This window comes from Populus nigra, chromosome 11 (assembly GCF_951802175.1).
Source record: "Populus nigra chromosome 11, ddPopNigr1.1, whole genome shotgun sequence".
Lineage (NCBI taxonomy): Eukaryota > Viridiplantae > Streptophyta > Magnoliopsida > Malpighiales > Salicaceae > Populus > Populus nigra.
Window position 1 is genome coordinate 15,058,529 of NC_084862.1, and position 71,226 is coordinate 15,129,754.

Consider the following 71,226-nt stretch of genomic DNA (forward strand, 5'->3'; position numbering starts at 1 on the left):
TTGCCATGTCCATTTGCAACTAAGAGTTTTAATGATATGCAAGTTGACAGCACGAAAGACATCAATTTTGAATTTTGGGGAGATAATGCGAACCTCATGGCCCGCATCTGATATATAATTATGAGAAGATTAAATAATGTAATTTATGAACTTGTAATAAAGGAATGTTTTGTTTTTCCATGCAATAAGGATAAGAGTTCTGACTCCTTGTTATTAATGCGGTGAATGACATTTTTAAAAAATATTTTTTAAATTAAAAATATATTTAAAACTATTAAATTATTCATAAGTTTTTATAATATAATGTGAATACGTATAAGTTTTTACCTCATCTAGCCGCTTGACTTTTATAATTCAGATGGTTCAAATGATTCACAAAAACACATAGCGTGCCCGTGAATTGAAATTTTAGAAAGAACCTAATGATAGAGAGCTCTATATGTCAAAAATCTTATGGTTTTTGCTTCACGAGAAACTGGAAATAATTAAAAGATGAACTTTCTTCGATTTGAAATTATGGTGGGGTTTGTATTTTTAAAAGTTTTTTTTATAAAAAAATATTGTTAAATTATTTTTACGATTTTAATGTGTTCATGTTAAAAATCTTAGTATTCATGCATATTTAATGCATATATTAAAAATAAAAATAAAAAAAACTACAAGTTTTCAATGTTTGCACCGTGGCATGAGAGGAAATGGATTAATTTTACTTTTTAATCCAAAATTATTTAGCCTTTTCTAATGGTTAAAAAATTATTTATGAAGGCAAGAAGGTTTTGACATGAATTTTTTTTTTTTTGGATTCGAGAAAACCCCACTTCCTGAAAAGCACACTTTATAGGACCAGGTAAGTGAGTAAAACTCTGGTTGTCCTAAGTTCTTACAAGAGATGCGCCCTGATTCAAACTTAAAACCTGCTGTGCAGATCTCAAACTCTTTGCCACCACGCTACGCTTTTTGAGAACTTTGACATGATTTTTACTCATAGTAAAACTATACATAGTTGAAATTAATTGAACCAAACATGCATCTGTCATCAGACCTCACACTTTGGCTTCAAAAATCTTATGCTTGGAGACTGATCATATGAAATCCTTCCGAAAGATTTTCCGTGAATTTTGATTTTATAAATAAAAAGATATGAACAAAAAAAGTATACCAAAAAAAATAGAAGATGAAAATTAAAACACTTATGTCTGAATTTTCAATGATTAAAGGTCACTGTAATTTGGTTATAGCAGACAACTTGTTACATGCTTTTAATTTTTTTCAAAAACATAAAGATGAACAACAAATCTCCCATATAAAAAAGCTTATGGACATGGATGCCTTAGTCCTGTGCGCCAGAACTTTTTATTGGAGGCCCAGGCATGCGAGGCCAACCAGGGCACATTCCTAGGTTTTTTTTTAATTTTATTTTTGAAAAATATATTTTTATTTATTTTTCTTACTTATTTTTTTTTTCATTTTCATCTTTTGATATTTTATTGATTTTTAATAGACAAAATAAAATTTGTTTCATTTTTCTATTTATAAGTTTAAATTTATCTAAATCTCGTCTATATAGACAATATTTAATTAGTTTTTAATTTTATAAATATTTTTTTTATTATATAATTAAATAAAAATAACTGAAATTAGATTACGTGATTGATTAATTTTGATTAGTTAGAAATTAAATATTATAAATTACATAAATAATTCTTGATGTATTAATTAAATATATGTATATATTTTTAAATTTATTATTGAAATTTTTTTAATTAAAAACATGAATAAAATCTCATCATATTAATTTTTTAAAATTATCCAACTACAAGGTGCAGATGAAATACATGGAATACTCAACATTGTTCTAATTAACTTTTAAGGAATTAAGTTATGTATTTTTTACATGATATCAAAATTACAAGACAACCATTCTCGCAGACCCCAACCTTAGAAAGGGGAGTGGGACCCTATAGCCTTGTTGTTGTCTCTAATAATTCTTTATTCTTATGGGAGTTTTGAAACTCGGATTGGTTCAGCGGGTTGGTGTGGGATCTGGCTGATTCGGGCATGAGACCCGTCCAGATCTAAATAAAAACCCATTGGAAAGTTAGTCTGGTGAAACTCGGTCAACCCAGCGAGTCGACCTGAAACTCGTGTGATCTGGGTAAATCTGGCTGAGACCCAACCTTTTTTTTTTTAACACATGGATATCAAACGATGTCGTTTTGACATTTTAAAAGACCAAAACAACGAATGATGTAAAATTGCTAACAGAGAAAAAACCTAATTAAAGAAAAAGCAATTTGAATCGCGAAGAGCAGAGAATTAGAAGATTCTTGATCACTGTTTTAAATCTAGGAGATAAGGTTAGACTCTTGTTTCTCTCGTGGCTCTCCTTCTTTTACTCTCTCTTTTCTTTATTCTTTGTCTTGTTTTGAACTTGCAGTGTCGGAGTCAATTAGAGCCAGAACGAGGTTTTATTTAGTGATTGATTACTTATTCGCAGATTTGAAAGATATACTGCAACTTCAACATTGTATCTCGGCTGTTGTTGGTTTAGGATTGTTTCGATGATTCTTTGGTATTTTGAGTATGCTAATTTTAACAGCACCGGAATGGGGCCATTTCTGCTTTTAATGTTTTCTAGTCTTGTTGCTATCCTGCTTATTATTTTTTATCATGCAAGTTTTTCCATTTCTGTTTCGTGTCGTTTCAACTTTCAGGAACTTAAATAAATTAATTTCATCCTGGTGAAAAGAAGTGCTGTTAAGTTGGATATCTATAGGAAGTTCTCAAATGCATTGGCTGCTGTAGTGTTTGCTTCTGTTGCTTGGATAGCATATGAGGTATCATTTCTGGATTCTTCGTTTTAAGGTGTGCTCCTTGGCATTCAAATATTAATATAACTAGCTGTTAAAAGATTGGTTGAGAGAGGAAGATAAATGATAATGAAAAATACAAACAGTTCTTTAAAGGGTCTGACAGGGGAATTTAGATAATTGGAAGAGGCTCTCTGTTTGCAAAAATACAGGCAGTTCTTTCAAGGGTCTGCACACGGGATTTAGATATCTGGAAGGGGGTCTGAACTTCCATACTGGCATACTATGGGAGGTTTCGTCGAGGGTGAGGATGCAGACCTCTGGTTCAGTAAATGGGAGACAAAAAGAATAAGCTTTGAACTTTATCTGAATTTTGCAAGTTTTTAAATCAATTTGGCTTTTTTCAGTGCTATATCACTGTTATTTTCTTTGAGCAGCAGTGTGCAACTAATAGAGCTGAATTATCTTTTAGGTTTTAGATGTTTTTTTATAGGTGATTAGGTGATTAGGGCTTGTTTGGCAGTGTGGTTGCGGTTGCTTTTCAAATAGCTTTTTGTGCAAAAATGCATGCTAATAATGTTTTTTTATTTTTTAAAAATCATTTTTGACATCAGCACATCAAAATGATTTGAAAACACTAAAAACATATTAATTTGAAGTTAATAAAAAAATAAAAAAATTTCAAATTTTGTCAAAAACGCTTTTAAAACACAGAACAAAACATGCCCTAAATTGATCATGATCAGATCAGATTTTAAAATTATAATTCTGACAGTAATTATTAATGCATGGCAAGAGGTGGAATTGGGTTTCTTTTTTAACCAGCACGGTTTTTTTTTAAATGATGCCAAAATAATATACTTTTAGAAAAATTGTGAAATATCACAATTCACTTGTCACGTTTAAAACGTGATATTTATTGTTGCTATTTAGAATAGTAATTTTAAAAAATAAAAAAGTGAAATGGACGGCACGTTAAAAAAAAGAAAGAGAACATATAAAAAATATTAAAAAAATATTGAAAACATATCAAATTAAATTTTAATTACAATATCACCAATACTATAAAAAAAATCTTAATTGGTTATATCCTAAATTTACTGTATAGAGATCACTAGTTCAAGTTTCACAAACCTCAGGATCACTGGAAGCTTACATAGTCGTTAATTTCAGGGCCTATGAGATCAGTCAAGATATGTTTAAGCTGGTCCGAACACCTACATTAATCTAAAAAAATTCTAAATGAGATGATTATAATAATATCAAAGAAGATCACTAACAAAAACGCAAGTGAGCGACTACTATCTTTTCTAGCAAGTGGGTCATGCTCTTGGGCTTTTTTAAGCTTTGGTAGAGATTTTAAAGCCCGTTTGTTTCAATGTTTTAAAAGTATTTTTGAAAAAAAAATAAAAAATATATTTTCTTTACCTCAAATTAATTTTTTTATGTTATTAGATTATTTTGATATATTAATATTAAAAATAATTATTAAAAAAACTCTAAGACCAATTAGAGAATCTAATGATCAAAATATTAAGTGGGACTTTATCTTTTTGTTACCTGTAAAAAAACAAGAATTCCTTTTTTTTTCATTACTAAAGAGATCCTGACCCAAAAATAAATCATTATGAAGCTGAACATGTGCGACAAAATTTATGTGAGACATATGTCATGTAAATGTAGAAATGTTTTGTTCTATTATTAAAGAATTATTTGCATCGTTAAAAGTGAATATTTTAAGATTGTTAATTTATTTAAATTAGATAAAAAATCAGTCAAGTCTATCTTATAAAATATAATATAATTATTTATATAATTATCTAATTTATTTGAATAAATTATATATAAAGTTTATATAAATTTTATCAAAAGAAAATAAACACAAATTATCCAAAAATAACTGTAAAAAAAGTTCTTTTTGCGAAACACAACTAGTAATCTATTAATAATATAATAGACTAGGAAGCGCGAGGATAATGTTTATTAAATGTTTTTATCTTTATCATATAGATGTGTATATAAGGAATGACACTCTAAAGTTTTAACGAGGCAAAACAACATTGGGCACTTGTAGAGAAGCAAGAGTGTCCAACCAGCTAAAAAGTTACACAAAGCTTCGTATCATATATTCTTGACACATGAGTGGCGTGTAAAGAAAATTCGCAAGAAGAATTATTTGTTGGAGATGCTACAAACTCCTAGAGGGGTTATTGTGTTAACTGTTAGCAATTAGATGTTATTGTTAGAATGACAATAATTTGAAGATCGTCAGGTATTTTGACAAGCTACTATGATAAAAGACAAAATAGAGAAATTGTCTTGACAAATAAAGTAGTGTAGTTATTGTCACACGAGTGCGGAGTTGCAAAAGTTGTCCTCCCGGGTCGAGATCTCTCTGAAGATGGGGGCATGAACAAGGAATTTTTTTTTCTTATCAGTAAAAATGGGATGAAGTCGCCACCTAGTATTGTGATAACCAAAAACCTTAACTAGTCTCAGAATTTAGATAAGAGGACTGATTGTGTATAAAGATAATATAGCATTCCTAGTGCACCTTATCTAAAGTAAGTTGTGTTGTTTATTTTTCTGATATAAATTAAGGTGATGTTATTTTTCTAATCGTTGATTTGTCTAAGGTTTAAGAAAAGTTCTCCTCAATAAAAAATATTTATCTCATTTGGTTAAAACCTAATAATTCTAAAGCCAAAACATAAAATTAAAAGAAATTATCTTTTTATTCAATATCAGGAATACATTTTATGTATAAGTTCATAATCTCGCATATTAAAATAAAAAAAATTGATGTTTTTAAAATATAAACCAAGTTCTCATTACTTTAAATCCAAAAAAATACATGTAAAATAAAAGACTATTTTTTGTGATTTTTTTAATATTATAAAATATGAAAATTTAACTTATTTTTGAGAAACTTGTCCATGTGCAATTAAAAATATAAAAATAATTTTTGTTGTTGTTTTCTTATTTTTATTTTTTTAATAAAACCAAATAAAATGCACAACCTATATCAATTTTTCCTCTAAATGTGCGTGTGTGTCTATATATATATAGACACACACACACACATTTATATATAAGTTTAACCTTTTTTTCTTTAATTTCTTGGAGTGAATATGATCAGGAGAAAAGTGATGCTTGAGTTGAAATTTTCTAGTAGTGTTTTCACTCAAAAATTATTTGTTCTAATCATATTGTATGCCTGATTTTCTTTATCTTATTTTTTATGCTATATAAAAGATTGCTCATTTATTGTGATTTAGAGGTTTTTTAGCAAGTAGAGATAAAATATCAAAATACCAATCATATTATATTTTAAACCAACACAAACCTTAAACCTCAATAACTCTACAAAAGAAAAGAAAACATAATTAGAATCAACCTATTCTAAGCTTTCGTGGAAATTATATTAAGAATAATAGTCAGGATACAAAGCTATAATCTAAGCAGTACTTACTTCTCCTTCCCTATCTTCTTTTTGTGCTAACAAAATTAGATTTGAAATATTTTTAAGTCAATATACAATTTTTGACTATTTTTAAGAAAAAAACACTAGATAATATGTACTAGGAAGGTTAAGTCTACAAACCTAACCTTTTTTTTATTAAGTGAATAATATGTTGTTAGTTTTTTTTAAAAAAAAATATAGCTATTGATGTGTTGCTTGCTTGTGCATATCATATGTCCTCTTTTAGTTGAAATCCTAGCCACTAAAAAATTGGGTCCAAGTTTTTGAACAAAAAGACTTGATTTCCAATTTGTTGACCTTAAAACATCTTAAAAATGTCTACGAACCTCAATAAACTCTTTTTCAATCTTAAAAAACTCTAATCAGTCTAAAATCTAACTGAATTAGAAACCACTATATGAGTCCCAATCTGTTTTTTTACAGTATGTTTAATGAAAAACACCACCTCCACTGAACCACCCTCTCAAAGACTAAGCCATTAAAACCACTATCGATATTTTTAATGGCCTAAATATGACTAACAAACATTCTCTCTCCCTTTCTTTTTGTAGATGATTCTCTCTCATCTCATAACATCCAAAGATTAAAATGTAAAAAAAATTACATAACAAGATTGCATTTGGGAAAATTAGAACTTCAAGGATCAAAGTGTAGTTTTTCACTCCTATGAACACTAAAAGAATAAAAAAGGTTGGTTTTTATCTAGTGTTGACTTAGTTTATACTAGACAAACAAACTATGTAGCTTACCTTACATAAGGTGTGCTAGAAGTGATACGTCTTGCATATACATAGCCAGTCCTCTTATCCAGACTTTAAAACCAATTAGGGTTTTAGTAACTAAAATATTATGTGGTAACTCCATTCTTTTTTACTGATAACAAACAAGAATTTCTTATTTTTTTCATCTATAATTTTAATTTCTAAAAATAATATTAAAGAAGTTTGTTTTCTTAGAGGTTTACAACACTTGTAAATAGATTAAAGAAGTCATATCTCTACTAGAAAACACCAAAGAATCTGAAAGCATAAGTTTGATTAAAACATAATTCAAAATAAAACAATAATTCCAAAAATAACTAAGAAAAATAACAAAACAAACCCAAATAGCAATATTTAGGCCTAATTCGAGAAGATCAATGGTTGAATAAGAAGCAAAGTAGTTTTTTTATAAGAAAAATGCTTGTAAAATCACCTGAAAAAATATAAATCTGATCCAACAACTTAATCTTTTATTATTGTTGTTTTAAGCAGTTAACTTAGTTTGACGTGATTAAATCTCTTTTTAAGTTTAAATTTATCTTACTAGTTCATTAAAACATTGATTGAGTTATCCATATAATCTTTATGAATCAAATCTTTATCTAATTATATTATATTATATTCTTACTTGAATGCCCAGAATATTTTATTTTCTCTAGCCTAGCCCGACTGCATAAACAAATCTCTAATTTCTAGACCTAAAATAGAAAAAGTGTAGGGTGAAATTTTGGATGGATCATTTGTGTGATCCAAATCCATTAAACCTTTCACAATACAATACCAAATGCCCTTCTTGTTATCTATACTTAAATGCCACCTTGTACTTTTGATGGTTTTGTTACACCAAGTGTGACATCACAACTAGAAAATAAAATAAATATAAAAACAGAAAAATAAAAGGGTAGAATGTATTATGTTCTTAGACTATTTATCATAAAATATGGGTCATTTTATTTATTGGGGTTCGATTACATTCAATTATTTTTAGAATAAAATAAGTCAAACCTTCAAGTGAAAGTACAAATACTTTCTTAATATAATCAAAAATAAAATTGAGATTTTTTATTAAATAGGATTAAATATTACATTCTATGCTCATGATTGTACTGGAAATTAATAAATCCCCTATTAACAAAAAGACTGAATTTCACCTTCGATTTGTTTTGAAAAACAAAATCAAAATAGAAAGCCCTTGTAGTTGCATTCATATGTCCATGTTTATGTCTGCAATCAATCAGTTTCAAGACACAAGTTGTAATTAAATTTTGGAGATGCATCATATGTGATGAAAAATATTTTATTAGTATATTATTATATATAAAAAATTAGTTTAAGAAAGACTTCCAGGTCTAAATTTTTAGGGTTTAAATTTTTAGGAATACAGATATGCTCCAATAGACGCCTGTTGGATGTGGCGCTAGCCAGATCTTAGCATGTTAGGCTTAGCACATTGCTAAGCCCCAGACATGTTGGGTAAGATAGTATGGAATGACTATTCTTTCTTGTGCACGTCTAAGAAAATGACCCTTTTTCCTTCAGTCTATCATGAGAGAAGAACTCGGCCTCCAAGGGTTTTAGCTATATTTAACATCTTGGATTCTAATCTTCTACACCTTTTAGGTGTATAAAATTTCTTCAAGAACCCATCATATTTCCATCAAATATTAATATAAATGCAAGATATATTTATCCATTGTTAAATGCTATTAGGATAAAATTACAATATAGACCCTCTTCTTCATAAAAAGACATGACTCATAAGCTATAAATACACCATGAGACCTTCAGAACAGAGATTCATAATTTTTATATATATTTTCAGAGCATTTCTCTCTAGAATATTATTGTATTTTTCTCTCTAAAAAGATATTTATTTAAGCATCAGAAAATCTCAACCTTCACTTAAAAAAAACTTTTTGCAAGTACTAAACATAAGCTATCTTAACCTACCAAATACTAAATATAAGCTAGGGAGAATGGATGAGATTTCTAGGACCAGTTGATTAATCAATTATCCAACCCGTGAGCTAATTTTTAGACTTTTTAGACTACTAGAATATTTTAGGACTTAGTGATTGACATTTTGTTTATACGAAAACCATTTCTCTTAGATTTGTTTTATAAATATGTATTAAGAATTGTATTAAGCCCAAAATGGCTCGAATCCATCAATCAACGAGAGATGCTTGGAATTTTGAGAAATCAACCAATACTCCAAGACCTAATTGAGGTTCAGAGGTGCTTTTGATTTTCTATTTTGGGCTAAATCATTTGGACTAACTGAAAATACATAGCCTAATTTGGTCTACTATAATACTGATGAGTTTGGGCTTTTTTTTTTTTATCCTTGAACGATTATTTATTTATGTTATTTAACGTGTGTTTTTTTTCATCCTCTCATGTTATGTTTACATGGTTTTATATCGCTTGTGATTGATTTCAATTTGTATGTTGTGCTGTATTTTCAATGTCAAAAAATATTTTGGTATTAAATTAATGTCTAATTTTATAAAATTTAATTTACTTTTATTAATTCAAAATATTAAAGCATAGACCAATTTAATACATAAATATAAAAATTACAATTCAGTCTCTAAAGCTTTTACTTTTTTATTTCTAGTACTTGTACTTTTAGAGTTTCATGCTCAATCTTAAACACACTATTGATTTTATATTTCAGTTCTAGAATTTAAAAAGAAAAAAAGAGTCATAGAAAAAAAATGAGAAGCGAGAAGATAGATAAAGTGTTTAATTTAACACATTTTAACAACCAAAAAGGTTGATTATAGTGTTACGGAGGATTCATTTTCCTCTTGAAAATATAATGATAGTAGATTGAGACCCATAAGGTTTTTTTTTTTATAATCATGTTAGAATTTGATTTTCTGAAATGATTATAAGCTTCTTCTTTTTTAGGTTTGGGATAGGTTTTCTGAGATTCCTATAGTATTTTATGGTGTTTTTACTTGAAAATAAATTTAAAATTAAGTTTTATTAGTATGAGAACCTGAAACCTAACTTTTCAATCCCATAAGATGATCAAAAAGCTAACCAGAAGATAATATATTATTTGCCGAGATAAGTAATGTGTCGTTTGATGTATAAAAAAAATTTAAGAGTGGATATGATATCTACCTATTCAAAAAAAATAAGGCACTTGGGTCTAGCTTTAGGCTCATGCATGCCTAGTTATGAATTTTTTTGAGGTTATTCAAAAAAATAACTCTTAATTATTTTTTTTAATTTTTAACAAAAAATCTCTTTAAATAAATTTATTAAAATAACATTTAAACAATTATTGAATTATGCTATTAATTAAAAAAATATTTAGGTTTTTTACAATGATATTATCGATTACTTTACATGAATAATTATGTATTAGCTTGATATACCGAGTTTTTAAAATAATTTACTTATCAATATTGAATAAGAATAAAATATTTATTTTTTAATATTTTTCGTATAAAGTTTTTTCTCATATTTATTGTTCTTATAATTTTTTATACAAGTCCATACTAATTATTGATTCATCATTTTTTAATATTTTAATTGAAACTTGCTTTCACAATCATTTATAGTTAAAAGAAATTCTTGTCATAATAAAAAATAAATGCTTGAATAAAAAAATAGATCTTTTCATTAGAGATATATTTTTTCCCTTTTTAGTTGAGATCATTATAGTTTTTGTCATTTTTTTTCTAGTTGCTGATGTTGTTTATTAAACTAATTATGTTGTTAATAAAAAAATTATTTTTTTATCAAAATAAAAAAAATACACAAATTTAAATAAATAATCTTGATGAAAAATATATATGAATGTTTATTTTTATTATTATATAATTAGATAAAAATAAATTTAAAAATATATTAAACTTAGTTAAGGCCATGACCTCAGTTACAAGTTAGTAATCTAGATAGCCTCATATTAATACAAAATATTTTTATTTCATTGTTTTTCAAAAAAAAAAAAACTATTGTTTTAAATATTTTAAAATTAAATCTGTTTTTAAGTTTTAAATATTTTTAATCAACTTATTGATAGACTCGGTCACTTTATATGTATATATAAAACACCTAGTTGGAGTGTTAACTCAGCACAAAACTTGGGTTAGGTAAGTTTGTTTGGTTAAAATAACATTATTTTTTTAAAGTAATCAAGTTTTGATTAGGTTAATTTAGATTTTTAATTGGTGAAACCAAGCCAACTCCCTTCTATTTTCTATAAAATATGACCCATGATAGTCCTGAATCAACTAAGTCTCAAGTATAGCCAGGCAAGGTTTAATAATAGTGCTATACTGTGAACAAACTCGTCGCAGTTTCTCTACAATTTTAAGTAATTGGCTAATTTTCTTATACATGGGGTATCCAATTGAAAATTTATTTTGTTTGGAGACTTAGTTGAAACTCATGTAATAGTTGGGGGGCAAACATGTTCTCCCCCCTGAAAAAAACTAAGAGATCAACACCTGTAGGCAGCTACCATAGCATCGTTGAACAACAAGATGACTGGCAGGTGGAAAATTATGTTCCCTTTCTCTGACACTTTTCACACTTTCTCACATCTTTCCCTTCTGACAGAACAAAAACAAAGTAACTTGTATATGTATCTGTCTCTGCAGATGCTGGATTGGTCAGCTACAATCATCATCATCTTCAGCAGCAGCAGCAGCAGCATCAGCATCATCATCATCATCAAGAACATTGCTTTACAGAGTTTTAGAGCAAAACCCAGATCGGATTTGTCACTGTTTTGATAGAATTGGCATCCTTTTATCCTTTTTCTTTCACATCTATATATATGTGCGTGCGTGCGTGCGTGCATGTGTATGTGTATGTATCTGTGTAGATGTACTCAAGCAATTTAACAGGGTTTATACTGGCACTGGTTTCCAGTACCTTCATAGGGACCAGTTTTATAATCAAGAAGAAGGGTCTTAGGAAAGCTGGTGTTAGTGGTCCTCGAGCAAGTAAGTCAAGTTCTTGTTTGAAAGGAATTTTGGGGTTTTGTTGAATTTAGTGTTTGTTTAGTTTGTAATGGTGATTGAGGTTGATTTTGTTTGTTTAAGGTGTCGGAGGCTATGGTTATTTGCTGGAGCCACTATGGTGGATAGGCATGATTAGTAGTAAGTTACTTTTGTTAGTGCTGCTTCTGCTGCTGTTTTGGTTATTCAAGTTAAATGTGGTCTTTGTTGAAAAAGAATTGATTTTTAGGCTAATTTGAATTTAAGTGGAAGTGTTTGAGGGATGATTGTTTGTGTGTTCTTAGATTTGATGTGTCTTGATCTGATTGGTGTTTTGTTGGACGAATTGACAGTGATTGTTGGAGAAATTGCCAATTTTGTAGCATACGTTTATGCTCCTGCTGTTCTAGTGACACCACTTGGTGCATTGAGTATCATTGTTAGGTAATGTTTATTTCATCTTCAATTAGTATCTGTAATTGATTAGTCTAATTATGTGTAAACATGGGCAGTGCGGTATTAGCCCATTTCTTGTTGGGGGAAAAGCTGCAAAAAATGGGGGTGTTGGGTTGTCTTCTATGCATAGTCGGTTCTACTGTGATTGTGCTACATGCACCTGAAGAACGGTCCATCAATTCAGTTAAAGAAATCTGGGAATTAGCTATCCAGCCTGGTAGAACTCTGTCCTGCTTAGTTGTGCTCATCTCTTGTTTCTACCTTTCCTCCTAATCAATTTGATGTGCAATCTTTTCTTTTCCAGCATTTCTTTCATATACAGCCGCTGCGGCAGCTATAGCATTGGTGCTGATTTGGTATTTTTCTCCACGCTATGGCCAAACGAACATTTTGGTCTATATAGGAATTTGCTCAGTAATTGGATCATTGACAGTAAGTATCTTAAGCCCTTGCTAGGTGTAAACTAGGATTAAGTGAATTTAAAACCTTTGGTTTATGCATGTGGTCTGGGAACTTTGAAACTTAAACCTCAATGGAACATTTGCATGTGTTCTTATAACAATAATAACTACAGGCTTTCTTGTTTTGCAGGTTATGAGTATAAAAGCCATTGGCATTGCAATAAAATTAACGCTAGAGGGCACAAACCAAGCCAAATACTTCCAAACGTGGATTTTTGCAATGGTTGCAATTACTTGCATCATCACCCAATTAAATTATCTAAACATGGTTAGTATCTTAATATGCAGTTCTGTCACTGTGGTATTATCTGAATGGTTATGCTTTTTTCTCTTTAAGTGCTACAAGCTAGTGAGTTGGTGATGTTTAACCAATTTCCGTGTGACAAGCATGCTTATGCAAATGAGGACCAAATTACTTTACAGCTCTGGAAAGAGTTGCTTTCCTATCTTCTTATTGATGCTCAAATCTATCTATGACTGTCTTGAGACTTGGTTACTATCATCATTGCCTCCAATCCATTAATTGGACCTAGTTGGGTGTGTGCACACGCATTCTTGTCTTGAGGGATCTGATATCATTAAGATTTGAAATGGTTTAGTACCTGCAAGTTTATAGTCTAACCTAGGACCAAGATAACTATAATGGTTAAAGAACCATTAGTATATTATTTTAGGTACGGATCGAAAAGTGTCTTTGACTCGAGGAGGAATAAGATAAAATTCTGTTACAAATTAGGAATGCTTAGCATTTTCTATCTTCTTACAATATTAAAGTTGTACCAAAAAAAATATTTTGGTTTCAAGTTAGGAAAGAAGAGAATTTAGAGAATAAGTTCACTATTTTGGGGCTCCGAAATTGGATGAGTTTTCCTAGCAGAAAATCTGAATTCTTGAGCCATGAAATTATGGACATAAAAGAAGTGTTTATATTTCTTAATTTGCACTCGTGTAGTGCTTTGCATGGAATGAAGTTGTCTGGACCCTTAGCCATGGACAATGGTTTGGAATATGTGAGCGTAACATTTGATTGTAAATTCAAACACTTTTATGTAATAAGTCAACCAATATTAGTGATGCACTCTAACTAACACACTTTTAGGCAGATGCCTCCTTGCCATGAAACTTCAGAAACCTCAATTGAACTCCATCATATATCCCCCATGATACACCTATAAGAATTCAATCTAAACAAATGTGTGGTCTCATTAAGAATATATTGGTGATAGGGTTTAATTGAACAGGAGATGCACATAGTACTCTGAACAGATTTTGGTTGTTTATTATTATTTTGTTAATTGTGTATGATTCTTTTGTTGACTTTTAAGTCTCACATCATAAATGTTCGTGGTTATCTGACAACAAGTGCTGAATACACTTTGAAAATCTGCGACAATGGTTGGTTAAAAGATGATTCTCTTTTCCTCTTCTTCTTGCACATTTGAAAGATTCCTAGTCTCCAAAATTATAGTCAATATGTTGCATTGCCTTAATAGTGCTTCAGGTTCAATATGAGTTCTCATCTAATGATCTGGTGTGGTTGCAGGCCCTGGATACGTTCAACACAGCAATTGTTTCTCCCATCTATTATGCCGGGTTTACGTCTTTTACAATTCTTGCCAGTGCAATAATGTTCAAGGTATCCTTATGCACAAATGCTCATGCAGAGAGAGAGGGGGGAGGGAGACAGAGAGTAATGAGCACTTCTAACTGCTTTTTGTACTTTTTCTGAAGGATTATTCTGGTCAGAGTGCAAGCAGCATTGCTTCGGAGCTTTGTGGGTTTGTTACTGTGTTATCTGGTACCTTTGTATTACATAGCACCAGAGAACCAGATCCACCAATCCTGACAGGTAAATCTCTTGTGCACTTAGGTTGGTGAATCTTGCTAGATATTAAAATTGTGACTTAAATGCATGCTTGCCAGGTATCTCATATTTGCTTAATGTTCGAGCAATGTTGCACCTGCAATTTCATTACTTTCTAATTAAAAAATCATTATTAGTCGAATCAAAATTGTGAAAATATAAAGCATTAACGCTCATTTTATAGAGACAGAAACATACAAGAAATGAGTTGTGTTTTCTAAGAAGTTATCAGGAGCACTATGTGGGGTTTCTCAGTATGATGAATTAGGAAAAGAGCATGATTCAGGTTATAGAAGAAAAGAAGTTGGCTGAGTGAGGGGAGAAAGCAAGTCACTCAATTTGTAAGATGTAAGAGTTTGTAATGGGAACAGGCAAAAATATCTATAGGTTTACGGAAAGGTTTGAATATTTGTTTGAGGTTCTTGAACAATTTTGAAATGATTTCAGAGAAACTCTTTAGATTCCAGCATCTGGCTAGAGATGTTGAAGTCTTCATTGCAGATGAGACCATCAGGTGTTTTTTTTGTTTTTTTGAGAGCACCCCTTTTTATCAACTGTCAGGCTTCGAAAATTATGTATCAATTACAAGATTTGACCGCAAAGATCACTGATTGGAATAAAAAATGTGCAAGTTGAACTACCTTGAAGACAAAATGCCTTCATAAATAAAAACTAAGTTAAATAATTGGTTTTTTGGAATGTAATTTCAAGATAATACGCATGATACTTGTGAAAATGCTATGTGAAGATTGTAGAAAATGAGTGGTAGCTATTAACTATAAAGATGTTATATTCTATAAGCAAACAAAATAATGTTTCCACTCGTACACCAGTACTGATGTGCTCTAGTTTTATTTTGCTGGAACAAATGGTTATGTTGGCTGCAGCCAAATGTGTAATGTAATTTTAATTGTAAAGGATCAGATTCAAGTTCTTTTTATGATGGTAGGTTTTCTTCACCTCCTTGAAATGTCAGTTACTGCATGGATGACTTGTGTTCATGCTAATATGTTAAAAACGAACATTACATGGATTTCAGTTTCTAGGGTGGCAAAAGCCTTAAAGCCCTTCACACAGCCAACCGCGTTTCAAATTGCGGTTGGCTGTGCAAAAAGCATAAAAAAAAATAATGCTTTTTGTGGCTAACCACAGTTTGAAAAGCGTCGCTTAGACAAACACACACTTAATATTATTAAAGAAAAGCAATGCATTTGTCTGATAATTCCAAACATGCAGATCTTTATACACCATTGTCTCCAAAGGTATCATGGTACATCCAAAGCAGTGGAGAACATTGGAAACAGAAGGATGAAGATGGGCCATCTCCCAATTTTATCACAATTCTCCAGCAAGACCATTTCAAGTGAAAGATACTATACTTGAGGTGCTAAAGTTTTCAATTTTTGGTGGCACCTAAGGCCCCATGCAGGACTGCTCGAGAGTCTATTGTTTGTGCAGGGGAACACCATGTGGTAATCTTTTTGTTAGCGAATACTTCTGAGTTTCTAAAACAACAGTCTAGTCTTATGCCATAGCCCTTTGTAGTGGTCTCTCATCTCACCTTTTTTTGATTCTTCACATTTTTGCATTCCCTTTCTCAGCTTGTAGCAATATTTGTTTTCATTCCTCCAACCATGTTCAGTCTCATGTGTGTAGGTTTCAAACTGAGCTAACCCATGTAGTTGGGTCTGGTCTTTGTAATCTAATTGATTTGATTTTATGTGACAAATTTAGTAAATTCGAGTTTTTGGTTGTGCTGAAATTGATTTGTTCCTTGCTTACATGATTAGTGTCATGGCTGCAAGGAGAATGAAATATTTGGAAAAACTCTGCAAGGAAAATGAAACATTTGGAAAAACTCACTTGCATGATGCATGGCCTGTATTGAATTATATAGAATGTATGTTTAACAAGCTAAGAATTACCTCATGATTTGTTATACAAGGGAATAATAACAATTATGCTAGAATCTCGTAATCTATTATGCATGGAAATAATAACGGGAGAGTATCAATTGCGAGGAAGACCAGTTGTGGAGGATCATTTGCACCAGTTGGAGGGATAAAGGATAATTTCTGAACCTTGATTCAAATCGTATCTCAATATTCCCCTTAAAGCTCAGGGCAGGACGGAACCGAAGAAGAGCGTGTCATCATTTGGAACAAATTTGGGAGCACTCAAGGGTTTTGTAAATACATCAGCTATTTGATCATAATCTGAGATGTGTGCCAAAGAAATAACATCGAGGGAGGGCTACTTGTTAACGAACAAAATGGACATCAATCTCTATATATGTTCAGTGCGATGATGAAGGGCCATATTTCTAGCCATGTTGATGGCACTAAGAATGTGGGTGAGGATAAATCATATCGAAGCTATTTGAGTACATGCATAAACCACAAGAGCTTAGCTATGGCAGCCACTAAATCATGATATTCTGCTTCTGTCAGATAGTAAGTCATCACTCATAAATATTAACAAAACTGGTTATGGATCGACGATCATCCCAAGAACCTGCCCATTTAGGATGACAATAACCATGAAGCACGGGGACATTGCATGGATTGACATACAAGAGCGATTTCGGGTCATATATTGAATTAATCCAGCCATGTGCCGATACCGAGATGGATCAAGCAAAAGAGCACCTTCATTGGCTGGCAATGGAGCACCTGTGGCCAATGGTGTTGTAACAGGTTTGGCACCATCCAAACCAATTTCTTAAGGAAGAGAGAGCACATATCTCGTTTGAGTTAGAGTAATAGCTAGTGTAGATTGATCACGACCACCTTGAATTCCAAGAAATAGTGCTATTCTCCACGGTCTTTCATATTGAAGACTAACACCAAATTAGAAATAAATTTGCTGATTTGTGAAGAATTTACTGCTATGATGATGATGCCATCAACGTAAATCAGGAGCATAAGAATGTTATTAGAGCCATGGCAACGATTAAAAGATGGATTTATCAGAAGAACAATGTTGAAAACTAGTCGTTGACTGTAGATGCTAAATTTGGTATATCAAGCCCGAGGGCTCGTTTAAATCCTCGAAAAATTCCAAATCATCTTGGATAGGATCCTATCGATGAGTGAAAGGAAACGTGAGTTCATCACCAATAGCCCTTGTAGTGGGTTGAACAACCAAGGAAGATAAACCTTTTTTAATTTATAATCAAGTTTAGTCTTGCCAAAAGGAGTTAAGCATGGGTAGCATGCATGGCCAAAAACAGAAATAGGGTGACTTGTTTAAATCTAAATTATAATATTGAATTTTATTTCAAATTATTCATTTTAATCTCTTTACAAGGTTATAAGGACTAGATGGAAATTTTATTTCACGTAGTTGCTTTATTTTTTTTTTTAATATTGAATCGTTTAGGTTTGAACCTGGTTTGTTTATTTTTGAATTTAAATTAAAACTCATCTTGAAATAAGATTCAGTCTCGAATTTCTTAGATTAATAACTATGACTAATATTCTTATTCTTGTAAAAAAAACATATTTTAATTGTTCGTGCAAATTAGAACTCTATTAGTATTATGTATTTTTGTGGATTTTGTTTTTAAATTAGCACAATTAATTAAAAATATTGGCAAAATAGCACTGTTGAAAAAATAATTTGTAAAAAAACACAAATTATATATAACACGCTTGAAAAATATGACTTTTATAACTTGTCACTATTTAGAATAATGATATTCAATAAAAAAAACATAAAATAAATTGGAGAGGAAAGAGTAAACAAAGAAAGAAAAAAAATCCCGGAGATACATTGAAACTCTAATTATGACATCATCAGTACCATAAAAAAGATATCGACGAGAGGAATCTAATAACACCAAAAACAATTATCAATAATGATCTGAGTCGGTCACACTTGTCTTCTAAAGATAGAGGGTAACTTATTTATCTTTGGCAGCAATTATGACCCACTCATTTTATCGTTGATGGTAATAGCTTGCGGGCATGGAGCTTCATTTTTCACATACCCAGGAAAGACCATCGCCATGTAGAATAAGGACTTCTTGTGTCTTCCATAACAGGTAGCTGGCTGAGTCTAGTTTAATAGAAATACCAGGCAGCGTAGTTCTGGCTGGGGAAAAATCAAGCTCATTCAAGGTAGAAGAATATATCATTGTTAGAAACTGTGAGCTCATGAAGTTTTTGGAAAAACTTTCTTGCGTGATGCATGGCCTGTATTGAATTATATAGACTGTAAATTTAACATTTACAGCTAAGAATTATCACATAATCTATTATACAAGGAAATAGTATCAACTATGTTAGAATTTCGTAATCTATTATACATGAAAATCTTCACCAGCTGGAGGGATAAGGGATTATGTCAAACTTTGATTCAAATTTTATCTCAATAATGGCCTCTTACTTGTTTTAGAGTCCCCTAGTAAACACTCTCTTTGGTATTTGATGTTTCTTTCTTCTTCTTTTTCAAAGTACAAGAGCATATAGATAAATCTTGATATTTGATTAATGGTTTATATTGAGGAGATTCAAGTAACCTCTACCAAGGGTTTGTTTGCCTTCTGAAATACTTTCATTTTAAAATAAATAAATAAATAAATAAACTTTTGCTGTAAAGGGCCTCTAATTCTTGCTCAAGTTCTCTGATTCAAGTCAACCAACAAGTCCAATCAAGGGTTGGCTCTCCACGACATGAGTCTACAAGAACGGGAGAGAAGCTGGAAATGATAAGATGGGCATGGAATGGGAATAATAATTAGAGACTTCACATGAATCTTTACAACATCATAACACAAGAAAGGTTATTGCTTCTTGATATTCATTGAGAAGTAGTAAATAGGCTAAAATTTTAGTTTTTTTTTCTGAAGTCGTAAAAAACTTAAAACCGAATTTGGGTTGGATTTCAGCTTTTCATGGTTATTATATTGAGTTGATTCATGAGTTTGCTTGCAGACATAGAAGTTAGTAAAAATAGGATGAGAAATAATATACTAAAACATAAATGAAATTGTAATGAGTGTTTATCTACATGTTGTGTGTTTCTATCTTTGATTTTGTTGAATAGTTCTCTGTAGTTCTATGGTGGTTGATGATGGTTTTACGAATGGTTGGGTAGTTGTTGGATATTCTAGGAATTGTTGAATGATTCAAAGATTCGTTAAATGGTTGATGGCGATTATAGGAACTAGTGGGTGGTTGATGGTGATTATAAGAATTATTAAATGGTTGATGGTGGTTATGGGAATTGATGGATGGTTAATGGAAGTTATAGAAATTGTTGAATGGTTGATAATGATGCATGAGATTATCCTGATTTTAATAGTTGTGTATAAAATCTAAAATCGAAAACTTGTTTTTTTCTTAGTAAGTGTTTGAAAATGTGGTTATACTCGTGTTTTTAAAAAATTATAATTTTTTTGCTAAAAATTAATTTTTTTTATGTTTTGGATCGTTTTAATGTGCTGATCTTAAAAATAATTTTTTTAAAAAAAAATATTATTTTGATGCATTTCAGTATAAAAAACACTTTAAAAAGCAACCATACTCTCAAACAGGTTAAAAAATAAAGATATTAGTCCTATTATTACATGTGCAATCTCATGAGAATTGTATTTTTTTAAGAAAATTAGACCAAACCATAGATTGTTGTGTGATGGTCAATAGCAATAAAGATATTGCCAATAAGTTTATGACTTAGGATTTAGGATGTATCTATAATGGATTAGTAATGTTATTTGAAAATATATTAAAATAATATTTTTTATTTTTAAAAATTATTTTTGATATCAATTTAATTTAAAAACATCAAAAAATTATTAATTTAAAATAAAAAATTATAATTATCTTTTTTTTTTAAATACACCGCTCTCCCTCTCTTCCCTAATAGTTGTCAGGTATGAGACAGCCTCTCATTTGTAACAAAAGGAAAGATTTTCAAAAATATTGTCGAACAAATTTGCCTACCAAATGAAAAAACCACTCGGAGATGAATTGGCAGGGAACACTACTAAAATAGAAATCTCAGGTTCAGAGACCTCAGCTTCTATTTGGTTCGGAAAAGTATAAAACAAAAAGAAAAAGAAACCGTTGCAAATCTTTAATATCAGGCATCAATATATTCACAAACAGCATGAAAGACTGAAAGCTCTGCAGAGATTACATAATAGAATAGAAGATTTGTACGCAACCACCCCCCACTGAATTTCTCATAGAAATCCTTACCCCAACGAATACAAACCCTGTTAAGATCTTGTTTACCTGCATAAAATCTCTCTTTCACTCTCCCATTTCAAAATAACAAGTTACATCTCTATTGATACATCATCATCAGGTAAAACCAAAGGCAATAGAGAATACTTGACTCGAAGAGAGATTTTTCCCTTATCTACATTAAGCTTTGCCCCAGACACGGCCCAGTATCCAGGTGTGTCTTGCGGTCCTCTTGTCATCTCTGTTGTGTCAACAAACTTCAAAAGTTTAGGGGTCTGGGCAGCGACTGGGGGACCTCCTGGGTACACGGCTGAGTTTATGTTTACCACTGGTTGTGGAGGAGGTTGTTTCTGAGCACTTGAGAAACGAGTACTGATCAATGTGGACATTATTCCAGACTTCTGGTTCAAGGCAGGGGAACCATCCCATTCAGACCTCCTCAGAGTTGTGGTACCGATAACTCTAGAAAATTGGAGCCGCAAAAATAAAACTTTTTTCAAACCAGACTCTCCAACTTCAAACTGTGCCCCGGTGACAATCGAGAGATCATCTTCCGACTCAACAGGGGCTGTGCAGATATGGGAGAAGCTCTTCCATTTCACTTTCTCATAATATCTGCGGTCAGAGGAGAAATCTGAAATGTTGCCACCTCGTTCATCTGCAAGCTGGAAGGTCTTCGGCAGTGAAGATAGGTGCTGCAAGTGAATCGCTAAGCAGTTGCTTCTTTTACCTTCTAAGTACAGTCTAAGGCCAGTAACCAGCTTCTTCCCCACATCAACCTGCCATGTATTGTGTTAAAAAAATAAATACAACAGCAAGGTGCTGAGCATCATCCACTTTCCCTTATTATAGATATTTACTGCTCTCAGACTAAGTCAATCACAATGTAATGGTTACTAATGACAACATTGGATAGCTACTTTTACTTTGTAAACTGTGTCTTTTCCACTCTTGATCTTCAAGGTAAGACTGTGAGACAAGATTTATGATCGCTTTGAGATGTAATTACCTTCCAAGTGGTACTATGATCTCATATATGATGAATGACAATAGAATGGGCTTTGGTTTCTTCAATGAAGAGAATGAAAAACTTGAAAGCAAAATGCAAGGCCCTAACAAAAGAAAGGAAACAACAATCCCACAAAGCAAAACATGATGATGGTAAGAGCATTACTGGTGTTGTGTTAACATAAAGCTTAGGACCCATGAGGCTGAACTGCAAAGATGCGTTACTTTGTTGCTTCCTGTCAGGACCAAGGGCAAGCTCACCAAATACTGGTGCCCATTGCCTTGGAAGCTGAAACTCCAAAAACTGGTGTAATTCATCAAGTGGTGGTTTATCTGCACTCAGAAACAGGTCAAACCAAACAATAGGTAAGATTTAATAGCCAAAAAAATTCAGTGAGCGTGAAAATCCAACAAAAGATTTTTAATTTGGCTATCATTTTACAATATACAGCCAAATGCATGCCATCTAACCCATCCTTATTTGTTGATAATTTAAATAAACAGTAGTTTCCTTTCAGCTTTGAAATGTGTTTCCTTTCATAGGAACACAATGAATGTGCACTATCAGATTCTCATCTTCACAAATTGCACTACATCAACATGCAAAGTCGAGAAGAAATTCCATGCTTACAACGGATATAGAGATTGATGGCATGGGTCAAAAATCCACTCCCATTGATTCCACTCAATAATGATGTGATTGGCACAAATGACATTGAGATAACATCAGGTTCGGTCTGAACAGTCTGACACCACTCCTTGTGTGGTAGGTTTTTATTTCCACCTTTGCGCTTGCTAATGAATTTAATGTGCTGCAAATTAAACACAAATTTGACAAAATCTAACATAAGGAATTCAGGTCATATGGAAGAAAAACGAGAGTCAACTAAACTAAAATAACAACCACTGCACAATCTGTAGGGATTAAAATCAAATTTCAGTATGCCAGTTGCGCATTGTTAGGAAACTAGGAATTTATTCACATTTTAAACAAGGGTACCTCTGTCTGGGAATAAGAACTAGATGGCAATTGGTCCATGAATGACAGCCCCTGCAGCTGGAGAACCTGGGAAGAAAAATGACCAAAGTAAGCTATGAAACATATCCACACGAGATTCTTGAATTTCATTCATGTCAAATTATGAGAGGGGGCATAGATAGATTGATTTTCTAACCTTTTCTCTGTCATAAAATTTATCAGAATTCATGGTACTCCTTCCACCATCTACAAACATTTTGTCAGCCATATCCTTTAATTTTTTCTGTACATCAACAGGTGGGAGAGGCGATGAATGTTGTTGCTTCATACATATCATGTCCTTTCCGCCCATTTTGATGCCAACAATAACATGCGTACCATACTTCTCAATAAAACTGGAAAGAAACAGTGAAGTCAGAACAAAGTTATCAAGGATATACCAATTATCAGTGTAATAAGAAGCATAAAAGGTCAAAGAAATTTCATGTCTGTTTCAGTTGTACAAAGCATATAATCAATTATCAATGTAATACGTATCACTAACAGGGTTAAATTTCTACAAATGCAATACTCAGTCTATAACACAGATGCACACAACAATCAATACAACCAAAGTACATACACTCCAACAAGTAAGAACATGTCATAGTTGAATGGCAGAATCAAACTTTTTGGTAATTCTAATACAGCTATCCCATTGCAGATCCATTATTTATATAGGAAAGGTTAAAGAGGACCAATGCTGACAAGAGAGAGACATAAGAATACTAACATTTGTTTATTGAGTGCCTGTTGAGCTACAGATATATTAAACACTTAAGCATATGTGCTGATAACCATGCAACATTTTATCTTTCTTAACTTACGATTACAGACAGAACATAGCCAAGGTTTTCCTTCAGAAGTATCAAGTCTTATTTGTAAGATGTTACACAGAGCCTTATATATAGGAAACTATTGGTCTGCTAAACACCTTAAACTCCATTCCCTTCCTTAGATCAACAAAGCCAAGTAAATAATCCCGCCAACAAAAAGGAAATCTATTAAGATATGATCATAACAGACCATCAATGATCAACTCACATTCACTTCTGCTAACTTCATAGTCTACCAAACAAGTTAAATAAACTCCAATGCAAAGTGAAACTGGTGATAAAATCCCATGGCACTAATGAAATACATTAACAATAGGATTTCAATGACCCATCATTAGTTTCCATCTCATATTTTAAAATACTTGCATCTAAGTTCTTTCCAATGTTTTCAATAAAATTGCATTTCAGGTATTACCACCCTAATATACTGAATCACAGGATACCGCACCAAAGGATGATTGTTTTGTCATGAATTTTACATCCAAACATACAAAAACTTTGCCCAGTGTTGTGGCTGAAAAATTTAATCAGACCGCGAACACACTATGTTCTTGTTGTCACAAATATGCCAGCTTCAACCAATAATTGTAAAATTCCCTAGACTTACCATTCGGTGAATCAGTCTTGGTAAGATTTATGTGGTCAGAATTATTACAAGCTTAGATATGGTGTGAGAAAAACTTGAAATATGATCACAAGGTGAAGAAAAAACAAGCATCCTCTTCTGATCTAGATGCGGAGTGGCAATCAAATCAAAAGAGCTTTGAGGTTATATATGGAAACCTCATTGAGCTCTTTGAAGATATGTTTTAGAAGCCACAGAATCTCACCTTGCCAATGCAGCAGGTTCCCATGATGATGGTACAGCTTCTTTAACATGATCACATAGCACCACCTGTGACTTATCTAGTGCAATGCTGTAAAGAGTGATGTTAACGCCATCAAAAGCAAGGGCTTTAGTATTGGCAGCATCTTTCTGCCAAACTCCTGAAAATTCAAACGCAGAATTGAAATGGCCCGAAGGAATTTTTCCAGAAAGAGATAATTCCTGGTTGAACTGCTCTGACATCTGAAAGCAAAGGGAAAACACTGTGAACTGTTGAATCAAGCTACTTATATCTCTAACCAAACACCATTATAATCCATTAAAAAACAATCTATATCCTTGGTTGTATACTAAAGCATGAAACAATTTAATTTGCTCTTGATTGCAATGCGAATTTCATATCTACTTCCCAATTGATCCCATCTATATTCAATCACAGCAAACTCTACCCTCAGGGCAGTTTATTTGCACACAAAAAAGACGCCCCTTTCATTTCAACACGGCAGTTCAAATCAACAAACTTCCTCAAATTGGACTGTCCAAATGAATTTGAAACTATTTTGACTATAAGAAGAAGCAAAGAGATAAAAAGTTAATGGGATAACTTTATTGTAATCATAGGGCTTAATGAAGCATAGAACAATCTATTCTAACACATTTTTTTTTCATCTTCCTTGAAGAAAAGTAGTTGATATTGCAAAATCAACCATAAACTCTCTTGGGCTCGTCACTCATAAGAGACAGCTAAAAGTGCAGCAAATTCTTTAACCTTTTCTTTTCTTAAACAAACACAAAGACAGGTACTCGATCATACAAATTCCATCAATAGAACACAGACACAAAGACAGGAACTTAGACATGCAAATTCAACAAAGAGCACAAATAAAAGCGGACAGCAACATAAACAAAAAGAACAAAGTAAAGGTGAATTCCTCTTACCTGTTGAAAAGAAAGAACATCAGAACTAAACCTCAAACGCTCGCCTTTATCACATTTGATAGATTTAGGAACATCAGGAATAGAAAACCCACCAGGAATCACCATATTATGCACTTGTTTACCATCATCATTAATCACTATCAATCTTGGTGAGTTTTTCTTGCAATACTTAAGCCTTAAATCAAAACCCAGATCATATCCTAACCCAATTGCCTCTATTGCTTCTTCTGCAGCTTTTTTCGCACTCCTCATCCTCACAAGTCACAATCTCTCTCAAAAATTTTAGCTTTCTTTCTTTTTTGGCTCAAACCCCATAAAAGATGAAGTCCTTTTGAGTCTTTCTTTTTGCTAATATTGCACTTCTTCTTGTTATTTAACGAAAGTTCTTGCATTTCAATGAATACCAAGGAGAAGAAGACGGTCAAAGTTTGATTTTTTATGCGTTTGATATTTTTGTTTCTCATTTTTTTATTTTTGAGTTTGAGGTTAGGTGAAAGTGGCTGAAGATCAAGTCAAAGGTTTTGTGCTACTGCAGCCTGCTGCTTTGGTTCCTTCATTTTAATAGGAAAAGCAGAACCCATGTCATCATAGGCTGCTGCTCTATTATTTTTTATGTAGACTTGTCTTGTTCCTTTTGCACCTTCTTTCTTGCCTTGCCTGCCATTTTTTTAATTTGGTCTTAAATATTGGAACATTTTATCATACATACCAGCTAAGTGACCAGCAATGAGGGATAAATATTTTTATTTTTTATAAAATATTATTTTAAAAAAATATAATCCATTAAAAAATTTATATATATATAATTAAATAAACTAATAATTATATGCGCTAATAAATAAATAAATAATCATTAATAATATCTAAAAACAAATTTTAAAAAATTGATGACAGATGTAAATCAAGATATTTAATCTTAAAAAATAAAACATTAAATTGATAAAATAAAAAAAATATTGGGTCTAACAAACTTGTCCGATCCAAGGTATTAGATTTGATAATCATGCCGAACCCAAACGTCTTGGGCACCCAAAGCACTTGGATCAAGTAGTCATATCAGACTCAATCCATGCCTAACCCAAAGTGCTTGGGTCATATAGTTATACCAGACCCAAGAACATGATTACTAGAATCAATTCTTGTTTGACCCATGACGCTTGGGTCTGACATAATTACATGACCCTAGCTTCTTGGATTCAGTGTGGCTGTTAAACCCAATTCATGCCTGTGGGTCTGGCAATCATGTCCGTCTATTTTATCTAGATTACGAACACTGTGGTGATCGGAAAATTAGAGTCTATATTCTTTAAATCAAATATCTGTTTTGCAATCTATTTTTCAACCAAACACACATATAAAACACCTTAAAAACCTTGAAAACCTCATTATTAGCCTAAAAAACCTAAAACATTGTTCCAAAAACTGAATTCAACTCAAAATAAAAAATCAATGTAAGTCTATATTTGTTTTTTCACGAATTTTTAATGTACAAAAACACCTAATATGAACTCCCCGCATCAAATGGAACAATTTAACATAAAATTTTTTATTTTGGTGGCCTAAATCGGTGTTAATATTAAGTTTCTCTCTTTACTGTCGAAATCCGACGACCCCTCTCTCCTCTCTTAACTAGGGACCTAAAAATAACAAAAATAAATTTTTGTATTAAAATAAAATTGAAGCAATTTTGAAGGACCGTAATTATATAATTTGTATGATTTTTTAAGTTGGAGGATCAAAATGAAAAAGAAATTACACAATGATAAATTTACAGTGAAAACCTCACGTGTGTATTTTAGTATATAAATGATATGTTTTTAACAGTTGGGATATCCTCACATATCTTTGGCTGATTCTCAATAAAATTCTAGACATATTCATTAGTATTTTAATTTTTTTTCCTAAACTAACTTAATTAAAAGAAAAATAATTCTCAAACCAGAGACCAGAGACCCGCAAATATCACAAGCACTAATTGTTTTTGGTTACAATATGAAATTATTTATTTATTTTTTACTTGAAATACATTTGGTCCCTCAATTTTTATATTTAGCTAACTTTAGTTTAATTACTATTATTATTATTATCTTACATATTTTTTTTAAAAAATAAACTTAATTTTATTTAAGTTGAGTAAAAAAATTATTTATTGTTTTGTTTTTCAAAAGATTATTCCATTATTTTTTAGAAGATCTCCAATTTTGATATACAAAACCTATATCCGAACTTACATATAAAAAGCTAATTACTATATGAAGTTTTCACAACTTCATAATTGTTCAAGATTGATGAACACGAGGAAGAATTTGCTGAGTGCCCATATGAGGAACGTGTTCCACTTGTCTGCCTTGGACAATTGTTTCGAACCTTCCAAGAGATACATATGCACACGTGCAAGCTTTTTTCCTAAAAGAAAACCATAGATTAGCCCCTAACCATTTTACTAATTGATAAATAGGTCCACGTATAATATACAATTTCAATTAAGTCCCTTGCCTCTAGAGTTCCTCAATGAGATCTCTCATTTAATATCATCACTAGCTATTAAAATAAAAAATCATTATCATTTCATTGCATGCAATATGCACTTTAGGAAAAGATTAATGGATATGATTGAGGAATAGTAGCAAGTGGGAGGTTCAATTGATATAAATTTTTAGGTTGGAATCTTATTGAAAATTAGAAATACTTTGGGACTAATTTGAGAATTCTTTTTTTTTTTAATCCTTTTAGTTTCTCAATTTTTGAAGGTGATGTGGTGGGGGTGTTAGTGTTTGATGAGTTTCTAAAGATTCAAATCATTTCATATACTTAATTTTAATTCCTATAGATCGAATTCCATGAATATGAATTAGTAGTGTTGATCTCCATTTGCTGGCCACCTTTTATTTCAAGTTATAAAACGGCTCTTTATAATGGTCTATGTCTCATATTAAATTTAAACATTTGAATTTGTATTTATTTATTTATTTATTGTAGACTTGCATTTAGATTTATCATGTGAATAATTAGAAATAATAATTTAATCTGAACTTAATAGATACTTATTCAATTTGATTCAAATAAATAAGTTTTTTTTTTATGGTTATTTTACTCGATGAGTAATGGATATGGTATACATATTATCGAACCAATCCGAAACCCAATCCAAAATATATATTTGCATTATATAAATATACATGTAGAATATTTATGTTTTTTAATTCAATATATTATATGTATATCTCAATATTGACATGATGTGTATAATATTTATCATTTAATATATATATATATATATATATAGTTTAAAAAATATATTATTATTTTATTTTATGTTGAATATTAAATAACAATCGAATAATATATATTTATGTGTATATTCAAATCCGAAAGATAAGATATATCTAAATTTATTTTAATTGATAAATAATGAATTAATTTCATGGAAATAATGTTTCTAAGCAATCCCTTTAGCTTGTCCAATCATCCAAAGTGAGGCACCAAGCAGACTTGTAAGTGGTCTTGGCCAGCAATGAGCCCAACGGTGCCATTTGTCATTAAAGCTGATGTACATGCATTGTCAACTTGGGAGATTAAAAAAGAAGCAATCCTAATTATTCCAAAAAGAAATTTTAAAAATTAAAATGGAATTAACTTATTCAACCTGTAATTAGTGGCAAGAAAAAAATTTGATAAACTAATTAAATCAAGAAAATAAAAATTAATTAAAAAAATCAAATAAAAAAAAATCAATTAAACCAATTAGAATATTTTAAAAAATATTTGGTTTGGTTTGATTTCGGTTTCATAAGTCTGAAACCGAAAAACCTCAACCGAACCGAAGTAGTTTAGTCAAAAATAAACCAAATCAAATAGAAAAACCAAACCGAAACTAATCCCATTAGAAAGTCCAAAAAAAGCCAAAAAAACAATATAGTTTTTGATTTTTAATATAAAATAACCGAACCGAACCGAATCGAAACCAGTCGGTTGTGTTTTGATTTTTTATATAAAATAACATTACTGAACCAAACCAAAATTGAATGGTTGAACCCGATTTCAGTTTTATTTTTTATAAATAAAAACCAAACAAAATAAAAAATAATAACTATGTGCTTAACACTAGATATTGAAATGAGTGGAGTTTTATAATTTCGGCATTAATGGGTTAATAATGGGCAATGAAGGTTGGTAGTGAGCATCACAGCTATAAGAAGCCCCAAGGCATGTGACTACGTGTGCCCTGTTTTTATGATATGATTATTACCACCTGCTCTGTTAGGAGAACAAAGATGGATTGGCAGGTAAGAGTTGCATTATAACAAACAGTTGATCTAACAAGTGACTGAAGGGATATATTACACATTCAGGCTGAATCGAAGCAAACGAAAGACTGGTGAATTTGCTTAAAGAACTATGGCCTGCATTCAGCCATCATTCTTCCATCAGAATATGATTAGACACTCTACTTGCTATTTGACATCCGGACAGTTTTAGGTCAACTCTGCAATGAAGAGGGTTAGTGCATTTAATCAAGTTGGTTGTGCAAGTTCCATGATTTCCAAGAAAGTTGACTATTAATAATGTAAAAAAAAAAAAACATCTCTTTCCACATATCATATTTCCCTTTCCCAGATGACATGTTTCATAATTGGCAGCGGCAGAGTTGTTTAGCTCTTACAGGAACATTGCATGAAAACTACCAATCGATGATGCTGCAAAAGACTGTACATTGGCAATAAAATAATCCTGTTGTCCATGGGTTCTCAGTTCTAAGCTTTTAATGTCAAAGAATGTCAAGACCGTTGTTGCGCTTCTAGTGAACTTGGTGGGGGCCGGGGATACAATTCGAGTACCGCTAAAAATACTGTATTTGATTTTGCAAAACTTGTTTAACTAATAAATGATGCCGACGAAGTTTTCCTGCTGAATAAGGAAGCTTTGCAGGTACAAATACTAAATGTATGTCAACTATAACCTAGCTATACTCAGTCAGAAATATCATCCCCATATATTCCGTTAGTGATATCCAGATCAGCAACAGGTTTACTCCTTACTTTTGACACTCTACCATAAGATTTCAAGGGTTTCCTGCCCTTCTCTGCCTGCAATTCCAACCCCTTTTCTGAAGGTTTTCGTTTTCTCTTCATGCGTGTCCCTCCTGTGTCCTCTGTAAGAGAATCCATTGCAGCATACGAGTTAGACACCACTTGACAAATAAATTAACACGGAACACTTTAGAGTCAGGTTGCTTAAAAGACTCGAATACCAAAAGCCTAGGAATTTAGGCATGATATCATCAGAATTCCATCTGCTAAAACTATACAATTTCATTTTTCACATTGGAGATCAACTATCATACACAAACAGCATTTTCCTAGAAAGACAAGTATAGTGTGGTCTACAATTATTGACAAATCAGGCATGTGGAAAATGTTAAAGTTTTTAAGATAAATCTTGAATCCCAGTTCATGGTATGAAGTGAGAATATTAGCAAACCTCACAGCATGATCATTAGTTATAAGAAAATCACCACTTAAGAATCTTTAAAAATACATATGGTGTTACCTTCAAGAGGACTTGATGCATGATTCATTGCTTGTCCATTCTGTCCAGCTTCTTCAGAAAGCGGTGATCCAGAGTTATTAGAATCCATCAACTTTGAAGAACTTCCCACACACTTGTCTTGTTGCTCAGGAACGTCAGGACATGGGGTAGCTGGCAAGAAACATATTTCTTCTTGAGACATATCTGAATCACTGAAAGCATCTTTCTCCACTGTTACAATATCAACTTCATCATCTTCATTAATATCTGATTCTTTTACCTGCAAGCATACATATACTTTGAGAAACATAGAAACGGACAAAAGACTAGCTCAATCAGCCTTTTTGTGTTTACCTTTTCAGTTTCAGGTATCAAATCAAATTCATCTTCGCGTTCCACATACTCCTCATTCTCCTCTAGCTCTTTGAAGTCCGGGGCAAATGCACTCCAGTTCTCAGTATGGTCCTTAGCCCAAACATAAACCATGCCAGTCAAGGAAACAGAGACGATAATGGGGTGAACAGGATGCCATGCTAAATCAATCAATGCCTCTTTTGGACCTTCAAGGATTTTTACAAGATGCCCAACCCTATCCCATATGTAGATCTTGTGCTCTCCCTTGCTCGCAGAACCACCAATCACCCATTCCCCATCACCACTGAAACAAGGTGCTTTCCAGTGCACTTTGGTGATAGTATCCTGGAATTCCCGGAAAAGTGCTAAGCACTTTGATCCAACAGCCTTCATTTTCTCAACACCAGCTACCTCATCAACAGTCTTGTTCAGGTGCCCCAGCGCAGTGAGACCATCTTTCAGGGGAAGAAGATTTTCATATATCCTGATTGTCCGGTCATTTGAATTTGTGAGAAGATACTGACCATCTCTGCTGAACACTATGTTCTTGATAACAGCACCACCAGGAGTGGGAACCATGGCACGCACTTGAATGCTTTTGTGATCTATTACAAGTATTTCTCCTTTAGAGTTTCCCACATAAACCAGATCCCCAAACTTGTTAAAGCATGCAGCAGTTGGGGTGTAAGGGGGACCATCAGAGGGTTTATTACGTGATGGGGGGGCAGGTCCACTGTCCGCATCAGGTACTGTAACTGGTAGCACAGTGGTGTTTCCTGTGTTAAAATCTACAATCATGGGAGCAGATGAAAGTGGGCATGTCAGGCAGAGAGATGGAGTAGAGGAACCAGGATGTAGCCGGGCTAGTAGTGGGGTGTGATGAAGAGTAATACGTGTAATCTTCTCTCCACTGACAACATCCCAAAGTATTAGTGATTTGTCAGCAGATGACACAAGAATACGATGACCATACTTCGACCAGCAGATACTTGTTATGGCAGCAATACAATCTTTATCCCGGAGCTCTTTTGCAACTCCCCTGGTCTCAAAGTCCCAAATAACACAACTTCCATCAGCACATCCAGCTGGCAAAGAAAACAAAAGCAATTAGGAAATCAGAATATCTTCAAACAATACTGACATATTTCTTTAAGTGGTGAAAAATGAAGAGCAATAAAAATAACCGAGGCCTTAAAGCACGGGCAGAAAGGAATGGTTTCCTTATCAAAGCATAAATCCAGGCTTGAATAAAATCAAGATGAAACACATATTTTCAAGGATTGCATAATGCATAGAACTCCTTTATTGACATTCTATCAGAATTCCACATGGATGGCTTTATCTATTGCAGGAATTCACCTTCTTCTTATGCTCAGCACCATTGACACGCACAACTATAACTAACATAAAATCCATGTGTACTACAGAACTTTATAGGCCATTACTGATAAATCCATGCCCACTACACCTCTTGGTGGAGGCCATTACTGATAAAGCCATTCTCGCTACACCTTTTGGTGGCTCCTTGTACCATGGCACATATAACATCCTTAGGACATAGCTGAAAAGTTGCTCATTTGAATGGTTTTTTCAAGGCTTTCAGGAAACTATTTGCAATAGGCTAGACACAAGTGAAGAGCCTAAAAGATTGAACTAATCTTAAGTGATTAACAGGGAGAGGCTTCACAGATAAAGACAATTGAGGTTCGCTCCAAATTATTAGACAATAATTCTTTCTAGTTTCTCCAATTCATGTATGGTATCCTAACTACAAAGCACTAATAATAACAATCAATTAACTACAAATTATACCACCTCTATTGCCATTCAAACCACTAAAACCATGCTCATCTAAGCCCACACAAAGAAGATTAATAAAAACAAGACATCACTAACCATCTACCCTCGACAAAATCAAATAGTTCATTAAAAATAACATTAACATCAACAACAAAACTCATAAAACCCCAACATTAACACCTTGCGGCATTCTTGCCTGGAAATTTAATTCCTCTTATACACAAAACTCTACATTATCTCCAACAACTAAATAAATAAAACAAAAAATTTACACAAGCACAGTAGCAAAAACCCATCACGAAAACACCAAGAACAATCAAACTAATAAAAAACAATCAAGACCCACAATAGCTTAGCAGTCTAGCTAACCACTACTACCTACATTACTCAAGCACATAAAGCTCTAATCACATACCAGCAAGAAGCGTGCCGCGGCGATTGAAAGCAATGCACTTCGTAACCCCATGATGCAAATACTCCTCTATTACCTCTGGAAAATCCCCTTGCAGTGGATCTTTTCGAGAAAAAAAACCCAGAACATTAGCCAAAATTAGTACAGTAAAATACAATATTTCAGCACATAAACGAAAACCCAGAAATAAAATAAGCCAAAGAAAAGCAAAGAGAGAGAGAGCTGACCAATAATTGGTGCATTCATGGGTCTGTTGCTGAATTTTCCCTAATTCTTATGTTGCTGACAATAAGCTTAAAAAGAAAGAAACATTGGTTTGCGTTTTTTAATCTTTCTAGTGTAGTGAGTAAGGATGAAAGTAGAGTCGGAGGAGGAGAATTGTGGCGTCGTGGCGGCGCGGCGGAGGAGGAGTTTTGTCGTGAGGAAGACAGGGAAGGGAAGTCGAGTTCTGTTACAATTCCGAGAGTGAGGGAAGTTTAATTATTTTCGGATATTGCATGTTCATCTAACAAAACGCTACACCTTTTTTTATAGTTTTTTTTTTAATTTTTTAATCTAAAGTAAATGGTAAAATATATTTTAGCCCCTACAGTTTCCACAAGAGTTCACTTAAGCCCCTATGATATTTCTTAATGTTAGATCCATAGTTTCCAAAAGTATCAATTTAGTCCTTTTCTGTCAAGTAGCCATAGGCAATGTATCTTGTCTTGATGTATTTATATATTGAAGGATTAAAAGTTAGTGGAAATAGAAAATAATAATAATAATAATAATGCTAGTAATAATTTGTGAGAGAAAATTAAAAATTACTTGGTGTGTAGTTTGAGATAAAAAAAAAAAAAAAGCAGTAACATTGCTTGGAGGGTCACGATTATCTTATAAAAAAACACCAATTTATGGGGGTAATGATTACCCCTTTTAATAATTCATCTACTAATAAATAAATAAATAAATAAATAAAAGTTTACTCTTGTAAAATTTAGCATCCTCTTGACCTCTACCAAGCATAATGTGTCTTCTATGTAGAATATTAACTTTATCACATATTGGAAAAATATTAAGAGATAGTGATTTTATTGTATATTTATTTACTATTTATTTTATTATAAATCACTATAAATTAAAATAATAATTTTTTAAAATTTTTATTTTAATCTTTAAGTTTTTATTTTGCACGATTGAATCTTTTTAAGCTTAAATTAACAGTCAATCAGTTTTTTTATGAGATGGTAAATTAATAAATAGAGAATCAATGTGAAAAAACAAGCAAAATAGATGATATATTCTAATTTCATCCAAAAACTTAGTTTAGTTCCTTATCTTTTTAACTTAATAGCTGATTAGTCCCTTAGGTTTTTCAAATTTAAATTTGTTATCAAATTTTATTTTCATCAATTCTCATTTTTTTTAACTTAATAAGTGATCTTTTTAACTTTATTTTTCTTTTTTTTTTGTTAGAAGAGAGAGAGAGAGAGCTCGCTAGATTCTGGTGTAGAGAGAGTTCATTGTTGACACCTGGTGTCAACGAGTTCCACTAAGTGATGAGAGTGATTGTTTTAAGCCTTCATATAGCCTGAAAATCATATCTAAATCAAGGATGTGATATTTTCTTAAGTTTGATTTTGTGGTTTAGACCATTTTTTGGGTTTATTAGGTTGATAGATTGGTTTTTTGGTATTCTAAATGTGTTTGTAAGATTTTTTTCGATGAAATGGGTTGAAAAACCAGTTTTTTAACTTATAGCTTTGATTTTCCAATCACTATAGTGGTGGGTGAAATCTAGGTTGGCAGATGACATGTCGTTTGCCACATAGAGCGACGTGTCATTTGCCTTTTTTTTTTCAAAAGAAAATTGAAGTAGATAACAAGTTGTTCATTTTTTAAATAAAAAAATAATAATGAGTCTGGGCTTGAATGCCTACATGCCTAGGCTTTTCGTTTTAAAGTCCCAAGGTGTTGGGCCATTAGGTTGCACTGCTAGGCTCTTATTTTCAACTTTTTTTTTTTAAAAAAAAGTATATTTAGGTTAGATATAAATTTATAAAAAAACAAAATTATTAAACTCAATTAAAGTCTATGACGTGAATCACAACTTCGATGAGTTAAACCACATCATCTAGGCTATTATTGTTTTCTCTTTTTTATGCATTTTTTTGTCCCTCAATTTTTAAAAATACAGTTCCTCCCTTTCTTATTGATAAACTATTTTTTATTTAAATTAAAAATTTTAAAAATAAAATTTTATCTTTTGTTGTCAATGATTTGTCTTTGCTTTCTCAGTCCCACACGCTCTTCATGATTTTTTTCCTTTTTTAAAAAAAATATTTCATGAAAAAAGGTTGACAAACATTTTATTGTCATATAAATCTATTAAATAAAAAATAATCTTTAGGATAAAAAAAATACTGAATCCGAATGCGTGGTTGACTTGCATCACAAGTCTGATTGGTTCGCCCGAATTCGCATAATGTTTTTTGAATTAAGTGTTGTTTTTTACCAGTTTTATCCTTGAACATTGAGTTAATTAAAGATTTAGATTTTCAATTTATTTTTTACAAGATCATCCCAACAAGTTTTGCATATCAACCTGGGTAGATTTAATGTGTTTCCGTCTTAATATTAGATAAAATTATTGTTTACTTTACAATAGATTTAAATTCATCTTTAAAATTTATTTAAATTCACTTTACTTTTTATTTTTGCATTTAAAAAAAAACTATTTACTCTAACATGTGACATAACGTGAGCCAATAAGCTAGACTTTAAGATTTCTTTTTACAATAGATTTTAAGGGTTTTTATTGTTGTCTTATTTTTTTTATATATTATTAAATTAATTAAGATTTAATTCCTATTTAAAAATATAATTGTTTTTTAAACTTTTTTCTGGGTTTTTTTTTTCGGTCCGCTGAGTGATATCATACGGGACACCAATCTAATATACGCTAAGATTGTTGGGAAAATATGGATTTGAAGGAGAAAAAAAAATAAAATCGATAGTTGTACAACTAGTAAATACACAAACACATCGCATATATTACTGCACGTATTAATTACTATGCTGATTTGAGATTTTTTTTTCCACTGTGTTCGTCTGGGAAAAAACTCTATTTAAATTACCACTCAACCTGCATTCTTAAGCATTATTGATATATGATAGTATAATATAATAATTCTAAAATATTCAACAAAAGTTTCATAACATTGTTACTATCCCCCTAGTTAAGTGCAAAAAAAAAAATTAAAAAAAAAACAGCTCAATATTTCACTACACAGTAAAACACTTAACATTTTTAATATATGTGATAATAATAATAATTCTAAAATATTCAACAAAAGTTTCATAACATTGTTAGTATCAGACTTTGCAAAATTTACCTCGTATTCCTCTTGGCCTTTCCCTCTTTAATTTGGTATTTAAATAGTAAATACCATGGTTATTAAAACTAATCTATTCAACAAGTCAACTTATTGACCCACCCATCAGATCTCTAGACCAGACCAGACTGAGTTTTACATGACAACAAGTAGAAATTAACATGTGTGATATAATCTTCCCTAAAGTTTTTTCATCATTATAAAATGCATTGTATAAATGTCAAACTATACTTTTGAAATGCTTATGTTTGAAACCATAGTTTGATTTCAATTAATTTAGTACTTAAATAGTAAATATTATTAAACTTGATGCAACCGATAAATAAATTTATTGATCCACCAACTAGATTCAATGCTTAGGCCGAGTTTTAAATTTATAAAGGTGGAAGTTGAACCATGTGATCTAGTCCACTTGTATTAAGTTTTTTTTTTCATAATCACAATAAAACTTTATATTTATAAATTTTTTATGTTGAAAATATAGTTTGATTTCAATTAATTTGGTGTTTAAAAAGTAAATATTATTGTTATTAAACCTGATCTAACCAGCAGGTCAACTCATTTACTCGTCAATCAAACCCCTAGATTGGGTCAAGTTTTAAATTATAATGGGTGGAAGTAAACCCATGTGATGTGGTCTTTATTAAGAGTTTTTTTTTTCCACAATGAAACACATTGTATGAATGTTAAATTATAATTTTAAAATGTTTATGCTGAAATCATAATTCGATTTAATTTTAACAAGTTTGATATAATCCATATGTAATCCCCTTATTTGATTGACCCACTTAAAACTCGTTTGACTTTTAAAAAATTAAAAAAATTATGTTGTTCGAAGCTAAGTTAACCCTCTTGATTCATGATTTAAACCTTAGATTAGGTCATAAGTTAAGTTAAGTTGTGTTTAATAACCTTATTAAAAATAGGATTTGTGATTAAAAAAAAATTAACACAAATTTAATGTAAATAAGTCTCAATATAAATTCTTTATACAAGTCTAAAGAATAAGAAATACATTAAGTACAGTACTTAGTCTTAATTTACCTCAAACACTTTTGAAGCAAATTAATCATCAAACAACAATTAATTTAATTTTGTGGATCCCCTTCTCTACATCACTTGAGTAGCACCAGTTGATGTCCTCGTTTCCATGTTATGTTCTGTGATATCCCCATGCTTGGTTACATCATATTTTTCTCCATCACCCCACAATGCATAAGCCTCCTCACCATGCACAGCATCATCCCCAATAAGCAATTGTTCCTCAGACATTCTCAATGGTATCACAAAGCTTATCACTACACAGATAATTGATGTAACGACAACGTTCCATCCAATAATGAAAGCACCACCAACTAGTTGTTTGAGTATTTGGATTCCACCGGAACCACCATAGACACCTCCCCTTGAGTTTGTCACCGGCAAAAATAGTGCACATAGCTCAGGTTCTGCAAAGAGGCCTGTAAGAACACCCCCTAGAAGGCCAGCAACAGCATGAGTGTGAAACACTCCTAGTGTGTCATCAATTTTTTGCAGTAGTGTCCATCTTTTGTGAACAATCATCATGGTAAACCATGGAACACTACCAGATAAAATTCCCATGATTATGGCAGCCCATCCTTGAACAAGACCTGAAAAATATATAATTATAGAAACTCCAAATCAACCTTATTTTACGAATAACCAGTAATTTTTTCCATGCTCTTTTTTTTTTCCAATTCAAATCAATTAAAACTCCAAATCTACCATGTCTCAAATCTAACTGGCAGGCGGATTGTAGTTTTACAACATAGGATTTTAGTGCTATAAAAATCCGTAGCAAAACGTCTAAGAAAAGAATACCATTTCTAATTTGAACTTCAGTATCAAGCCCCTATGATGAAGGCCTCAGTTTTGAGACCGATGGATTTCAGATCAAGATATAGCACAGTCATTGAAAATTTAGCCTAACTTGGCCCAGTTTATAAACTTTTCATCCATCTTAAATTTGGTGGGTTTTAAATAAAAAAATTCAAAATTTTGCCAATTAGCATTTAGACCCTGTTTGCAAACGATCCCATGTCTTAAGAGGGAGCTGCATATTTTGACTAAAAGAAGAATTATGCACTGAATGTTACCTAACTTTGATAAATGAAATGGGAAGAAACGTGGCAACAATTATGGCCACTAAAAGTTGAAGAGTGAGTTGGTGCTCACTACGAATTCGGTGCTTCATGAAGAAATAATGCAGCCTACCTTTGTTGAATTCTAGCTGCCATTTGAAAAGCCTATAAAAGGTTGTGTTGAGAGCAGAAGCATGCGTATCAACGAGAGAGAGAGAGAGAGAGAGAGAGAGGTTTTGCCATTGTGGCAGCGACACGAGCTGTCATGAGCAGCAGCTCGTGGAGGCTGGTAAAATGTGGGTGATAGAGAAAGACGAGACACTTGCAAGAGAGTGTGGGTATGAGGTTTGGTCTTTGTCCTCCATTATTATTGTAAATTGTGGTGTTTCTCCTGTTCAGTATTACTGTCTATTTCATTGATATACGCAAATTACTGAACATATTAAATTTGTTGTGCTTAGTTTCTGGGCAAAAATCATTGATATACGCAAATTACTGAACATAACCTAGATCATGTTTAGTATCTTATATGGATTCGAAGGAAAAGATTTAGAAAGTTTATAAGCTTCAAGCACCATATCTAATTTCATTTAAAAACTTTTTTTTTTGAAAAAAATATACTAGAAAGTCAAGAGTATAAGGTTAAACAATACTTTGAAATGGTTAATCAGGTGCAAATTTATAGCAATATCATCAATAATCATATGATAAACATGAACTAAAATCATCAAATTGCCTCCTTTGTTGAACATATGAATTATGTGATCTTTATTAAGTAATACTTTAAAAGACGTGGAGAAACTACTGTAGCTTCTCCACACCTTTCACTTATTAATAATATTATATTATTATAATTATTATATTATATTATAGAACTTTTTTTTTAATTTTTTTTTGTTTTTTTAATGAATTTTTTTTGTTTGATTTAGTTTGTTAATGTTAAATTTTTTTTATTTAATTATCAGATTTTTATGATACGGATCCCGGGTTTGATGGGTTAACCTGGTTTGACGGGTTAACCCGGATTTTTTTTCTTTTTAATTAATTTTTTTAGTTTAATTTGTTAATGTTAAATTTCTTTCTATTTAATTATCAGACTTTCACGACACATATCCTGGGCTTAACGAGTTAACTTGGTTTGATGGGTTAACCCAGTTAATTCTAGGTAAACCTGTCAATTTTTTTTTCTATTTAGTTATCAAACTTTCATGACGCGAATCCCAGATTTTACGGGTTAACCTGATTTGAAGGGTTAACCTAATGAATTCAGATTTTTCTTTTCATTATTTTTTTTCTTCATGTTGGTTTTTTTCTTTGTTTTTTTCTTTTTAATTAATCTACTTAATTATCACGCTTTTGTGACACGACTTTATAGCCAGACCCACATCCAATATTCTTGGGTCCGGTGTTGCAGTCAGGCTTACTTAAACTTGGGTCATGCAAGTTTAATGTTATTATTAATATTATAAATATTACTTTTAGGTCAGGCGTTGCAGCCAAACATAAGACTCTTGGGTATAGCTTTGCAGAAAAACCTAACACTTTTAAATCTTAGATTGTTTTTTTTATATTTTTATGCAAAAAAAAGACCCGCGGCATCGCGCGGGTCATGAATTATGTGATCTTTATAAGCTCCTAAACCTCTTGACTAAGTTATATGATACTTAATATATCTTCCACTTACATTGGGATTCTAAGGTAATTTTTGCTTTTCAAAATGTTTTTTAATTTATTTTTCATCTAAAAAGGTATTAAATTGATTTTTTTATATTTTTTTTATTTTGATGTGTTGTTATTAAAAATAAAAAAAAATCATTATTTTGACATATTTTCAATTAAAAAATATTTTTTTAAAAAGACTTTACATCACATTATAAAAAATATTTAAGAAACTTTTAAACTTCGAATATCATCTCTTTCTAAAAGACTATTTTCATCTTCAAATCTAGCACACAAGAATATAAAAACTTATTTGTTTTTATGTTTTAAAAGTATTTTTTAAAAAAATATTTTTTTTATTTTAAATTAATATTTTTCGATATTTTTAGATTATTTTAATATGCTAATGTCAAAAATAAATTTTAAAAAATATAACAAAAATTATTTCAATGTATATTCAAGTGAAAAATATTTTAAAAAATAACTGCTATGACAATAACAAATAATAAGCTCTAAAGAGATGCAAATTTAGTAGCTTTGTCTTCAACTTTTGATAAGTTGGATTATCCTATGTTGTACCTCATCAAATTTATATTGAAATCTAAGCTTTAGGAAAATGATTTTTTTCTTCACTTTCTTTACCAAAATATCGTTCTACATGATTGGATCCCACGTGAACAATATTTCCTCCCTAATCTTTTATTTTAAAGTCTATTAAACTAAATTAATCCTTCAGCTAGCTATTCCTTTTTCATGTTTCCTTCCATTACCAATGAATGAAAGTATGAACGAACAAATTAGAACTTATGAAATAATTCTATAAGTTAAATAATTTGTGAACAAGTTTGCTATGGCCAGGAACAAATATGGAAAAGTCATATGATGCTAGGTAGGGAAAACTAGTCATTTAACATGCGATTTGTTATGGGTTATATTTTTTTTTAAAAAAAAATTAGGCATGCAAGTTATTTTAATATATTTTTTTATATAAAAAAATTTAAAGTGTAAATTAAAAAACCTATGTAAGTAAGATCAAGATATTCGATAACATAAAATGAGACATGCATTCAATTGTGTTTATTGAACTTAGTTTTTTTTAATAAATAAAGATAAATCCACACCCTAAAAAAATTAATGACTTAAAAAGATAAACACAAATGAAATTGACTGAATAAACTTACGACATAAAAATATTACGCAAGGCCGAACACATTAACAATATAATTTAAAAACAAATATTTTTTATTTTAAAAAATAAACTTCATTTGTAAAAAATTTTTTAGATGAATTAGAATAATATTTTCAAAAAAAGAAATAGAAACAAAACAACTAAAAAAAACTTATATCAAAAAAAGACAAGCAAAAATCATAACCTAAATCATGAGACCAAGATAAATCCATAAAAAAACTTGAAGATAATTACATAAGCAATATTAAAAAAAACTAATATTGAACAATAAGATCATACAAAGCCAAATTTCCAACAAAATAAATGTTGAAAAATAAAATCATGAAAAAATAATTACACAAAAGGATAAAAAAAATAAGGGTAAGAAAAAACATTAATTAGAGGGATAAAAATTTTCAATTGGAGGGTTTAATTGAATTGAAAAATAACTTTAATAAAATAAAGAAAATTAAAAGAATAAGGGTCACACTGAAAAAATTAAAATAACAAAAAAATTGATTGAATGATGAAATTGAAAGAAAAAGAACTTCAACAAAAGTGTATAATGACACAATTAGAAATTAAAAAAAAACGAGGACTGGAATAAAAAACAGAACATATGAGAAATTGCAATTAAATGACTAAATTGAAAAGAATATAAATTTCTATAAATGAAAAAGGAATGAAATAAGAAATAAATAGAATGAGGACTGAAATTGAAAAGTAAGAAAAAAAAGACAATGAAGTACTTCACATGCTAAGAGAGAAAAAAAATCAAACAATCATTAGTGACAATCCAACCATCATAAGCTGTCACACACCACTTCAAATGGAAAAGGATACGATAACACATCTAGAGAGATGATAAAAGGCCAGCTATGTCTACTGGGTAGCGTTACACGCACCGTCTGAATGACACGAACGCCACCCACGGGTCGGAACGTGTCGAGCATGCTCCAGCAGCTTTAAGCATTATAAAATTTTAAAAAATATATAAAAATACTAAAACGCCCCTCACGACCCCGATAATTACACAAAATACCTATGTGAAAGTACAAAATACCTCCAAATGCTAAGTTTATGTTTTGTCTCTTCCAAGGTTAAATATGTAGTTGTACTGTATATTTAAATTTGAAAATCTTAAAATACTCTTATCCAACAACGCAATATTTTTTTGACCCCGAAGGTAAATACATATTTTGTTGTTAAGAATCTTATGCTAAGTTAAGAAAACTCTTAATAAATAATTTTATATTTTGTTGTCTTTAGAGGCCAAATAATATTTTTGTTATGAAAAAAAAAGTATCATTGCCCCCCACCAAGAAGCTTAACTGTTTTGGACCAAAGGATGCAAGGATAATTTTATTGCAGGCGAAGATATATTTTATTGTATATTGAACTACAGCAAAACAACCACACTATTTAATGTTTTAGGTAGTTTGATTTTTCAAGAAAAAGATTATTGAATGCTTAGTTCTAGCTCCAAGACCAATAAAAATCTCAATAGTGAAAATACATGCATGGTGATTGGATCGAGAGCAAACATAACACGGCGAGGGAAGTCGAAATTACCTGCACCAGGAGTAATGCAAACAAGGCCAGTTATCATGCCCTGAACAGCACCGATGACAGAAGGTTTCTTGAAGAAAATGACATCTAGCCAGGTCCATACAAGAAGACTAGTAGCTGCGCAAATGTTAGTGTTAAGAACGGCCATGGAAGAGTCAATATTGGCAGTGTATGGATCTCCGCCGTTGAAGCCAGCCCATCCCATCCACAGCAACCCTGCCCCTGCTAACATTAGCAGTACATTGTTTGGTGGAAATCTCTCTCTATCCTTTGATGATCTTGGACCTACCTGCATCAGTTAATTTGAGAAATTTCTCACCACCAACCTTTTGAAAGATTCTCTCCTCACGTCATGGAAGAAATCTTAAGAACAAAACAAAAATATTACGTTCTTGTTCTTAGTCAGCTCCAATAATCTGACAAAAATATCAATTCTAAAATTATTTGTTATACTATTAATGAATTCATTTCTTGTAACCGGCCGAATCTAATTAAGAGGTGGTTTGTTACTGTGTTTTAAAAGTGATTTAAAAAATTAATTCTTTTTAGTATTTATATATTATTTTAATATGTTGTTATCGAAAATAAATTTTTAAAAATAAAAAAATATTATTTTAATATATTTTAAAATAAAAAAATAAATAAATATTATAGTAGTCAAGCCATCAATCCCAAAGAAAAATGAGAGAGCTTACCTCTTTCTTGAGCTATATGAATTAGCTAAATAAAAATTAATTTGTTATTTATATTTTTTTAGCAAGGTTGAAAATTCCACTAAAATCTAGTTTTTTCCTTATATGCAATATGATTTAAGAAAAAAAGAAAAGAAAAGAAAATCATGGAAGGGCAGTACTACACTACTATTAGAGATACTTTCTCATGTTTCAATGCTGAAAATGAAGAGAAAAGGCTTTTTTTTTTATATTCAAGGGAAAAACCAGCATCTATATATGGTCTCAAAATTTTGAAAATGTAACCCCTAAATAAACATTAAGAATTAAAACAGGTCAGTAAGTAAAATTTGCTTAAATTAAACACTAAAACAATTAATTAATTCAAAGGACTGAAGATCCATATTCACTACAAATTATAATGTTTCTGTACCAAGACAAGGTTTCTGCAATATCTTCCTGGGTAGCAGAAATTAATTTCATGATGATTAGCAGTCAAAGTTATGCAGCAAGTTGCATTTCAAAGCGTCAAGCTCACAAAGACTTGTTCAGAGGCAAAGAAGAAGAAGAAGAAGAAGGACTGACCCAAAAGGCAGTAGTCAAGCCGGCGATCCCTGAAGAAAGATGAATAACATAACCACCAGAATAGTCCATGACACCCCAGTGAAACAAGAATCCACCGCCCCACAAGCTGAAGGCACCAACAGTGTAAGAGAAAGTGAGCCAAAGTGGCACAAAAGCCATCCAAGCCTTAAAATTCATTCTTCCAAGCACTGATCCAGCCAAAAGAATAAGAGTGATTGCAGCAAACACGCACTGAAACCAAACCATGGAAGCCATGGGATAAAATGGTGTAGCCATTGGAGTCTCCACACCACCGTTATCGTAGACCTGTGTGGTCTCAGGGAGTGCAGCTTGCTTGATTAGAAACTTCTGGCCTAAGGCAGGTCCTGCTTTGCCCCAAAAGGGCAAGAGCTTATCCCCAAAAGACATTTTGTAGGCCCAAACCACCCAGCAGATTACAACAGCTGCGAAAGCGTAAAAGGCCATGAAAGCTGAATTGACTGCCCATTTTTTCTTGACAATGCTTCCATAGAGAATTACAAGTCCTGGCACACTCTGGAGACCAACAAGGGTGGCTGAGATCATTTGCCATGCGTTATCGCCCTTGTTTAACCAGTCAGGAACTGAAGCAACTAAGCCTCCTTGGTATGCCACTGGGACTGGGTTAGGTTGAGGAGCAGCCATGGTATTTTAGAGGATTGTGACTAGCTACTGCGCCTTCTACTGGCCTAGCTCTGTTTTTTTTCCCTACAATATGCAAGACCTTTCTGTAGAAGGAAATGGACGCAAGGGCTTCATAAATTTATAATGGAAAGTCTTATGGGAAAAATATTGCATCGAATATTGTGATTAATAATTTTTTTTAGTTTGTCTTGGACTTTTAAGACTATTAATTTTCAGGTTTTTTTACTTTCTTTAGGTTGATTTTTTAGTATAAATCTCTTTGAGAGATATATTTTACGTTAGAGTTATTTATTTAATAAAAAAATAAAAATAAAAATTCAATACGACAATCTTATTCGATTTTAATCTAATCTTTCTAATTTATTGTCTTTTAATACGTTATTCTCATCCACGGTGGGAAGAAAATAGTCTTTCAGTTATAAATTTTATTTCATTTATCAAAGGATGAGAATGATAAATTTTATTATTAGATTACATTCATGAAAGTTTATAATTGTAAATCTTGGGCCAAAGTTTTTTAATTATTGTCTTCTTCTTCGTTAATTTATCAGAGTAAGGCTCGAAACATGATTTTATATTTAATTATTTAAAATATATTTTTAAATATTTTTATACATTTTAATAAGAAAAAACAAGGGGAGTGAAGCCTAAAGAAATCCCCCCTCTTCCCATTAAAAGGTTTTTCCAAGAGAGTTAACTAATTAATTATTTCCCATTCTTACATATTATCTCCCTTTCCTTCCTCTCCACTCACCCCCTTCCCAAATGCACTATAAATACTTTTAATTAGATCACTTAGAAAGTATCCTATGCGTTGACTATAATGCGGGCATAGTGGGCTAAGGTCTCTATGAACACATGTGATTTAAATAAAAAAAAAAGAATTTCTATATTAATGATGGTGATTACACGAGATAAAAACAACACTCAATTAATAATAATAATAAAACAAATCCCTATATACCCAAACCTGTCAATCTCCATGTGTGAAAGAGAGAAAAATGCTACCTCCTTAATTTTGGAATTGCCGCAGCTTACATGAAGAGCACTATCATTGATGCATTTCTTGCCTCTCTACTGACAAAACACTAGGAACAAGTCGGTGTACATAGAGTTGTACGATAGTGCAATAGTTGTTTTTTTAGAGTATGTTTTATTTAAAATAAATTAAAATAATTTTTTGAAAAAATTAATTTTGATATCAGTATATAAAAACAATATAAAAATATATTTTTTTTAAAAGTATTTTTAAAACTCAAAAATAAAAAATTAAACTTCTTGAGCAAGGGGTTAATGTGTTTTTTTTTTCATAATTAAAATATTATTTTACCTTTAAAATCAACCAAATAAAATAATATTATATATTTACCCTTGGAGTTAAAAAAAATTTAAAATATTTTTAAAATATAAAAACAGACAGTAGTAATTAACTAAGTCTACTAATGCATACAAAGATCCATCCCGATGGAAAAGGATCTTTTGCTTCTGATCTAAGCAAAAAAAAAAAAGAAAAAAAGATATTAAGACTTTTTATTTTATTTTGTATATTACATGGAAAGATTCAAAAAACGGTACCTTGTCATACTGGCTAGCTTAGCTGGACAACTTTATTATTATAGGACCATCACTGTAGTACTAAATAATGTCAAGCTGGGCAGTAATGGAGGGCGAGGATCACGTGAATCTTTTCTCGAGATCCATATGAGTATTATATATCCCAGGAATCTTCAATTATATGTGCAATTATCATTTTTTTTTTATTTGTAGTTAATATTCCATACACACTCATCGTACGTGCATGGCCTTCTGCCTTAAAGGATTTTTCCCTTCTTTTCGTTTTCTTAATATTAAATTGTGTATTTAAATGCCCAACGACCCACTTGGTAATATATATATTTTATTTACGTGGCTGTCCGGACCAGTTTGCATACAGCTCGACCAATTTTATAGGTTCTAAAGTAATTAACGACCATGCAAGTTTCTAGTGGTCCTGAGTTTTGTGGGACTCGAACTGGTAATTTTTAAAAAGCAACTCTAAAATCTGACTAGTTGAGTTACACCCCTCATGGTTATAATATTTTCATACCTGATCTTTGAAAATCATTATTAAAAATAATATAAAATCCTTTTGAAATGTCATTCAACAATTCAAAATTCAAAATTTGGGTTTATATAATTTTCTAGTATGATAATAATATTTAATAATGAATTAAACATCATTCGTTAGTATTTTTTAATTAATTTAATAAAAAAAATCAAGATGAGTGTATGAAAGTTTGGAATTTTTAAAGGTTTTGATGTTGAAATCTTACACGCATTTGAATTTTTGGAGTACTATTTTTTTTTAGAAGATAGACCATTAATATTTTGTCTATTAGTTTATTTTCTAATTTGTTTAAAGATAGCCTGAGATTATTTGATCAAAAATTAAATCTTAAATAAATGAATTAAAAATCAATTTATCTTACCGGCGTATCTAATTAATTGATAATTAATTGATTATGCTGCCGTTATCTATGGGCAGTTCACGTGATTAGATGCATCCAGTTGAACATAACAGGCACATCACTTTATCATTTTTAATTATGTTTATATTTCTGTTAATTTTCAAATCCAACGAAGCCAGGAAAATTAGGTAATATCTAAATTCTCCGCATCGATCGTCTTGCAATTGTGCATGCCTATTGATAATATCTTTAGTACAGTGTTTACATGCTTTCACGTTTAGATTAAAATAAATTTTTAATAAAATATTAGTGTTTTATTAACTAAATAATAACGAATTTAAATTTTATTATTCAATTCTATTTGATAATATCCTTAATTTTATCTAACATTTTAAGTTCTATTTAATAATATCCTTAGTTTTATCTAACATTATAAGTTTTTGAATTTAAAATTTGATCATAAAATTGTAAAAGAATTAACATTTAATTTCTCAAAAAAATTAGGATACACTTTTAAAAATCACTTGGGTAAATTATCACGGGAGAGAGAGACATACTGAAAATTGATCATGCTAATTGATTTGGGTTATGCCAATTAATCAATCAAAAAGGATAAAATTTAATGGTTGAAAACAAATTATTTGATAATTGAATTTTTATTTTAATAAAGGAAAACAATAATGGTTGATTTTTTATTTTAATATTTAGAATGATCTACCATTATTATTATTATTATTATTGAAAAAAAAACATAAACTTGATTTGAAGGATAAAATTAAAAACCATAAAAACTTTGACAAAAGAAAAATATTAAAAAAACAAAAGAAAAAGGACCAAATCAAAATTAGTATTATTTGTATTGGAAAAACAAAAACAAAAAACTTTATATTAAAAATAAACTTGAAAGCTATGAAAACTTTGATAAAAGAGCAAAGGAAAAATAATCAAGAGTTGAAGGACCAGATTGAAAATATTATATATACAAATTAGAATTGAAGGATTAAATTGAGAATAAATAAAAATTTAACACAAGAAAAAAAAATGAAAACTCAAAGGACTGAATTTGAAATATAAAAAAAGAACAAGAGTTAATTTTTTGAGTTAAAAGAGAGAAATGAAGGAAAAAAGAAAGAAAGAAAGGGCCATCGGTTACAAACTGACCACTTTTAGCAGACATGTGCCACCAATAAAGAAAAAAAGGCATGAATTGGAAACACAAAAAAAAAAACGAGTTAATTTTTTGAGGTAGAAAAGAGAAATGAAGGGAAAAGAAAGAAAGAAATAAAGGGTCACCGATTATAAACTGACCACCTTTAGCAGACATGTGCCACCAATAAAGAAAAAAGGGCATAGAGGAGAGCCAAATGAGAAGATGAAAGCTCATTTTCCACCATCAGAAGATGCCACACGTGCTGTTCAAAATACATTACGCCTCCCACATCGTAATTTCTCTTTACATTTAAAAATTATAAATTAAGTAGTAATTACATTACTACCCTTTACCAAACCAACAATTAAAAAAAACCAAGAGAAAAAGATGCCAACACTCTTGTTTTAATGACTTATTTTTTTTTGTCCCTAAGGTTATATGTATAATCTTTCTGTATGCTTAAAAAGAAAAAGAAACCAATACCCTACCCCATAATTTTAGTTTTTTTTTATCCTAAGGGTATTTTGGTTCTTTAACTGTTCATAAATATATTAAATAGACAAAATACCCCCAAAAAATTTTATAATGCCTAATGAACCGTATGCAAAGATAAAATGCCCCTGGTTTAAAGGCAAATAATTTTTCTTGTGAATGACAAAAAGGTCACTACATTATGGTGATGAATAAGAAAATACGAGGGAGGCTATAGTAAATCCTCCTTTTGTTTTAGTTTTTTTTTATTATTATTGTTTATATAGAATATAAGGTAGTATCTAAACCTTAATTATATACTGATATCTAAGCTAGAATCAAGCTATAGTTGAATAATCTTATAAATAAAATAGAACATTTGAGCCTTAATTATATTTTGCTATTGTTTTTGGGGCTAAATAAAATAGTTTCAGTTGCCTCTCGTTGTTTTGGTGTCATGGTGGCTGGTTGATGAATTTTCCTATATCATAATCTCCACACAGACACTCCTGAGCATCACAGATTACTGAGAGTCTTCCATGCCATGGAAAATAGTTGTTCCACCATGAAAAGTGACTTTATTTGAATAACCTCCACTCTAATTTTATCTAGTTGATCATCTAACCTATTTAAAAGAAGGTATACTTTATGTTATTTTACTAAATTAAGTTGAATTTTTGATATCATGATCACCAACCATAATATTAGGTCTTTTAAAATCAATTTCCTTTCACAATCTTATGGAACTATTATAGTATGCCTCTTAGATCCTACCATCTTGTTTTAATTAGGTCACTTATTTTTTCACTTCATATAGTTGAGAGGTATTTGTTCCATTAAAATATGTTGTTGTCATTGTATCCTATACTGATTTTGCCATAGGAAATCAGTTGAAATTTCCAATCAAAATTGGTTCCATTAAATTGATTAGCTAGCCTTTGATATTATAGTTTTAACCCCTCCATTTTTTTGTTATTAACATAGTTATTAAACCTGAAGCGGCCCGACAAGTCGACCCGATGGCTGGACCAGTTCGAGTTAGGTTAAAAACCGGCTAGCGCAAAAAAAAGTTAAACCCCGTTGACCCGGTTGGTTGACCCGTGACCTAGGTGAAACGGTCGAACCCGGGCAAGACCCGGCATATAAATATATATATATATTAACTTTTCTCTGAGTCGCTGGCAGCAAAACGAAAGGTGAAGAACTAATTAATTAGTCCCTGTCCTCATTTCTTGAGAAGAGCAGCCCGCCTCTCATTTCCTTCTCTGTTATCTTTTGCTATCTTTTGCAAAACAATAACAACCAACAAAGAGTTATAATCACAGCCTCACAGGTGCTCTATCTTCCTTGCACTACTTACTTTTTTATGTTTTTTTCTTTGTTGAGATTTCTTGTTGCATACAATTGTTGCAGATTTTGAATGATTCCCTCTTTTTTCCATGCTTTTTAAGCTCGTCTTCTGATTGAAACAAATAATTGAAAAAAGTATTCATTTGACAACCATCCTTTAGATCACCACTAGTTTGTTTTGGGTCCATAGTTGATTGCCTGTAGGCACGACGCAACACTGGAAGAGTTGTTACAACTTACAAGTAAATCAAACTCAGTTCATTTAAACATAAAGAAAAAACAAGGAAGATGATTAAAATCTCTTTTAATATTGTAGTGATTATGGAGTTACTATTGGTAATGGTTTCAGGGTTTCTACCTTTTTCTTTCTTTTTTTGTTATAGCATCAATGTATTTTGTCTGAACCGTGTTGTGGAAGAGGTAGCTGTTTGCATATATCTTGGGGATTCACTTCTAGAATCGGAAGTATATCAAAGATGTACTGCTAAAAGCTTTGGGAAGTTCATATTTTCTGTTTCGGTTTGGGAACTGAATAATGTTAACTAGAATCGAATTTCTTTCTATAATTGCACTTTGATGTTAGAAACCGTAATTTTTGGATCTAACCATTGAAACATCACAGTATTGTGGTCTTTTTTGTTTTTCCTAGCATAAAGAAGATAAATTCCTATCAAAAGGTGCTGTTACTCTGCATTTTAAGGCTTGACTTTACCATTTCTTGGATCTTTTTTTGTAGAGAACTTGTTCATGCATTTATTTATTTTAATCAGACAATCTTTGAATCTGTTTTCAGTCTTTTTTTACCTTTACAAACATTAGTATTATCAATTCATGTTCTACATCCTTTCCACAAAATCTTGAGCTGATTTTGTGTTTGTTCATAAGTATTTCCTTTCCGATAATTAAGTTGCGAGCTTAAAAAGTCATTTTGAAAATAAATACACCTTTTAATCTATTGATGTTAATTAATTATGCTAGTATATATGTTAATGTGATATTTTATGCTAAAATAACCATATTGATATCTACGATATAATCAAGCTATAGTTGACTAATCTTTTAAATAAAAAAGAAATATATAGTCCTTTATTATATATGGATATTTAAGCTAGAATAAAAATACATGTTTCTACAACTTAGTCTAATAAAACATATAGATCAATCTTATGAATTTTTATTTTATCAAACTAGTCCTTTATTTTGATGAAATTATAAAGGCTTAATAAGTAAGGATTTCACCCTATCTTTAGTCTCAAGATGTCCAACACCATGTCCATCTCCATATTGATACATGCATTGTGCCATTCGTGTAAGGTTCATTGCAATTTCAATAAAAGTTTGGGAAATACAGGGATTAATAAATTGATAATCATTTATTTTCTTCCATGTATTTCCAATTAAATTTCTTATATGATCACGAGCTATTTCTTCAGATACTCTGGTTTCATAAATATAACATTGAATTGATTTGGAAATATCTCCTCGTTTTAATTCATCCTGTAAACAAAAAAAAGGTAGAAAATTAGCATATATATACTTAAAAAAACCATCACAAATAACCATCTTTACCAAAATGAAAATGAAAAATTGATATATTTACAAACTGAGATAAATTAATTGATCTAGAAATTTACTACAAAAACACACCATCCATCTTTAGTGTCGATGGATTTTAAGATGAAAGAGGAGATACCATGGTGGAGATCGGGCCTTTACCAACAAGTTAAAAGTAGTTTTTTTGGGCCGAATGAAAACTTAATAAGTAAAAAGTGGCCCGTTAAAGTAATGCATTATATGTTTCAAAATTCATTCTATAACTTGGGCCAGTTAGAGGCCTATGCCTAGAGAAAGAGGATCTGTGGCCTCTGCTTAGGAACAAAACCGTAACCACAATGAATATTTAGCAAGGACTAATATAATTTACCATAAAAATGAGAAAAAAGGGGACAGAACTATGTCAGGGAGATGGAGAAGTCTAGCATACCGTGGAGGTTCCAAGATCATCAGCAAGGCGTAAAATCATGGATGACCATCGAATTATATCTGGGTATTCCTCCATGAATTGTGAGGCCTCCTCTGTTGTTGGATTGGAAACATAAAAATATGCATGAACTAGAATCACTGGTGCTGAAACTGAAATCCATGCATTATCCATGTATTCTTGAAGAGTTGGTGTATATCCACTGAAGTACCACTTAGCCTCCAATAAATATGATTTACATAAGTCTGCCCACTGAAAATTAACCATAGTCTTATATTCCCAAAAGAAAAAGCAGCAGAAATGGAGAGAGCATATTTAAAAAATAACTATAGCTATCAAATCTAGCCCAATCCTAACAAGTTAATTTAGTGATTCAGAATCTAACTTGTGTCAGGTTTTTTTTTAAATGTTTTTATCAAACTTAACCTAACCTAATTGCTTGATATAATGACCTGAATTTTGATAAGAATCAGATTTTATTTTAAACTATTTTTGACATTGACCTAACAAACCTAGACAATGCGTGTTAGAGAATATTATAAATCATATCTTGAGATCTCACCTAATAGTTTAAGCTAATAGGTTGAGATGATTTTTTGACATGATATCAGAGCCTTGATGATCAAGCGGTCACGAGTTCGAATCTCACCATCCCTATTTATTTAATAAAAATCAAGCACAAGATAATGTAAGCTTATGCAAATTTCAAATTCAAAAGGCTTTCACTTGAGGAGGTGGTGCGTCAGAGAATAATATAAATCATATCTTGAGACCTCACCTAACAATTTAAGCTATTGGATTAAGATAGTTTTTTGACAACACAACGGTTGACTTATGACCAGATTGATCTGATTACACCAAATTCAATCCTAGTAGAGTAAAAAAAAATGAATTATTTAAAAAAAAATTAAAAAAAAATAAACCAAGATTCACCCAATGACCTAATAACTCGAACCTTAAACTAGTTCTGAAAACTTTGAAAATAATACTAAAATTTAGAGATGAGCAAATACCGCTTTCTTGAAGTAAGGCAGGATGTCAATTCCTTGATTTTTAAGAATATCATAAGCCATTTCATTAACTGAATTGTACAAAGCAAAAAAACATAATTTCATATAGTCTGGAAGCCGATCCATGAAGTTAAGATCCCATCTGAAATGAGAACATAAAAATATTTTAGTGAAGGTTTTTTTTTTTAAAAAAAGAAAAAAACAAGTGAGCAATTCTAATATAGCATTATATATGTGCCCGAGAGCCCAAGAAAGAGGTGCTGCACAAACCTTACGACGGCATCTGTGAATAGCTCAAGCTCATCTAAGGTACCATAGACATCATAAACATCATCAATTGTTGTTATAAGTGAATTAACCTTTGTTAGCATTCTCCTGCAATTACCAAACTGAGGTTCAAATATGACCCCCACAGTCCATAAGAAATTCTCCACCGGCCTGTCCCTGGCAAAATCCAACTTTTCTCCAAGTCCTGTTTTCTTCCACCACCTGTTCATGTTAAGACAAAAAAAAAAAAAAAATGTCACCATTAGAGAAAAGCTATATAAAGTAAACTTGATTAACATTTATAATATTGGTTCAAAACATAGATAAATTAGTGATATATGAGGATCATCAAATCTAAAGAAGATTAAATTATTACATACAATTTAATGAAATAATATTAATTTTTACATGCTGTTTAATTTGCTTCCAAATTGTGCAAAATAAATAAATAAATAAAGAATCTTATTAATTATACGTACCTAGATGAATTTTTCAGATCTTCTTGGTGTATTGCTTGTACCATGTTGAAATCCAATTTAGCTAGTTCTAACAACACAGGTTCCATATCAGTTTTAGTTTCATACACTTTGATGAACCAATTGGCTTCCAATCTTAGCATCCTCCAAGCCAATGGAAGCTCTAAGGCATGGCTCACCATCTTTGAAAGATATTCGGAAGGGTTGCACTTCTCGACATATTTTTCAAGATTTTTGGTGGTGAAGTCTCTTGCATCCTCCAAGATGCTCTCGCCTTCTACCAAGAAGTATGAAGCTTCATACAGGAACAGCATTCCCTTCAAATCATCGTGAAGCCATGTCCTAAAGTTTCCTTGTTCGTCCTTGAATTGATTGAAAACCTCTACAAGTGGAGAACACAAACTTTTAACACAATTAGTCATGAGAACGCATATAACCATCAATATCTACACTGCGTAAGAGACTTACCTTGAGGTACCTTGTATCCATGCTGCCTTAGGAGTCGAAATTCGAGAGCAGTAGCATACAAGTCATGTACTGTCTTTGTATTCTCTATATGATTGTCATAGAATAAACTCTTCAACGTGCTCTTTATTTCATCAACAAAATGATAAGATAATCCAAGTCTTTGCAAGGCATCGATTAACTCCAGTTGATCCAGGGGCTTCGATGCGTTCGTCAGCATCGTCCTTATGTCTGCCTTCAGCTTTTTGATTCGTGCTGTGTATGGCTCTCCCTAAACAACATCAAATTCAAGTACTCAACTCAAGTTGTTTGAACAATAACATAACATGGCATTATAATAGCTAGCAACTATACCTTATATTTACTAGTCAGTGATTGGACATAATCATACTCCCACATCGAAGTTTGATAATTTGCCGACCGCCGGACAATTTGATCAGCACCTTCGGTGGCAACCATGCATCGAACTTTGGTAGGTAGACAGCGATAATTCTTGCTTGATACAGGTCCTACTAAGGCTCGACTTGGAGATGCTAATGCTGGGAGAGTACAAAATGATGAAGCAAAGTGGGTAAGAGCCATTGCTAAGTGTCTTGGACTACTCGGAATTCCAACGACTGGCCTATATTTAATTATTTATAGATGGATTGATTAGCTTTACCAAATTTGAAGTCAGTCCCGCCCATGAAAAAGGGCATCCACAAGATTTGATTCGAGATGGCCCATATTTTTATTCTGGAGTTGCAACAAATTAAGGACTACAAAAATATATGGTCATCATGAATGAAACTATCTGTATCTTTCTCTTTGTGTATATATACAAGTACTATTGTCGTGATTAAATCGTGGAATTAAAATCCCAACAAACTCACGAAAACAACATCTCACATCCTCCTGAATTCTTGTGCCGACATTTGGCCTTGGATGGGATGGTCATGACTAAATCTCAAATATATACTTGCTATTTATTTTATTTTGCGGGATGCTCCATTTATGATATTAGTAGAAATCCATACCCTTTGTCGGAGAAATTTATAATAAAAAAAATGAAATGACTCAATACATGACTTCGTTTGCTTGCGATTGTTTTCTTGACAAAATTCCTTTTAGTCCCTAGTTTTCAAAAAAATTATTTTAAATCTTTTTGGTCCTTTTGTAATTAAAATTTAGTCTTTATGATACCTTTTGTAATTAGATCTTGCATAATTACTTGTAACGGTTTACTACATCGTTTTTTTATACAATGCTTGTAATATAATGAGTTGTTAAATTATAATATCTTATTACATTATAATTTTCTAAATCACGCAACAAAATATATATAAACATATAATGGATCATTACATTACATTACATTCCATTACATCTTATAAAACATATCGTCAGATATTTTATTATATTTAATAGCTACGAGGATATCATGGGTTTTGAAATAGTTATGTTTAAGAAGTAACCAAACGTAATTCGGTTCAATTTATGTATGTGATGAAGTTTTAACTTGTGGTCCATCTTATTGATGACAACCATATAAACAAAATAATCTAAGAGAACAAAAGGATAAAACAAAAATCATTTCCTATGTTCTTAAAATGAAGTTGTCATTCTACCTTAAAATCATGAAAGTGACCTAAAGGGTTCATATTGCCAATTAGTAGGGTTCATAACTGTATTTTCTGCATAATTATTCATATTCATGTAATGGTTTATTACATAATCTTTTTATATAATGCTTGTAATTTAATGAGTCATTAAAATATAGTTTTTCATTATACATAGCAAAAATTAGAAATATAATGGACCATCACATTACATTATGTCAATAAATATAGGGTTATTTTGTTTTATTTATTAAGGGTAGAATATTATTTTTATTTTCTTTTCAGTTTAGCCTATATTTAATCTCTTTGAAGTTAGGTTAAACCTATTTCTTTAGATTATCGTGACTACATAATGCAATATCAATGAAACCTTAGCCTCCTCCTCTCTTATTTTTGTATTTCTCTTTATTTATTTGGATTATTTAACATGGTATCAGAACATGTTGTATGAAATGAGACTTAATCTTAAACACAACTTTCGCAGATTCAACTTTTTGGAGTGATTGTCGCACCCTCGCGGCGGAGCGCGGCGATCCTAGATTGATTTCGGGGTCTTTTGTTTTATTGTGAATAAGGGAGTCGCCACCTAGTATTTTGATCACTAGGAACTCTAACTGGTCTTTCAGAGATTCTAAGGCAAGTGACTTGTTGTGTAAAGGGAAGGTATTAGCACCCCTAGTACGCCCTACCTAAGGTAAGCTGCTTGGTGTTTGGTTTGCTTCATAATTGCTAGGGTGTTAGTGTTTTCTAATCCTATCAGTTTTCCTAGGTTTGATTCAAACTAAATTTATTAAGATAGAAATCCAAGGAGATTCCATGTGTTTCGAAAGCTCATTTTTTCCTTAGTAATTCAAGAGTTTGCGACTCGTAAATCGCAAGGAAGAGGGACAAAAATTTAGAAATCCAAGGCGCTTTAAAAAAACCTATTTTTTGCCTTAGTGTTTTATACTCTCATAGCTCGTAAACCATGGAGTAAAAAATTAAAATGTCTTCGATTATAATCAAGGCTTCTTTCAAGGATGAGTGATGACTTATTATTCCTAGAAAATTATTTTAGATATTTACCACTGAGGGTTTCTTTATCCAAATATTAACAGTGAATAATAACAAGTTATTCCTAATAATATTTTGGATATTCATCCCTTTGAGATTTCTTTATCCAAACATTAACGGTGAATAAAAGATGAATTCCCCCCAAAATAAGATTTTTGTATTTTTTAGAATATTGGCCAATACCTTTTGGAGTTTTACAAATATGTTGTAAAATTCAGAAATGCAAGAAAATAATTTTTGTTGTGTTTAAGAAATCCATGTGAAAACACATTTTCGAAACTTCCAATATTTCTTTTTTAAGAATGTTCAAAATAGGTTAGGGTATTGGCCGTATGCAACACACAAGAAAATATTTTTTTGATACATATGTATATTTGTCACATTGAGTCGAAAATCGGGTATTCTAAATATGAGATTGATATTTTTTTTACAACATAAAAAAATTCAAACCTTAAAATAAATATGCCAGAAAATCATAAATCTCTTTCTCTTTCTTTTATTTTTTTTGAAAGAAGAAAAAAAAAACAGCATGTGACCTGGTTGGACACAAAAAAAAGAGGTGCAGTCTTCTCAATGAACAAGGCAAAATGCATGCAAAAAGACCACTTTACTGTTCAAGTGAATTAAAATTCACTTGAACAGTGCAAACACAAAGCAAAAAAATGCATGGTCCGGGAGGTGAAGAGAACAGACCTGGGAACAAAAGGATAAATTTTTTTGCTATACCTTTTAATTAAAGTATTTTTGTTTCTTCTTCCTTATTTGATTTAATTCATTTTGATGTATGAAGATATTCTCTTGTTGCTAAAAAAAAAAGATCTCGATATTATGATTTTTTTATTGATAATCATAATCGTTATTGTTGGGTTTATTTAATGAAATATCATTTTGAATTATTTGAGATATAGACAGCCTTTCAAGCTCTTTTCAAAACTCAATATTTTGTTATTATCAAATGTTTTAGGTTGTATTTGAATGACAATACACCTCTAATAAATTGTAAGTTGTTTGTCTTAGATGGAACTATTCATCAAACTTTGTGTACAGATACTTTTCAGCAAAATGACACTGTTGAAAGAACACATAGGCATATTATTGAAATTGCTTGTTCTCTTTTGTTGTCTACTTTTGTTCCTCATTGTTTATTTTGGCAGTTTCATCTTTTATTGTTTAAATTCATTAAAGTTTCATATCATATTTTGTATTTATTTTTTATTATTCTTTTAAAACTCTGCAGGGGGTTAACTACTATCATGTCTTAGGTTACGAATGTGGTTGAATAACCAGGAATACTAGAGTCAATCAGATTTTTTATTATGCAAGAAGTAAAAATGATTTTGATAAAAAAAATAATGGCAAAAAAAAAATCAATGGGTATTAACATGATTTTCTCCTAACTAATTACTTGATTTTATCTTAGCTAAAAATTACAAATAATATTATTTTGATAAAAAATAATAAAAAAATCAATTATAATAATTTTTTAATTATAAAACAAAAATAATTTCAGAAAAAACCAAATAAAAAAACAAAATCGTTTCTTGTGTTCTAAAAATGAAGTTGTCAATTCCACATTAAAATCGTGAAAGTGACTTGTCAATTTAAGTTGTCAATTCTACATTAAAATCATGAAAGTGACCCTAAAGGGTTCGTATTGGGTTAGCGATGCTTTAGTCTTCTGACACTTTTTTTTTATATAATGCTTGTAATTTAATGAGTCATTAAATTATAGTTTTAAAAATTACATAGAAAAAATTAGAAATATAATGTATCATCACATCACATTCCATTATATCTGATAATTAACATACCGTTAGATTTTTTATTTTATTTAATTATTTTATAGATATCATGGGTCTGCTCTACTTTATTTTCTTTGGTTAGGTTGTCTGCAATACGCATGTTTAATTAGGAACAAGAAGTAAATCGGTTCAATTCGTTTATGTGATAAAGTTTTAACTCGTGGTCCATCTTATTGATAACGACCATATCAACAAAAATGTCAGAGAAAAGAAAATTCATTATTTAGTAATTCATTATAGAAAATGATTACCGCAATTAACTAAATGAATATTTCGTCACCTTGTGGTTGATACAGGGTCGATCTTATATATACAAAGTCATTGGAGTTTGTTTTAGAGTAAATAAGACTTTCTAGGCTAAAACTTAGCTATTTCTATATTGTACATTTGTGAGAATAAATCCCATGGTAAGGATAGGAGATTCGGCAGAATTAAAGGCTGGTTATGCTCTACAGACTTAAAGGCCTAGATATGCTCTGTCATTGCTGGTTTAGAATTGCCACGGCTCTTGTGGTATCGAGGACGTCGTTTGTCTTTTGAGAGGTGTTGAAAAGATATGTTTGGGTATAATTATAAAATAAAAAATATGAGTCGCTATTTAATATTAAATTTATTAGAAAATTTATGATTTGTAAGAGTTCAGATAAGAAATTTGTTGTGCAAGAAAAAAACATGTCTTTTGAAAGGTATTAAGAAGCTGTATTATTGTTTGATTATTTTTAAAGTCAAGTTTATATTTATTAGTCTTGTTAAAGATTCAAAGCAGATCTTTTTTCATGAGAAAATCTTTACTTTATTGGGTTAAAACTTAACAATTTTAAGATTTAAATTTTGAAATCGTATTTATTTTTTAAATATAATAAATTCTTAATTTTTAATGAATAATTATAAACTAGTTATGATATTAAAAAAAAAGAGAAAAAAATCCTGGAAGGGCAGTACTATACTACTATTAGAGATACTTTCTCATGTTTCAATACTGAAAATGAAGAGAAAAAGGTTTATATATATATATATATATATATATATATATATATATATATATATATATATATTCAAGGGAAAAACCAGCATCTATATATGCTCTCGAAATTTTGAAAATGTAACCCCTAAATAAATATTAAGAATTAAAACAGGTTAGTAAGTAAAATTTGCTTAAATTAAACACTAAAACAATTAATTAATTCAAAGGACTGAAGATCCATAGAAATATTCACTACAAATTATAATGTTTCTGTACCAAGACAAGGTCTCTGCAATATCTTCCTAGGTAGCAGAAATTAGTTTCATGATAATTAGTAGTTGCATTATTAAAGAATAATATAAATTATATCTTAGAGTTTCACCTAACAGTTTAAGTTATTGGGTTAAGATGGTCATTTGACATGGTATCAGAGTCTTGATGATCAAGCAGTCGCGAGTTTAAATCTAACCATTCTCATTTACTTGATACAAAAATTAAGCATAAGATAATGTTGGTTTATGCAACTTTCAAGTTCAAAGAACTTTCACTTAAGAGGGTGTGTTAGAGAATAATATAAATCACATATTGAGATCTTATCTAATAGCTTGAACTATTGGGTTGAGATGGTTTTTTGACATGGTATCACCATCTCTATTTATTTGATAAAAAATTAAACATAAGGTTATGTGTGTCTGTGCAAGTTTCAAACCCAAAAAGCTTTAACTTGAGGGAGTGTGTTAAAAAATAATATAAATTATATCTTGAGATTTTATTTAATACCTTAAACTATTAGATTTAGATTATTTATGACACGTAGAAAGTTGCATTTCAGAGCGCCAAGCTCACAAAGACTTGTGATTAGAGGCAAAGAAGAAGAAGAAGAAGATGGACTGACTCAAAAGGCAGCAGTCAAGCCAGCGATCCCTGAAGAAAGATGAATAACATAACCACCAGAATAGTCCATGACACCCCCCAGTGAAACAAGAATCCACCACCCCACAAGCTGAAGGCACCAACAGTGTAAGAGAAAATGAGCCAAAGTGGCACAAAAGCCATCCAAGCCTTAAAATTCATTCTTCCAAGCACTGATCCAGCCAAAAGAATAAGAGTGATTGCAGCAAACACACACTGAAACCAAACCATGGAAGCCATGGGATATAATGGTGCAGCCATTGCAGTCTCCACACCACCGTTATCGTAGAACTGTGTGGTCTCAGGGAGTGCAGCTTGTTTGATTAGAAACTTCTGGCCTAACTGCCTAAGGCAGGCCCTGCTTTGCCCCAAAAGGGCAAGAGCTTATCCCCAAAAGACATTTTGTAGGCCCAAACCACCCAGCAGATTACAACAGCAGCAAAAGTGTAAAAGGCCATGAAAGCTGAATTGACTGCCCATTTTTTCTTGACAATGCTTCCATAGAGAATTACAAGTCCTGGCACACTCTGGAGTCCAACAAGGGTGGCTGAGATCATTTGCCATGCGTTATCGCCCTTGTTTAACCAGTCAGGAACTGAAGGTGAGCCTCCTTGGTATGCCACTGGGACTGGGTTAGGTTGAGGAGCAGCCATGGTATTTTACAGGATCGTGACTAGCTACTGCTCCTTCTATTGGCCTAGCTCTGTTTTTTTTCCTACAATATGCAAGACCTTTCTGTAGAAGGAAATGGACGCAAGGGCTTTTTAAATTTATAATGGAAAGTCTTACAGGAAAAATATTGCATCAAATATTGTGATTAATAATTATTTTTTTAAGCTTACGCGAAGAGTGCTATCATGGATGCATTTCTTGCCTCTTTCCTGACAAAACACTAGGAACAAATAGAAGCCACCATTATCAATTTTGCTGCAACCCACTCATATTTAATTAGCAACATTACAGATATTGATAAGCATAATGATGATGCTTGAGGGTATGGTAATGATTTTAAAAAAAAATAATTTTTATTTAAAAATAAATTAAAATAATATATATATTTATTATTTTTTAAAAATTATTTTTGATATCATCGTATAGAAATAATTTAAAAATATAAAAAATATTTTAATTTGAAGTAAAAAATAAAAATAGTTAAAATTATTTTTAAAACATAAAAATAAATAGATCTTGATTGAAATTACGATAGAAATTGCTTTTGTTTTTTAAAGTTATCTATAATAATAGGACCATCACTGTAGAACTGAATGATGTGAAGCTGGGCAGTAATGGAGGGCGAGGATCTCGTGAATCTTTTCTCGAGATCCATATGAGTATTATATATCCTAGGAATCTTCAATTATATGTGCAATTAACATTTATTTTTTAATTGTAGTTAATATTCCATACACACTCATCGTACGTGCATGGCCTTCTACCTTAAAAGGATTTTTCCTTTCTTTTCGTTTTTTTAATATTAAATTGTGTATTTAAATGCCTAACGACCCACTTGGTAATATTTTCATATATTTTTTTTATTAATATAAATATTTGGATCAGTTTGTATATACCTCGACTAATTACATGAGTTCTAAAGTTAACGACTATATAACTTTCTAGTGGCCCTAAGTTTTATGGGACTTGAACTGATGATTTATAAGGAGCAAATTTAAAACCTGACTAGTTGAGTTACACCCCTTATAATTATTATATTTTAATACTTGATCTTTGAAAATAATTATTAAAAAATAATATAAAATCCTTTTGAAATATCATTCAACAATTCAAAATTTGGGTTTATATAATTTTCTAGAATGATAATAATATTTTAATAATAAAATAAACATCATTTGTTTGTATTTTTTAATTAATTTAATAAAAAAATCAAGATGAGTGTGTGAAAGTTTGAAATTTTTAAAGGTTTTGATGTTGAAATCTGACACACATTTGAATTTTTGGAGCTCTATTTTTTTTTAGAAGATAGACCATTAATATTTTATCTATTAGTTTATTTAAAGATAGTCTAAGATTATTTGATAAAAAATTAAATCTTAAATAAATGAATTAAAAATGAATTTATCTTACAGGCATATCTAATTTATTGATAATTAATTGATTATGCTGACGTTATCTATGGGCAGTTCATGTGATTAGATGTGTATCTAGTTGAATATAACAGGAACATCACTTTATCATTTTTAATTATGTTTATATTTCTGTTAATTTTCAAATCCAACGAAGCCAAGAAAATTAGGTAATATCCCAATTCCCAAGTATTGATCGTCTTGCAATGTTTATATGCTTTCATGTTTATATTAAAATAATTTTTTAATAAAATATTAGTGTTTTATTATTAGTAAATAATATAAATCATATCTTAGGAACTCACATAATAGTTTAAGCTTTTAGATTGAAATGGTTCTTTGACATGAAATTAGAGACTTGATGATTAAGCGGTCACGAGTTTGAATCTCACCATCTCAATTTATTTGATAAAAAAATCAAGCACAAGTTAATATAAGTTTGTGCAAGTTTCAAGCCTAAAGAGCTTTCACTTGAGGGGATGTGTTAGAGAATAATATAAATCATATATTGGAACCTCACCTAACAGCTTAAGCTATTGGATTGAGATGGTTCTTTGACATGGTATCAGAGCCTTGATGACCAAGTGGTCTCGAGTTCGAATCTCATCATCCCCATTTATTTGATAAAAATTAAATACAAGGTAATGTGAGACTGTGTAAGTTTCAAGCCCAAAAAGCTTTTACTTGAGGGGGTGTATTAGAGAATAATATAAATTATATCCTGGGACCTCATCTAATAGTTTAAACTTTTGGGTTGAGATGGTTTTTTGACATTTATTAACCAAATAATAACGAATTTAAATTTTGTTATTCAATTGTATTTGATAATATCCTTAATTTTATCTAACATTTTAAGTTCTATTTTATAATATCCTTAGTTTTATAAGTTTTTTAAATTTAAAATTTGATCATGAAATTGTAAAAGAATTAGCATTTAATTTCTCAAAAAAATTAGGATATACTTTTAAAAATCGCTTGGGTAAATATAATATTATATGAAAACCACCATCTTAAAAGAGTCAAAATGAATAAGAAACAATCCAAGAGTTAGCATTTTTTTTTTAATGTTTTGAAACTATTAGACATAATGAGTTTGGGTTTTTATATTAGTATTTGTACATAGGAGAGTTCGTATACATTTTTGAGAGGATAAATTACACATGGATAGATTAATTATGATCCATGTAAACTATCACTTCAATCTATAAGTGAATTAATAGTTTTAGTTTATCTAATAATTTATCACGGGAAAGAGAGACATACTCAAAATTGATCATGCTAATTGATTTGGGTTATCACAATTAATCAATCAAAAAGGATAAAATAGAATGGTTGAAAACTAATTATTTGATTATTGAATTTTTATTTTAATAAAGGAAAACAATAATGGTTGATTTTTTATTTTAATATTTAGAATGATATACCATTATTATTATTATTAAAAACAAAACATAAACTTGATTTGAAGGATAAAATTAAAGACCATAAAAAACTTTAACAAAAGAAAAAAAATTAAAAACCATAAGAAAAAGGACAAAATCAAAATTAGTATTATTCCTATTGGAAAAAAAAATAAAAAACTTTATATTAAAAATAAAATTAAAAGCCATGATAACTTTGATAAAAGAGCAAAGGAAAAAAAAATTAAGAGTTGGAGAACTAGATTGAAAATATTATATATACAAATTAGAATTAAAGGATTAAATTAAAAATAAATAAAACTTTAACATCCCCACACAGATACTCCTGAGCATCATAGATTACTAAGAGTCTTCCATGCCATGGAAAATAGTTGTTTCACCATGAAAAGTGACTTCATTTGAATACCATTCGCTTTAATTTTGTCTGGTTGATCATTTAGCCCATTTAAGAAGGTATAATTCTCTTACTAATTGAGTTGAATTTTTGATATCATGATCACCAACCATAGGACTAGATCTTTTAAAATCAATCTCCCTCCATAATATTATTGAACTATTATAGTATGCCTCTCAGATCCTACCATCTTTTTTTTTTAATTAGATCACTTATTTTTTCACTTCATATAGTTGAGAGGTATTTGTTCCATTAAAATATGTTGTTGTCATTGTATTCTATACTGATTTTGCCATGGAAACCAATTGAAATTTCCAATCAAAATTGGTTCCATTAAATTGATTAGCTAGCTTTTGATATCATAGTTTTAACTCCTCCACTTTCTGTTATTAGGGTCTATTCATTTTATTTGAAAAAGTTCCAGTTGATATATCATAATTTGTCTATGTCAAAGATATACATCTCAACAATTTAGGCCTATATGACGTAATTGATACCAATCCAGACAACAAAATATTCACCAATTTGGTGTAAAATTTAGGTAATCAAAATAGTCAAGTCTTAAATGGTTTCTTGTAGGTTAGTGAGTTCTATTGGTAGGAATAAAGAAGAAAACAATTGTTCATAAAAAGTGATTCTAGGGTTTTTGCCAAGTATAAGTTCTCTAATCTAATATTATATTAAGAATATTTGTAAAGAATTATATTTTTCTTTGACACATAAAGCAAATTTATATAAAGAACAAGGTAATATCTAGATCTTAATTATATATTGATATCTAGGATATAATCAAGCTATAATTAACTAATCTTCTAAATAAAGAAGAAATATGTAGTCCTTTATTACACATTGATATTTAAGCTAGAATGAAAATACATGTTTTTCCAACTTAATCTAATAAGACATATAGATCAATCATATGATTTTTTTAATATCAAACTAGTCCTTTATTTTGATGAGATTATAAAGGCTTAATAAGTAAGGATTTCACCCTATCCTTAGTCTCAAGATGTTCAACACCATGTCCATCTCCATATTGATACATGCATTGCGCCATTCGTGCAAGGTTCATTGCAATTCCAATAAAAGTTTGGGAGAAACGGGGATTAACAAGTTGATAATCATTTATTTTTTTCCATGTATTTCCAATTAAATTTCTTATATGATCACGAGCTTTTTCTTCAGATACTCCGGCTTCATGCATATAACATTGAATTGATTTAGAAATATCTCCTCGTTTTAATTCATCCTATAAATAAAAAGAAAGAGAAAATTAGCACATATACACTTAAAAAAAATCATCACAAATAACAATCTTTACCAAATTGAAAATGAAAGATTGATATATTTACAAACTGAGATAAATTAATTGATCTAGAAGTTCACTAAAAAAATACACAATCCATCTTTAGTGTCAACGGATTTTAAGATGAAAGAGGAAATACCATGTTGGAGATCGGGCCTTTACCAACAAGTTAAAAGTAGTTTTTTGGGCCCAATGAAAACTTAATAAGTGAAAAGTGACCCATTTATAGTTAAAGTAATGCATTATATGTTTCAAAATTCATTCCATTACTTGGGCCAGTTAGAGGCCTATGCGTAGAGAAAAAGGATCTGTGGACTAATATAATTTACCATAAAAATGAGAAAAAAAGGGGAAGGACGAAACAACGTCAAGGAGAGGGAGAAGTCTAGCATACCGTGGAGGTTCCAAGATCATCAGCAAGGCGTAAAATCATGGATGACCATCGAATTATATCTGGGTATTCCTCCATGAATTGTGAGGCCTCCTCTGTTGTTGGATTGGAAACATAAAAATATGCATGAACTAGAATCACTGGTGCTGAAATTGAAATCCATGCATTATCCATGTATTCTTGAAGAGCTGGTGTATATCCACTGAAGTACCACTTAGCCTCCAATAAATATGATTTACATAAGTCTGCCCACTGAAAATTAACCATAGTCTTATATTCCCAAAATAGAAAAGAGGCAAAAATGTAGAGAGCATATTTAAAAGATAACTATAGTTATTAAATCTAGCCCGATCCAATGAATTGATATACTGATTTAAAATCTAATTTAATTTGAATTTATTTTAATTGATTTTATCAAACATAGCCTAACCTAGCTCGTCAACTTAGTAATCTGAAATTTAACTAAAGTTAGATTTTATTGTAAAACATTTTTGATATTGATCTAATAAACTTAGGTAATACAACAGTTGATTTATGATTTAATTAACTTAATTACATCAAATTCAAACTAGTCTGGTTAAAATCAATGAATTATTTTCAAAGAAATTAGAAAAAACATTAATGATAAATACAATGACCAAATAACTCAAATGTTTATAGTTTGACAACTATGAAAATAACACTAAATTTTTTTTTAAAAAAAGGGCAAATACCGCTTTCTTTAAGTAAGGAAGGATGTCAACTCCTTGATATTTAAGAATATCATAAGCCATTTCATTAACTGAATTGTACAGTGCAAAAAAACATAATTTCATATAGTCTGGAAGCCGATCCATGAAGTTAAGATCCCATCTGAAATGAGAACATAAAAATATTTTAATTAAGTTTTTTTTTTTAAAAAAGAAAAAAACAAGTGAGCAATTCTAATATAGCATTATAAATGTGCCCGAGAGCCCAAGAAAGAGGTGCTGCACAAACCTTACGACGGCATCTGTGAATAGCTCAAGCTCATCTAAGGTACCATAGACATCATAAACATCATCAATTGTTGTTATAAGTGAATTAACTTTTGTTAGCATTCTCCTGCAATTACCAAACTGAGGTTCAAATATGACCCCCACAGTCCATAAGAAATTCTCCACCAGCCTGTCCCTGGCAAAATCCAACTTTTCTCCAAGTCCTGTCCTCTTCCACCACCTGTTCATGTTAAGAAATTAAATTGTCACCATCAGAGAATATAAATTAAACTAGTGATATAGGAGGATCATCAAATCTAAAAAAGTTTAAAGTATCACACACAATTTAATGAAATAATATTAATTTTTATATGCTGTTTAATTTGCTTCCAAATTGTACAAAATAAATAAATGAAGAATCTTATTAATTTTTACGTACCTAGATGAATGTTTCAGATCTTCTTGGTGTATTGCTTGTACCATGTTGAAATCCAATTTAGCTAGTTCTAACAACACAGGTTCCATATCAGTTTTAGTTTCATACACATTGATGAACCAATTGGACTCCAATCTTAGCATCCTCCAAGCCAGTGGAAGCTCTAAGGCATGGCTCACCATCTTTGAAAGATATTCGGAAGGGTTGCACTTCTCGACATATTTTTCAAGATTTTTGGTGGTGAAGTCTCTTGCATCCTCCAAGATGCTCTCGCCTTCTACCAAGAAGTATGAAGCTTCATACAGAAATAGCATTCCCTTCAAATCGTCATGAATCCATGCCCTAAAGTTTCCTTGTTCGTCCTTGAAATGATTGAAAACCTCTACAAGTGGAGAACACAATTAGTCATGAGAACGCATATAACCATCAATATCTACATTGCTTAAGAGACTTACCTTGAGGTACCTTGTATCCATGCTGCCTCAGGAGTCGAAATTCTAGAGCAGTAGCATACAAGTCATGTACTGTCTTTGTATTCTCTATATGATTTTTGTAGAATAAACTCTTCAACGTGCTCTTTATTTCATCAACAAAATGGTAAGATAACCCAAGTCTTTGCAAGGCATCGATTAGCTCAAGTTGATCCAAGGGTTTCGATGCGTTCGCCAGCATCATCCTTATGTTTGCCTTCAACTTTTCGATTCGCGCTGTATATGGCTCTCCCTAAACAACATCAAATTCAAGTACTCAACTCAAGTTGTTTGAACAATAACATGACATGACATTATAATAGCTAGCAACTTTACCTTATATTTACTAGTCAGTGACTGAACAAAATCATACTCCCATATGGAAGTTTGATAATTTGCCGACCGCCGGACAATTTGACCAGCAGCTTCGGTGGCAACCATGCATCGAACTTTGGTAGGTAGAGATCGATAATTCTTGCTTGATATAGGTCCTACTAAGGCGCGACTTGGAGATGCTAATGCTGGGAGAGTACAAAATGATGAAGCAAAGTGGGTAAGAGCCATTCCTAAGTGTTTTGGACTACTTGGAATTTTTTAGTTGAGAATGGAAATGATGATTACATGCCGATATTTATAGATGGATCATCTAGCCTTACCAAACGTCGACGACAAATGTTCCATGTTAAAATTCTTACAGCACTGTCAGCCGAAAAATCTACATCGACTTTTGCAAATCTACCTTTAAGACAATACTTGAAGATGAACTCATATTAAAATAAACTTCAATCAAATCAAATCAACCAATGAATTACAGCAAAGTTGTCATTAATTCGTTGAACTTACATTAATTAATTAAATATCGGAATTATGAAGTGCTATAATAATTCAATATCAATTAAATTCCACCAATTCCAGTAACAAATTTCTATTCACCTAAATATAACAAAAAAAAATTATTATGAGATTTATTATTTAGTTTATTAATATAACTTTTAATTTAGTTAATAATTTTAAAAATTAAATTTTTTTAAAAAATTTTAATCAAATTTGAACAAAGTTTTATATATATATATATATATATATATATATATATATATATATATATATATATATATATATATATATATATATAGTAACTATACTTAAGGTTTTATCCTGCTTTAAAAAACCTGAAAATAACTATAATAACTAAATTGAATAAATTTTTACATTTTATATTCTAACTATTTATAATATTTCTTCACTATGTTTATTTTGCATTTTTGTTTTAACGAGTTTTAAAAATGGAGGTATATGGTGGCGTTGTGTTATTACGATGAACATGGGAGATAAGATCGTAATTTTTTATATATTGTGCTATCATTTGTATTGCATTTACACGTTTAAAATGATAATCTTATCTTGTTACACTTTTATTGTCCAAAACCAACCAATGAATTCCAACAAACTTGTCCTTAATTTGTTGGAACTCTAAACGTCTAGCCATCACGAATCACTCTATATATTTGTTAGCCCCCTAACCTTTATATATTTGAGTGTTGGTATTTATTTTTTTATTTGTAATTTTTATTTTTGATCTTTTATAAGTTTTTAATTTCATCATTTATACTAGATTTATTATTTTTTACTTATTTAATTTTGATCCATATATTTTTTTTTTAATTTTTTCTTGTCCCTTTCATGAATTTTTTTTTAATTTCATCATTTGATTAAAAAAATTAATTTTTAATATTTATTTTATTTCATCCTAATTATTTTAGTGATTTCTTCTTTTAATTATTTTGTGAATTTATTTTTCTTTTTAATCTAACCCTATAATCCAAAATTATCCACATTCTCATTTGTTATTTTTTAAACATTTTTTATTCTTGTTCTTATAATTGTTATGTTTTTTTTTTATCATTTTGTATAATATTTTTATTTAATTTCATCATTTACCATTTGATTTATTAAAAAATAAGTTTTATGGTTTTTTTAGGTTTGGTGTTTCTGATTAAAAAGCCTGGATCACTAGTTTTATAAGTTAACATATGTTGATATCGGTTTTTAAACTTATTTTTTTTTTCAATCTCATTACTAAACATTGATCTTTTTATTTATAAATAAGTTTTGTGGTTGGTGGTTTTGTTAGGTTAAATTGTTTTTCATTTAAAAGATTATTAAATTAATACTTTTAAATGTTTTTTTTATGATTTTAATATATTAATGTGAAAAATTAAAAAAATCTAAAAATACTATAATATATTTTTAATTAAAAAGTACTTCTATACATCAAATTACAAAAGACGAAATAAATGTGAGCTAAATAATTTAAG

The 71,226-nt window shown here is 30.7% G+C and overlaps 7 protein-coding genes and 1 long non-coding RNA gene across 10 annotated transcripts; 2 read left to right on the top strand and 6 right to left on the bottom strand.

Annotated features, from left to right (window-relative positions):
• Positions 1–2,238: 2,238 nt before the first annotated feature.
• On the top strand, positions 2,239–3,288 carry LOC133706258 (uncharacterized). Its single transcript, XR_009844478.1, has 2 exons — positions 2,239–2,357; positions 2,438–3,288. It is a non-coding gene; the product is annotated as an uncharacterized LOC133706258 (long non-coding RNA).
• An 8,179-nt stretch (positions 3,289–11,467) lies between these two features.
• On the top strand, positions 11,468–16,562 carry LOC133668369 (probable magnesium transporter NIPA6). Of its 2 annotated transcripts, XM_062088160.1 has the most exons (10): positions 11,468–11,571; positions 11,678–12,025; positions 12,125–12,181; positions 12,373–12,463; positions 12,532–12,692; positions 12,780–12,907; positions 13,067–13,204; positions 14,480–14,572; positions 14,668–14,785; positions 16,037–16,562. In XM_062088160.1, the coding sequence occupies exons 2-10, from the start codon at positions 11,905–11,907 to the stop codon at positions 16,165–16,167; spliced, it is 1,038 nt and encodes a 345-aa protein (XP_061944144.1). In that variant the 5' UTR covers positions 11,468–11,571; positions 11,678–11,904; the 3' UTR covers positions 16,168–16,562. The 2 variants fall into 2 exon arrangements, with proteins under 2 accessions (XP_061944144.1, XP_061944143.1); XM_062088159.1 differs by lacking the exon at positions 11,468–11,571 and having other exon boundaries at positions 11,578–12,025.
• Positions 16,563–20,859: 4,297 nt separating this feature from the next.
• On the bottom strand, positions 20,860–26,132 carry LOC133668368 (MACPF domain-containing protein At4g24290-like). The gene is made up of 7 exons (XM_062088158.1): positions 25,622–26,132; positions 24,687–24,925; positions 23,178–23,376; positions 23,003–23,068; positions 22,634–22,814; positions 22,169–22,335; positions 20,860–21,773 (listed from the first exon to the last, which is right to left on the bottom strand). Exons 1-7 carry the CDS (start codon positions 25,871–25,873, stop codon positions 21,087–21,089), a joined length of 1,791 nt encoding a protein of 596 aa, XP_061944142.1. The 5' UTR covers positions 25,874–26,132; the 3' UTR covers positions 20,860–21,086.
• Positions 26,133–30,316: 4,184 nt separating this feature from the next.
• Positions 30,317–34,225, bottom strand: LOC133706305 (protein RBL-like). The gene is made up of 5 exons (XM_062131814.1): positions 33,944–34,225; positions 33,720–33,818; positions 31,505–32,589; positions 31,172–31,430; positions 30,317–30,773 (listed from the first exon to the last, which is right to left on the bottom strand). Exons 1-5 carry the CDS (start codon positions 33,960–33,962, stop codon positions 30,592–30,594), a joined length of 1,644 nt encoding a protein of 547 aa, XP_061987798.1. The 5' UTR covers positions 33,963–34,225; the 3' UTR covers positions 30,317–30,591.
• A 3,824-nt stretch (positions 34,226–38,049) lies between these two features.
• Positions 38,050–45,646, bottom strand: LOC133668608 (ammonium transporter 3 member 1-like). The gene is made up of 3 exons (XM_062088562.1): positions 44,848–45,646; positions 43,595–43,880; positions 38,050–38,724 (listed from the first exon to the last, which is right to left on the bottom strand). The coding sequence occupies exons 1-3, from the start codon at positions 45,508–45,510 to the stop codon at positions 38,204–38,206; spliced, it is 1,470 nt and encodes a 489-aa protein (XP_061944546.1). The 5' UTR covers positions 45,511–45,646; the 3' UTR covers positions 38,050–38,203.
• Positions 45,647–52,082: 6,436 nt separating this feature from the next.
• LOC133706327 (terpene synthase 10-like) lies at positions 52,083–55,783 on the bottom strand. 2 transcript variants are annotated; one of them, XM_062131831.1, is made up of 7 exons: positions 55,482–55,783; positions 55,131–55,398; positions 54,666–55,044; positions 54,190–54,408; positions 53,923–54,061; positions 52,913–53,161; positions 52,083–52,425 (listed from the first exon to the last, which is right to left on the bottom strand). In XM_062131831.1, exons 1-7 carry the CDS (start codon positions 55,707–55,709, stop codon positions 52,138–52,140), a joined length of 1,770 nt encoding a protein of 589 aa, XP_061987815.1. In that variant the 5' UTR covers positions 55,710–55,783; the 3' UTR covers positions 52,083–52,137. The 2 variants fall into 2 exon arrangements, 1 of the variants encoding a protein (XP_061987815.1); XR_009844495.1 differs by lacking the exon at positions 52,083–52,425 and adding an exon at positions 53,472–53,563 and having other exon boundaries at positions 53,023–53,161; positions 55,482–55,780.
• A 5,670-nt stretch (positions 55,784–61,453) lies between these two features.
• Positions 61,454–62,109, bottom strand: LOC133668136 (ammonium transporter 3 member 1-like). Its single transcript, XM_062087873.1, has 2 exons — positions 61,888–62,109; positions 61,454–61,798 (listed from the first exon to the last, which is right to left on the bottom strand). Exons 1-2 carry the CDS (start codon positions 62,107–62,109, stop codon positions 61,454–61,456), a joined length of 567 nt encoding a protein of 188 aa, XP_061943857.1.
• A 4,060-nt stretch (positions 62,110–66,169) lies between these two features.
• Positions 66,170–69,517, bottom strand: LOC133706328 (terpene synthase 10-like). Its single transcript, XM_062131832.1, has 7 exons — positions 69,248–69,517; positions 68,897–69,164; positions 68,445–68,823; positions 68,028–68,246; positions 67,763–67,901; positions 67,053–67,301; positions 66,170–66,601 (listed from the first exon to the last, which is right to left on the bottom strand). Exons 1-7 carry the CDS (start codon positions 69,473–69,475, stop codon positions 66,314–66,316), a joined length of 1,770 nt encoding a protein of 589 aa, XP_061987816.1. The 5' UTR covers positions 69,476–69,517; the 3' UTR covers positions 66,170–66,313.
• Between the last annotated feature and the right edge of the window lie 1,709 nt (positions 69,518–71,226).

Bases quoted from the DNA above. Each gene is read 5' to 3' on its own strand.
- LOC133668369 (XM_062088160.1), top strand. From the start codon at position 11,905: ATGTACTCAAGCAATTTAACAGGGTTTATACTGGCACTGGTTTCCAGT. The intron at 12,182-12,372 runs GTAAGTTACTTT...ACGAATTGACAG, and splicing joins GTGGATAGGCATGATTAGTA to TGATTGTTGGAGAAATTGCC. The intron at 12,693-12,779 runs GTAGAACTCTGT...TTTCTTTTCCAG, and splicing joins GGAATTAGCTATCCAGCCTG to CATTTCTTTCATATACAGCC.
- LOC133668368 (XM_062088158.1), bottom strand. From the start codon at position 25,873: ATGAGGAGTGCGAAAAAAGCTGCAGAAGAAGCAATAGAGGCAATTGGG. The intron at 24,926-25,621 runs GTAAGAGGAATT...CTTTGCTTTCAG, and splicing joins ATGTTCTTTCTTTTCAACAG to ATGTCAGAGCAGTTCAACCA. The intron at 22,336-22,633 runs GTAAGCATGGAA...TTCTGAGTGCAG, and splicing joins CATCAATCTCTATATCCGTT to ATAAACCACCACTTGATGAA.
- LOC133706305 (XM_062131814.1), bottom strand. The intron at 32,590-33,719 runs GTATGTGATTAG...TTTCTTTGCCAG, and splicing joins CCGCGGCACGCTTCTTGCTG to CTGGATGTGCTGATGGAAGT. The intron at 31,431-31,504 runs GTAAACACAAAA...GTATGCTTGCAG, and splicing joins TGATACCTGAAACTGAAAAG to GTAAAAGAATCAGATATTAA.
- LOC133668608 (XM_062088562.1), bottom strand. From the start codon at position 45,510: ATGGCTGCTCCTCAACCTAACCCAGTCCCAGTGGCATACCAAGGAGGC. The intron at 43,881-44,847 runs GTCAGTCCTTCT...TAACTGATGCAG, and splicing joins GCTTGACTACTGCCTTTTGG to GTAGGTCCAAGATCATCAAA. The intron at 38,725-43,594 runs GTAATTTCGACT...TATATTTTTCAG, and splicing joins TTGCATTACTCCTGGTGCAG to GTCTTGTTCAAGGATGGGCT.
- LOC133706327 (XM_062131831.1), bottom strand. From the start codon at position 55,709: ATGGCTCTTACCCACTTTGCTTCATCATTTTGTACTCTCCCAGCATTA. The intron at 54,409-54,665 runs GTACGTATAATT...TAACATGAACAG, and splicing joins GATCTGAAAAATTCATCTAG to GTGGTGGAAGAAAACAGGAC. The intron at 53,162-53,922 runs GTATTTGCTCAT...GTTAATTTTCAG, and splicing joins TGCCTTACTTCAAGAAAGCG to TGGGCAGACTTATGTAAATC.
- LOC133668136 (XM_062087873.1), bottom strand. From the start codon at position 62,109: ATGGCTGCTCCTCAACCTAACCCAGTCCCAGTGGCATACCAAGGAGGC. The intron at 61,799-61,887 runs GTAATCTGCTGG...TGCCTTAGGCAG, and splicing joins TTTACACTTTTGCTGCTGTT to TTAGGCCAGAAGTTTCTAAT.
- LOC133706328 (XM_062131832.1), bottom strand. From the start codon at position 69,475: ATGGCTCTTACCCACTTTGCTTCATCATTTTGTACTCTCCCAGCATTA. The intron at 68,824-68,896 runs GTAAGTCTCTTA...CTCCACTTGTAG, and splicing joins TGGATACAAGGTACCTCAAG to AGGTTTTCAATCATTTCAAG. The intron at 68,247-68,444 runs GTACGTAAAAAT...TAACATGAACAG, and splicing joins GATCTGAAACATTCATCTAG to GTGGTGGAAGAGGACAGGAC.